The 71,145-nt window shown below is 45.8% G+C and overlaps 2 protein-coding genes across 2 annotated transcripts; both read left to right on the forward strand.

Annotated features, from left to right (window-relative positions):
- The first annotated feature begins 1,092 nt into the window (after nt 1–1,092).
- On the forward strand, nt 1,093–19,939 carry PES1 (pescadillo ribosomal biogenesis factor 1). Its single transcript, XM_049788813.1, has 15 exons — nt 1,093–1,142; nt 7,652–7,731; nt 8,193–8,346; nt 9,763–9,872; nt 14,722–14,893; nt 14,991–15,080; nt 16,673–16,789; nt 16,881–16,949; nt 17,068–17,157; nt 17,275–17,405; nt 17,575–17,700; nt 17,817–18,001; nt 18,300–18,457; nt 18,810–18,971; nt 19,740–19,939. The coding sequence occupies exons 1-15, from the start codon at nt 1,119–1,121 to the stop codon at nt 19,821–19,823; spliced, it is 1,752 nt and encodes a 583-aa protein (XP_049644770.1). The 5' UTR covers nt 1,093–1,118; the 3' UTR covers nt 19,824–19,939.
- A 2,271-nt stretch (nt 19,940–22,210) lies between these two features.
- Nucleotides 22,211–53,460, forward strand: GAL3ST1 (galactose-3-O-sulfotransferase 1). The gene is made up of 3 exons (XM_049788828.1): nt 22,211–22,290; nt 51,221–51,357; nt 52,078–53,460. Exons 2-3 carry the CDS (start codon nt 51,230–51,232, stop codon nt 53,216–53,218), a joined length of 1,269 nt encoding a protein of 422 aa, XP_049644785.1. The 5' UTR covers nt 22,211–22,290; nt 51,221–51,229; the 3' UTR covers nt 53,219–53,460.
- Nucleotides 53,461–71,145: the final 17,685 nt, after the last annotated feature.

Raw genomic sequence — 71,145 nt, forward strand, 5'->3', positions numbered from 1 at the left:
ATAATTAAAAGTAACTTCATAGGATCCTTTCACATTATCTCCAAAAGGCAACTTATTTTACTCTCTTCTTTCAAGAAAGCAACAAGTTCTCTTCTGCATATAGAAATGAAAGAAATCTATTGTTGTTCCTCCTTCACTTATGGGATGCACTCAGAAAATTGACATTGCCTAAGCACATAGGAGTGAAGAAGGGCCAATGTGGCCATGTTAGTCCAGTTAATAAATCTGGCTCTGACTATTGAAGAAGTTATTCCTCAGTGACGGGAAGGTGGGAGAGAAATCGGGACGATGATGGTAGAAAATGTGCACTGGTGAAGGGATGGGTGTTGGACACTGTATGATTGAAACTCAATCATGAATAGTTTTGCAACGGTTTCTGACGGTGATTCCATTAAAATTATCTTAATAAAAGGAAGTCTTTGCTCTGGCCCAGCGGTCATAGTTTTTGCATTATTACTCTACGAAAGTCAAGTATCTGGGACTTGAGAACTAGTATAGAGGCTAAGGTGTTTGCCATGCAGGTAGACAACTCCAGTTTGAATCCCACACATGTGGTCCCTTGAGCACCGCCAGTGTGGTCCAAAATCAAAACACAAAACAAAAAGCACCAAAAAGCATCCATTAGAAGGGCAACATCTCAGATCCTCCATCAATCCAGAGACAAGTCCACGGGCGACCGTTACCATGACAACGAAACCAACGCTTAGGCCGCACGAGGATTGATCTTCCTAATCCCAGAAGGCACCGCGCTGTCTTTGATTTCCGCCTTTCTCCGTCGCAGCACGCAGCGGAGCGCAAAGCGACAGAGCTTTCGACTTTAGGATGGCACGGTAGATGCCTGCGTGTTTTAGTCGCTTAAAATTTAAATCTATCTATAGAGAGCCACATTTTGGAAATAAGTAAAAAATATATGTGCGTATTAATTAGTTTCCTAAAATATTTTGTGGTATATATCAAGAAGAATGTTATATTTTTTCGGAATTTACTTCAGGCATATTATTAGGCATCCCACCATCGTCAGAGGAGGTGTGAGGTCCTCGGGGTCCTTGGCGGGCACCGGCGAGAGAAAGTGACGTCTTTGGCCCGCGCGGCGCATCTAGACTTTTCAACGTGGTGCCATGGGGGGCTTGGAGAAAAAGAAGGTAAGTGCGGGAGACCCCGGCGGGAGTGGGGTAAATTCCCGAAAGGTGAGCGACAGGAATACAGTATACACCCCCCCCAGTATTGGCCTCCCACATGTGTACAGAAACACCTAGGACACTGCGACAGGGTGACAGATGTCAGAATAGGTCTAAGGATGCTCTCGGGCCTCTCGGGTGAATGAAAGCTGAGAATGTGGATATGAAACAGTTGAGATCACCCAGAAAATCAGCACCTCAAAAGCAGGCCAGACTCTTGTCTTTATCTCTCTTCATCCCTCTTCCTCCTCCTCCCTCCATATCTGGCAGTACTCAGGGAGTGATTACTCCTAGCTCTGCACTGAGGAGGTTGCCAGGGATCGAACCTGGGTCGGCCGTGTGCAAGGCAAATGCCTTATCCATCCTAATATCTCTCTAGCCCCGGAACTATTTCCTGAGAGTGAAAGGCTTGACTTCATCATGCCAATTCGATTTAAAAAAAAAAAATGTTTTCTGTTGATCCAAGCTTTCCTGGGAATGAAGTGGACTGTCGGGGGACTGGACCTTCTTGGAGTCATCTCTGGTGGGAAAGATGGAACAGTAATGCAAACAGTTGCACAGAAATGTTTAGGATCTGTTCTGTGTTTGGTGAAGAAAGGGAAGAAGAATATAAAGGGATGCCCGTGTTTAGTGTTATCTTGGAAGGTCTCTCAATTACAACATTTAAACTGCTGCTTGCAAGATAGGAAGTCTTGGATGGATTCTGGAACAGGGAAGTGTGTAGGGGTTTGGCATGGCAGGGGAAACTAGCCAGGTCAAAGAGTGCAGCGAGCAAGGAATTGGAAGGACAAGAGGATGGCCAGAACATAGTAAACCAAGGGGAGAATGTCATCCCATGACACTGGGTTTGAAAAGGATCACATTGCACTAAGTCTGTTAGCCAGGATAAGGAGACAGTTTTTTTTTTTTTTTTTTTTTGTGGTTTTTGGGTCACACCCGGCAGTGCTCAGGGGTTATTCCTGGCTCCAGGCTCAGAAATTGCTCCTGGCAGGCACGGGAGGACCATATATGGGACGCCGGGATTCGAACCGATGACCTCCTGCATGAGAGGCAAACGCCTTACCTCCATGCTATCTCTCCGGCCCGGAGACAGTATTTTTTTAAAGAGGACCTCTGGAGTCTGTTTTTTTTTTCCCCAAGGAGTTACTACTGTGTGGAGGCACCATGGTGTCATGAAAAGAGGGGTGAGGAAGGTATAGCGACCATAGATGCTTTCTTTGGCTTAAAAATACTGCCAAGTGGGGACCGGAGAGATAGCCTGGAGGTAAGGCTTTTGCCTTGCATGCAGAAGGTCGGTGGTTCTAATCTCAGCGGTGGTTCTAATACAGGCATCCCAGATGTTCCCTAAGCCTGCCAGGAGCGATTTCTGAGCATAAAGCCAGGAGTAACTCCTGAGCACTGCCGGGTGTGACCCAAAACCAAACAAATAAACAAAAAATACTGCCAAGTATGAAAACATGATATCGAGTGTTAGCAATTGGAACTAAGAAGAGTTGAGGTGGTAGCCGAAGTGATAGCACAGTGGTAGACCATTTGCCTTGCACACGGCCAATCCAGAACAGACCTGGGTTCTATTTCCGGCATCCCATATGGTCCCCCAAGCCTGCCAGGAGTGATTTCTGAGCGCCGAGCCAGAAAAAAAAAAAGTTGAGATGCAATTATTTTTCCTTGCAGTGTAGATGTAGATGGGTAAGCACATCATAGCAATTTAAAAAATGTTTTTTTATAATTATCTTTATTTAAACACCGTGATTACAAACATGATTATAGTTGTATGATTACAGTCATGTAAAGAACACCCCCCTTCACCAGTGCAACATTCCTACCACCAATTTCCCAGATCTCCCTCCTCCTCACCCCCCCACACCTGTACTCGAGACAGGCTTTCTACTTCCCTCATTCATTCACATTGTTATGATAGTTTTCAGTGTAGTCATCTCTGCAACTGCACTCATCACTCTATGTGATGAGCTGCATGTCCTGAGATGCACCTACCAGCCCTCATCTCTCTTGTCTCTGAGATACTGTTAAAAATGTCTTTCATTTTTCTTAAAACCCATAGATAAGTGAAACCATTCTGCGTCTTTCTCTCTCCCTCTGACTTACTTCACTCAGCATAATAGATTCCATGTACATCATGTATAGGAAAATTTCATGACTTCATCTCTCCTGAATGCTGCATAATATTCCATTGTGTATATGTACCACAGTTTCTTTAGCCACTCATCTGTTGAAGGGCATCTTGGTTGTTTCCAGAGTCTGGCTATTGTAAATAGCGCTGCAATGAATATGGGAGTAAGGAAGGGATTTTTATATTGTATTTAAAATTTTTTTTTGTTTGTTTTTGGGCCACACCCAGTAACGCTCAGGGGTTACTCCTGGCTATGTGCTCAGAAGTTGCTCCTGGCTTGGGGGACCATATGGGACACCGGGGGATCGAACCGCGGTCCGCCCAAGGCTAGCGCAGGCAAGGCAGGCACCTTACCTTTAGCGCCACCGCCCGGCCCCGTTCTTTTTTTTTTCTTTTTTAATCCTTATTTAAACACCGTGATTACAAACATGATTATAGTTGTATGATTACAGTCATGTAAAGAACACCCCCCTTCACCAGTGCAACATTCCTACCACCAATTTCCCAGATCTCCCTCCTCTCCACCCCCCTACACCTGTACTTGAGACAGGCTTTCTACTTCCCTCATTCATTCACATTGTTAATGATAGTTTTCAGTGTAGTCATCTCTGCAACTGCACTCATCACTCTATGTGATGAGCTGCATGTCCTGAGATGCACCTACCAGCCCTCATTTCTCTTGTCTCTGAGATACTGTTAAAAATGTCTTTTATTTTTCTTAAAACCCATAGATAAGTGAAACCATTCTGCGTCTTTCTCTCTCCCTCTGACTTACTTCACTCAGCATAATAGATTCCATGTACATCATGTATAGGAAAATTTCATGACTTCATCTCTCCTGACGGCTGCATAATATTCCATTGTGTATATGTACCAGTTTCTTTAGCCACTCATCTGTTGAAGGGCATCTTGGTTGTTTCCAGAGTCTGGCTATTGTAAATAGCGCTGCAATGAATATGGGAGTAAGGAAGGGATTTTTTTTTTTTTTTTTTTTGGTTTTTGGGCCACACCCATTTGATGCTCAGGGGTTACTCCTGGCTATGTGCTCAGAAATCGCCCCTGGCTTGGGGGACCATATGGGACGCCGGGGGATCGAACCGCGGTCCGTCCTACGCTAGCGCTTGCAAGGCAGACACCTTACCTCCAGCGCCACCTACCCGGCCCCAGGAAGGGATTTTTATATTGTATTTAAAAATGTTTTTAAAGTTGGGTTTACGTGAGTTCACATGTCAACAATATTGACATTTTCAATTTTTTTTTTTTTTATGCTGGGGATCGAATTCAGGGCTGCCAAGTGCTTCTCAGGTGCTCTACTGTCGAGCTGTAACCTTGCCATATTTGGATATTGTGATTAATAGCTTCTTGGTTTGAAAGGGCTGCCCTATACTTTTATTTTTAGGTTAGTAAGCACTATCCCTGATTTCCTTACACGTGTAGGCTCTTTTCCTTAGTGAAACTAAATGAACTAATAAACATGGTGTCAGATATGTGTGACTTGGAAAATGGATCCTGTTAATGAAGACAGACCCTGAGGCAGTCTGAAATTTATCTTCATATTCCTAGGAATTAACTTGGTTCTGATCCCCAATAGACATTAGTAAGAAAAATGCCTGAAGGAAAGAATGAATGGAGGTTGTTTCGGGACTGGGATTATTTGTAAATATGGGGGAGTTTGTTGATTTTCAAAGAGCTAGAACACATACCTGAGAACAGACCAGTGAATGTTGGGCACATAGAGGGCTTATTACTGTGTTGAAAATCTGAAGAAAGCGAAAGGTTCCACCAGGTATTCTTGATGGGAGTGACAAAGGCTAGAATGTGTATGGAGCAAAAAGTATCTGTATGTCTGCATGCTTAAGTGTGTGTGACCTTAGATAGCACAAGGATCTGTAGCCCTCTAAAACTTAGCTTTTGGCTTGTTTTTGGGTTGGGGCCACCCTCAACATTGCTTACCAGTGACTCCTTGGGGCTCATGGGGGGGTGCTGGGGATCAAATTTGGGTCAGCTATGTGCAAGGCAAGTGCCCTACTGCTGTATTATCACTATAGCCCTCATTTGTTGGTGGTTGTTCTATTGGGGATTGATCCCTGATCAGTTAGTAAATCAGGTCAATCAGATTGACCTCAAGTGTGAGGCAGACACCCTACCCACTATACTATTTTCTCCAGTCCTAAAGCTTACCTTCTACAGCTGAGCTGCTTTTTTTTTTTTGGCTTTTGGTTTTTGGTTTTTGGGTCACACCTGACAGTGTTCTAGGGTTCCTCCTGGCTCTACGCTCAGAAATTGCTCCTGGCAGGCTCAGGGGACCATATGGGATGCCGGGATTCGAACCACCGTCATTCTGTATGCAAGTCAAATGTCCCATCTCCATGCCATCTCTCCAGCCCCATACAGCCTAGCTTTTTAAACTCTAGGTCACTTGGGGAAAAAAAAATAGTAACAGTAAAAGGTTTCTGTTTTTTTTTTTTTTTGTTTTGTTTTGTTTTTTGTCTTGTTTTGTTTTGCTTTTGGGCCACACCCTTGGTGCTCAGGAATTACTCCTGGCTCTGAGCTCAGAAATCACTCCTGGCAGGTTCGGGGGACCATATGGGATGTTGGAGATTGAACCTGGGTCCCTCCAGGGTTGGCTGCGTGCAAGGCAAATGCCCTACCGCTGTGCTATCACTCCAGCCCCAGTAAAAAGTTTCTGAACATGTGACCCAAAACATTCAGAGTCAGCATTGTAATAGGTCCCTGGTGTTTTTGGCGTGCTCACTCATGTTGTGTTTCTTGGGTTAAAAGGTCTTGACAGCAAAGAGTTACAGCACAGTCCTATTCTGAGCCTTTTTTGCCTACTTCTGCAACAAAGCTGCAGTCTGTCTAGGATAGGGTCATCTCTTGGACTATGAAGAGAGGTGAAGGTTGGGGAGAATGTTTCTAAAACCTGGTGATTAGGTGGTTTATGATGAAAAGAAAATATAAAGGTGAGGCTTGTGGATTGGAGGCTCAGGCTATGAACTCAGACAAAGGTTCGAGGACCAGCCCCAGTTGCTCAAAAGTTACTAGGGAGCCGGTGAGATAGTACATCAGGTAAGGTGCTGGCCTTGGACCAGGCTGGCCTTGGCTGAATGCTCAGCACCTTAACCCCACCAGGAGTGATTGCCGAGCACAAAGCCAGGAGTAAGCCCTGCATACTGCCTGGTGTGACCAAAAAAAATGAAACAAAATAAAGAGCTATTAGGCCTAGAAGTTAATTTCTCTGAGCCTGTGGCTTTCATGGAAAATACTGTGTTTTGCTATTATTATTATTATTTTTTGTTTGTTTGTTTGTTTTTTTTGGGCCACACCCATTTGACGCTCAGGGGTTACTCCTGGCTATGTGCTCAGAAATCGCCCCTGGCTTGGGGGGACCATATGGGACGCCGGGGGATCGAACCGCGGTCCTTCCTTGGCTAGCGCTTGCAAGGCAGACACCTTACCTCCAGTGCCACCTACCCGGCCCCTATTATTATTTTTTGTATGGAGGCCACACTACTCAGTTTTGGCAGCTGCTGCTGGCTCTGTGCTCAGAGGTTGCTTCTGTTGGTCCCCTGAGGATTGATTGAACCTGGGTCTCCTACATGCAAAGCGTACAAAGTACAGTTCTTTGAGCCAACTTTTTTTTTTTGCCACACATGGGTTTGTTTTGTAGTTGTGACAGCTGAAATTGTGTATGAAAGTCACTGATTCTAGTGGCCAGTACTTAGAGCCAGTGTGTAGAGTGCTAGTAGGTCCACAGCAGCTTCACAGTCCCCAGCACTATACACGCCATCTTTTGTTTGGTGGCTTTGGACACCATCCAGTGGTGCTTGGGGCTCACTCCTGCCTCTGTGGTCAGGAATCATTCTTGGTAGTGCACATAGCACTTCCAGCAGAGACCATCTGCAGTGCTGGGGATCAAGCCAGGGTTTGCCTTGTGCAGAAGGCAAGCACATTAACTCCTGTACTAGGTGCTCTTTGTGAGACAGTTGCCGGGGCAGTGCAGGAGAGCTCCCAGAGATAAGAGTGCTACCCCTCCCTGAATACTGTCCTTCCCTCAGCATTTTGTTTTGTATTTTTGGCAGCACCCGGCGGTGCTCAGGGGTTACTCCTGGCTCTCTACTCAAGAATCACTACTGGTGGTGTTGGGAGACCATATGGGATACTGGGTATCATTCCCGGGTTGGCCGTGTGCAAGGCAAAAGTCTTACCTGCTGTACTTTCACTGCAACTCTATCCTAGAGTTGGATCCTCTTAGATGCTGGTAGGAGGAATAATTTCCTCTGGCCTCAGACTTGCCCAGAGTTTGAGGTCATGGTAATGAAGTATTTTTTTCCCCCTCTAGTATGAACGTGGCTCTGCCACCAACTATATCACCCGAAACAAAGCCCGGAAGAAGCTGCAGCTGAGCCTGGCCGATTTCAGGTGAGGTTGGAACAGTGTGGGATGGGGTGGTGGAGGTTTGTGCGTTACCTGAGTGGCTCTGCTCAATGATGGATAGGGACTCAGTCAGGAAACTGCCTTCTCTATGACTCACTGGTACAGCACTGTGTTCTTTTGGGCCTTGCCATCCAGTGTCTCTCCTCCAAATGGAGAAGACTGATCGTGCAGTGAGGGGTTCTCAGCTCTTAGAATCCTACCCTGATGTTGGATACTCATTCCTACTTGAGTGTGGTGGAAAGGTCTAGGCCTTTTCTGACCACCCTGTAGCTAGAGAGGGGACCTACAGCTACCTCCCAAGTAGCATCCTGATTGCATCCCTTCTGGGGCTGTGACGGTCTCTGGTGCATGTTGGGGAGTTAGTGACTGTCAACCTCCAGTGCTGTGCGTGTGTTCTTGTTGCCCGTTAAGGTAACGTTGGCCCGCGGGTTGCTTTTGTTTTGTAGGCGGCTGTGTATCCTGAAGGGCATCTATCCCCACGAACCCAAGCACAAGAAAAAGGTGAACAAGGGCTCCACTGCTGCCCGCACCTTTTACCTCATCAAGGACATCCGCTTTCTTCTCCATGAACCTATTGTCCACAAGTTCCGTGAATACAAGGTGAGAACAGGTCCTGTGAGGATGGGCCTCCATAGCTCTGGGAGACCCAGGAACTTTGATCCTGGGTAGGTGATTGAATCCTGAACAAGCCTGTTCAGAGGTGAGGTCACTGTACCATGAGGAATGAACAGGATGAACTGAAATTCCACATGGCAGTGAGGAATGCCTTACCCATTCCACCTTCCTCTGCTGCTTCAGAAATGGTTTACGTTTATGGCCTGGGAGGAATAGAGGATACTTTTCTATCCCAAAGAATTATTATTCTCCTCTGTCTTCTACATCTTCTTTGTCCTTTCTACTCCTCCTCCTCGTACTTGTCCTCCTTTTCCATCTTCATCTCCTTCACCTCCTCCATTTTTTTCTCCCCATTTGAATCATGATATATTTCAAAATTAACAAGGTTAATTTCAGTCATACAATTCTATCACCAGTGTCTGCTTCCTTTCACCAATGTCCCATTTTCCCTTAAGTCTCCCCCTCCCTCCAGACTGCCTCCTATGGCAGGCACTTATATCTCCTTTCAGCTTTCTGTCTTCTCCAGAAATGACAACTTTCCTCTACTATGGTCATATTTTTGTTCCTTTTGTTCCTCCTACCCCAATGCCAAGCTTTCTGCAATAAACCAGGTGAACCACTTTTTTTTAGGGGGGTGGGTGGGCCACACCCAACAGCATTTAGGGATTCTGTGCTCAGGAATCGCTCCTGGCAGGCTTGGGGGACCATATGGGATGCTGGGGATCTAACCAGGGTCCATCCCATGCCAGGCAAACGCCCTACTACTGTGCTATCTATCACCCCAGCCCTTGAACCACTTCTTACCACTTGGGAATAAATGAAAATTTTCACTCAGGCTGGGAGGGGTAGGGCACCACAGTGACAGACTGCAGATCAGGACTCCCTCTATCCTCTAGCTTTAGTTTGCAAGTAAAACTCAAGTTTGTGGGCAGGGGCCCTGTGTTGGGAAGGGTTTCTTGGCACTGAAGTTTATGACCTCTGAAAATGACTGAATGCAGGCCTGGCTGAAAATATTAAGGAAGGAGAGAGATCAGTTGGCCTGGAAGGACTTCAGTTGCATTTTCCTTAGAGGCCCAGATTGGCACACGACTCTTGGCCTGTTGCCAGCACACACACAGGGGATTGGGAGTGAAGACCATCTTCTATCCCGTCTAGCTCTCACCTACCCCTTGCCTCTCTTTGTTGGGAAATAGGACTGAGCAGACCAGACTTTCTGAGCACTGAATGTGCAGTCAGCACAGTGAAACTTTATTCCTCTGTCCCTCACTGGAGTGCAGAGCCTGAGCTAAGAGGACTGTGGCCCACGCAGATGACCCTGGTCCACTGCAAGACCCCTTCAGGCCCCCTCTTCACCTCTCTACCCCTATTGTGTGGAAAACCTCAGCACCTCCTCTCTTGCAGGTCTTTGTGCGAAAGCTGCGGAAAGCCTATGGGAAGAGTGAGTGGAACACTGTGGAACGGCTGAAAGACAACAAGCCCAACTATAAGCTTGACCACATTGTCAAAGAGCGGTAGGTTGGGCATGTAGGCTGAGCACTGGGGTAATGTGGGGATGAAGGCAGGGCTCTACCCCCATTGAGCTGGCTTCCTTTGGGAGGACACAGAACTGTAAACCCCTCAATGAATGAGTTGTTAGAAAGATTACAAAAGAGTGACTGCCATATGCTGGAAAGGCACTGGGGTGCAGTGTTAGTTAAGGCCAGAGGAGCTTCTTTGAGGGAAGTTGTTTGAGTCAGACAGGAAGTACATTGCTTTTGTTGTTTCTTTTTTTGTGGGGATGGTGTGGATAGCGTCCTCTCAAGCAATGCCCAGGAGGTTCAGGGGTTCCTGCTGGCAATACTAAGGCAACCAGGTTCTCAGTTCAGTCTAAGACAGAGCTGCTGGTGCTCTGTGGTACCAGGGATTCTGCCTCCTGGCAGTGCAGTGCTAAGGGGACCCTGTGGTGCTTAGCAAGCAAACAAGTATCTGTCAGCTACATGCAAGGCAAGCACCTTCATCCCCATACTAGCTCTCTGGTCCCTAGGGAGGACATCATCTGAGCAAAGCAAACAGCAAGTATTAGGGTGAGGGAGCTGTGGTGTACATGTTCTGAGCTGGGTAGTTTGGTATTCTTGGTTTTTGCCATCTCAGCAGTGCCCCCACTCTTTGCCAATTTATTGCTTCTTTGCCCAAGGTGATTATTGCCGCCCACCCTGACTTTCCTGGGGAGATATTTGGCCAGATCTGGAGATACTTCTGGTTCTCAACCCTCAGATATGGAGGCCTAAGAGGTCTACTGGTGTCTACAAGACACAGCCCAGTTTTCACACACACCCTGATGCTCCAGAGTTCCAGGGCCCCTTAGTGGGATGGAGTGTTTTGATGTTAGGCCAACAACTGCTGTCGTCCTTACCCTGAGGTCTGAGAACTGGGTGGTTCTAATAGCTAATAACTATTAGATTCATTTTTGTCCCATCCCTGATGTGTAGCTGTCCTCTGAAGAACACACAAATGACACAAAAGAAAGGGTTGGGGCACTAGTTGAGTGTTTTCCCATTTCCTGTCACCTCCCAACTCCATAGTCACAGATTAAGAAGGGAACATGTCCTGCAAGTTCTACGGTGGACCTTATGTGATATGAGACAGAAACATTAAGATTCCTTTAGCCACATATAAGGCAAGTGCCCATTTCATTAATCTGGGGGTCTGCCTTTATTCCAATACCATGTTCTTTTAACGACTATTGTTTTGTAGTAAAATTTAAAATAGGGGAAAATGATGCCTCCCATCCTCTTTTTCATAAGCATTGCTTTAGCTATTTGTAGATGTTTATTGTTCCAAGTAAATTTCAGGAGTGTTGTATTCACTTCTGTGAATTTTTAATGGGTATCAACTTGATTATTCGGATGATTACCCCCAGACATACAATCCATTAATCTCTGATCTTAAAGGGGCAAGGAAACAAAGTGGAACAAGGAAAGACTCTTCAGCATGTGGTACTGGGACAACTAGTCAGCCACATGCTGAGTACAGACTTAGCAAATGTGTGAGAGGTGAGGAGTGAGGGACTGGGAGATACTAGGATTAGAGGTGCTTGTAGATATAGACCATTCTTCTCTGGGGTATGCATTAGAAGACAGGGTGCTGGGGCCGGGCGGTGGCGCTAAAGGTAAGGTGCCTGCCTTGCCTGCGCTAGCCTTGGACGGACCGAGGTTCGATCCCCCGGCGTCCCATATGGTCCCCCAAGAAGCCAGGAGCAACTTCTGAGCGCATAGCCAGGAGTAACCCCTGAGCATTACCGGGTGTGGCCCAAAAACCAAAAAAAAAAAAAAAAAAAAAAAAAAAAAAAAAAGAAGACAGGGTGCCAGGGCCCGGAGAGATAACATAGCGGCGTTTGCCTTGCAAGCAGCCGATTCAGGACCAAAGGTGATTGGTTCGAATCCCGGTGTCCCATATGGTCCCCCGTGCCTGCCAGGAGCTATTTCTGAGCAGACAGCCAGGAGTAACCCCTGAGAACTGCCGGGTTTGGCCCAAAAACAAAAAAAAAAAAAAAGAAGACAGGGTGCCAATCCCCTGCTGGGATGTTTCTATTTCCTGTGTTTTCCTATTTCTTTTAGTAATGATGTATCATTTTCTTTGATTAGGTCTTTTGTCTCCTTTGTTAAGATGATTTTCAGTTCTTTGTTTTTTGTTTGTTGGGGGCGGGGGGTTTGGGGCCACACCTGAAATTGCTCAGGATTTACTCCTGACTCTGTGCTCAGGAATCATTGTTGGCAGCCTGGGGACCGTGTGGGATGCCCAGAATAGAGCTTGGGTTGCTGCTTTTAAGGTCAGTATACTATTGCTCTGGCTTCTCCAGTACTTGATTTTTGGAGACAAAATTGTACATGGAGTTTTTTAAAATTTCTCTTTTCTACTTCATTCTTCGCTTGTAGAAATGCCATGGGTTTCTGTATGTTGAGTTTTTTTAGTCTACTACTTTACTATATTTCTGTTTTGCTTTTTTGAGGGATGACTACATGTGGTGCTCAGGACTTGCTCCTATTTCTATGCTCATGAATCACTCTCAGTGGTGCTAGCAGATGCAACTGGGGCTGGCTACATGAAAGCATCTTTATTTGGGTGGTTTGTTTTGTTTTGTTTTGGACGACACCCAGCAGTGGTCAGGGGTCACTCCTGGCTCAGTGCTTAGAAATCACTCCTGGCAGTGCTGAGGGGACCATACGGGATCAAAACCAGGTCAGCCATGTGCAAGGCAAATGTCCTACCCACTGTAGTATTGCTCTGGCCCCCATGCAAGCACCTAATGATTACTATATCTCCAGCATGCTGCCACTAAGCCATATTGTATAAGTTCATTGTTTCTTGGAGAAGGGGTGTGTGTGTGTGTGTGTGTGTGTGTGTGTGTGTGTGTGTGTGTGTGTGTGTGATGTTTAGGGTTTTTTTTTTTTTTTTTTTTTTTTTTTTTTTGTGGTTTTTGGGTCACACCCGGCAGTGCTCAGGGGTTATTCCTGGCTCCAGGCTCAGAAATTGCTCCTGGCAGGCACGGGAGGACCATATATGGGACGCCGGGATTCGAACCGATGACCTCCTGCATGAGAGGCAAACGCCTTACCTCCATGCTATCTCTCCGGCCCCTGTTTAGGGTTTTTTTAAGTATAGTATGTCATTTCATCTGTCAGTAGTGTTTCATTTCTTTTTTTTTTTTTTGGTTTTTTGGGCCACACCCGGTGACACTCAGGGGTTACTCCTGGCTATGCGCTCAGAAGTTGCTCCTGACTTCTTGGGGGACCATATGGGACGCTGGGGGATCGAACCTCGGTCCGTCCTAGGCTAGTGCAGGCAAGGCAGGCACCTTACCTCCAGCGCCACCGCCCAGCCCCGTGAGTTTCATTTCTTCCTATATCTGGCTCCTCTTAGTTTCTTTGCTGTCTGATTGCTGTAATGAGGACTTTAATTTATACTATATTGAATGCCTTATCTTAGAGGAAAGGTCTCCAGTCTTTTACCATTGAGAATGATGTTGCTTTAAGAATGATGGACTCATAAGTGGCTTTAACGATGCTGAGGAAAGTTTCTTCTGCTCCAGTTTGGAGCTGTAGAACCTTTCTATAAAGAAAAGTTCCCAAGAAGAAGCATGGGCTCAGGGAAGGAAACACAGCCTTCTTGTCTCTGAGCACTTCTAGAGAGCTGTAGGAACCCTGCTTTATTTCCCTTTCTGGTGAGAGGTAGAGCCACTCCTCTTAGTGCTTGGTGGCTCCAGCTCTTTGAGCCATTGCCCTGGGCCCAGGCACCCAGTTGTGTTGGTTGATGTTTCCAGTAAGAGGAAGGAGCGGACTGTCTGATCAGGAACACAACTGCAAGCTGCAGTCCTGCTCACAGTGGCCATTCTCCAGAAGGCCTGGGCAGGCATAGTGACCCGCTATGGGACTGGCTTCTGTGTCCTCATGGTGACCCTCACCTCCACCCCTCCAAGGGGATCCTGCCCTGGATGCATGCTCATTCACACCCAAGGAACACTTTTATTCCTGTGCTCTTCCTAACCCAGGCTCATGGTTCCAGCATTTGGTGCCTATAGACTACACAGACATAGGTAACAGGGACACCTTTGCTGGTGACCAGCGACTGGGCCAATGTCCTCATTCCCTTTCTCTCTTCCTCACAACCCTGGAAAATGGCTTCATTCTCCCTTCCTGCCCTCCCAGATGTGCAGTGAGCTTTCCTTGGAAATTCCTGTTTCTATCTCCAAAACAGAGCAAAGGGGGCAGGAATGATAGTACAGCAAGTAGAATGTTTACTTTAGATGTGGCCAACCCGGGTTTGATTCCTGACTCCCCATATGGCCCTCTGAGCCTTTAAGGAGTAATTCTTGGGTGCAGGACCCTACTTTCTTTGACCAGAGCATGTGGCTATAGATAGATGTCGGTCCCCTGTTGAGCAGTGGTGGTGTCTTGAGGAATCCTGCTGGATCTCTATTCTCAGAGCTAAACAGCAGGCAAATCCCAGTTTAGTGGTTCTGGGCCAAAGTGATAGCACAGTGGTGGGGCATTTGACTTGCATGCAGCCTACCAGGTACGGGCCAAGTTCAGTCCCCAGCATCCCATATAGTCCTCGAGCCTGCCAGGAGCGATTTCTGAGCACAGCTAGGAGTAACCCCTGAGGACTGCCAGGTGTAGTCCAAAAACCAAAAAAAAAAAAAAGAAAAAAAGAAAAGAAGCAAGTTTAATAGGTTCTTTTCAGGATTCCTAGGAAGCTCCTGGCTCATTCCTGGATATGGTCTGGCTTCGTGATAGGGAGAAGGCAGCAGCCAGGCTTGGCTTAGGGACCTGGGTAGATCAAGGAGGCAGGGAGCCTGAGTGCACATCCTTCCTGGTCGTGCAGGTACCCCACATTCATCGATGCCCTGCGGGACCTGGACGACGCCCTCTCAATGTGCTTCCTCTTCTCCACCTTCCCACGGACTGGCAAGTGCCACGTACAGACCATTCAGCTGTGCCGCCGGCTTGCCGTGGAGTTCCTGCACTATGTGATTGCCGCCCGGGCCCTGCGCAAGGTGAGCTGGGGCCCCTTGGGTGCCACCATGCCGGTCCATCCTCTTGGCTACCCTGTGGTCCTCACCAAGCTTCGCCTTGCCCTCCCTCTCCCCCCAGGTCTTCTTGTCCATCAAGGGCATTTACTACCAGGCTGAAGTGCTGGGGCAGCCCATCGTGTGGATCACACCCTACGCTTTCTCCCACGATGTGAGTGCATCCTGGGGCTCCCTCTCTGCCTCCTGAACAGAGGTCAGGGCTTTGGGGATGGGAGGGGTGGAAGTGCTGGTTTCCTCAGTGTGGGCCTGCAGGTTGGGGATAAAGGAAAGTGCTAGACTATCACAAAAGCACAAACCCGCAGGCTCCATGCCCTGGTGGGGTGGCCTTGGGCATGGCCTTCACATCACTGCTAAACCTCGCTGTTAACTATTTGAGGAGAATTGTTTCAGGTGTAAGTATTTGCCCCTTTGGGGCTGGTGGGTGGACAAGTGAGCACTTGGCCAGGCTTCTTTCCCTTTGCCCCACAGTAGAGAGGGACTGAGTTGGAAGAGAGCGAGAAGCACATCGTACAATTTCTTAACATGCCTCTGTTCTAGAGCTGTACTAGAGTGAGGACACTTGCAAGGATAGAAGATAAACCTTTTGGTCATAGGTTTCCCCCCTCCCCCCCCCCACCCCGGTCAACCTGACACCTCCTGCATCTCTGGGCCTACCTTTGAGGAGCCCAGCAGACAGCCTGCTCTGGCACAGAATGGGCACTGACGCTTTGAGTGGAGTGCAAATTGCCATCCTGGCTAGACTGGGATGAGGGGATGTGTCTAGACCCTAGACTCCTCCCTATGATCCCAGGCTTGCAGGGGCCTTGGTGTGGCAGAACCTGCTTTTAACACAGAGCTGCAGTGGGGGTTGGTGGCAGCGGCAACATGGATGGATGGGTAAGGGGTGGACTTGGCCTGCAGCAGGCCCTTTCCCACTCTGGGGCATGCTGTGTTCCAGGGCCCTTCCCTGCCCCATTTCTCCTGCCCGCCTGCCTTCTCAGCCTGCTTCCCTGCCTTCCTCCCTTTTCTCCCGCTTTTTCCTTCTCTCTGATGTCCTGCCCCCGTGCTGCACACTGGGCTTTGTGCTCACTCAGCAGCTGGTGAATAGGGCAGCCCACAGCTGGCCTTGGGGATGGAGGGGCCGGATCACTGCGTGCCTTTTCTCAGCAGGACGATGGTGGCTGTAGCTTCTGGGTCATAGTGGCCAGAGCAGGCAGCTCTCTTGCTCTCTGCTTCTCCAGATGCTGACCAGCTACCGGGGCTCTTTCACCATGGTCTCAGGCCGAGGCTGAATCTGGAGTATCTGTCTCAAGGCTCTTGCCAAAGGCTTATGGGTGCTGAATGCCAGCCAGCTATCCCCTGCCTTTACCCGGTAGACAGGCTGCTGGCTAATCCTGGGGAGCCAGTAAAGGAAGCCATGGAGCAGGGAGGGAGAAGGTTCAAGCACTGACCAGAGATGGCAGGAACACAGCATCCCGAGTCCCGAGCACAGAGTGGAAACATGCCAGCTAGGGGAAGGGTGCCTGGGAATAGCACAATAAAGACTTCCCTTGCCCTTGCCCAGCTCCCCTTTAGGCCATGGGGAATCTGGCTTTGGCCTCTAGGACTCCTGGCCCCACTGGGATTCTATTCCATGTGCCTGCTCCTGCCTAACCTGCCCTATGTGGGAGCCCCCTCACCCTCCCACCCTTTCTCCAAAGTGCCAAAGGCTTTGCTTCCATTCTGACCCGGCTGACACCCCCCCCCCCCAACCTGTGTCCCCAGCACCCCACCGATGTGGACTACAGGGTCATGGCCACCTTCACTGAGTTTTACACAACCCTGCTGGGCTTTGTCAACTTCCGCCTCTACCAGTCCCTCAATCTGCGCTACCCACCCAAGGTAGGTCCCTGTGCTCAGGAGAGGGGGTGGAAAGCCCACATCTTTGTAGCCCCCCAGGGCTTCTCCCTCTGACTAGCCTCCTGCTTCCTAGCTCGAGGGATTCACGGAAGTGAAAAGCAGTGAAGAGACCTATGCATTGGATTCCGAGAGTACCCTGGAGGTGAGAGCTTTCTGGAAGGCAAGGGGTGTAGCTGGGTAGGAAGATTTGGTACTCCCCAGGCATGACTCCAATCCTTCCCAATACACACATTCACCACCCCAAATCGCCCTTTTGACAGAAACTGGCGGCCCTCAGTGCCAGTCTTGCCCGAGTAGTGGTGCCTGTGGAGGAGGAAGAGGCCCAGGTGGATGAGTTTCCAGCCGATGGGGTAAGGACTGCGCCCCTTCTGAGGAGAGGGTGACGGAGGTCAAGGGGAGCCCGAGTGGGGCTGGGAGGGATGAGAGGCACCGGTGGTATGAATCCTACCCCCGCCCCCTCATGGCAGGAGGAAGCGACGCAGGAGGAGGAGCACAGAAAGGAGCTGGAGGCCCAGGAGAAGCACAAGAAGCTCTTTGAAGGCCTGAAGTTCTTTCTGAACCGGGAGGTGCCCCGGGAGGCATTGGCTTTTATCATCAGGTGGGGGCCAGTCACAGAAACTTTGGGCAATGTCAGCGTGGGGCTGGGATGGGAGATGTGGCAGATGTCACTTTATCTCCCCTGACCCAGAAGGAGGCTCCTGGAGTTGGGAGGTCACAGGTGGGTATCAAGCAGGCAGATTATGGGCTTCTGACCTCTGTGCCTGTAGGAGTTTTGGGGGTGACGTGTCCTGGGACAAGTCTCTCTGCATCGGAGCCACTTACGATGTCACAGATTCCTGCATCACCCACCAGATTGTTGACCGACCAGGGCAGCAGACCCCTGTCATTGGCAGGTTGGATTTCATGACCCAACAAGCCCTCCAATTGGGTGCTGGGGGCAGAAGTTGGGCTCAATGCCTTAGGATTTCAGGCTGCCTGGTGACACTCATCTTCCACCGCCTGGCCCCAGGTACTACGTTCAACCCCAGTGGGTGTTTGACTCGGTGAACGCCCGGCTCCTCCTCCCTGTGGCTGACTACTTTCCTGGGGTCCAGCTGCCCCCGCACCTCTCACCCTTTGTGTCGGAGAAGGAAGGCGATTACGTTCCCCCTGAAAAGCTGAAGTTGTTGGCCCTGCAGCGGGGCGAGCACCCTGGTGAGTGTGAGGGGTACTAGGCTGGACTTCTCAGGACTAAGTCTTGGGAGTGGGATCATTGGTGTCCTTGAGTGCAGAGGAGCAAGAAGTCTGGAAGTTTTCGAGGCTGACAGGATGCAGCAATGCTCTGGGGATTCTGGGTGGGTGGGAGCCCAGATCCTCCTACAAAGATAGCTGAGATCATGGAGGAAGAGGTGGCACTGCCTGGGCCTGTTCCTGTAGGCAGAGGGAGTATGGCCTGCAAGGGATAGGCCAGGCTCTCCGAGCACATGCTACAGCTGCCGCTGGCTCTCATTAGGCAATTTGGATGAATCTGAAGAGGAGAATGAAGAGGAAGACAGTGAAGGCGATGGTGATGAAGAAGAAGATAATGAAGAGGAAGAAGCTGAGGCTGGTTCAGAAAAGGAGGAAGAGGCCCGACTGTCTGCCTTGGAGGAGCAGAGGATGGAGGAGAAGGTATCAATCAGAGTACAAGGTCTAGGGGCTACTGATAAGATATGGTGTGGGAGGCATCTCTTTGGTGTTTTTATTCTTTTGGCTTTTGGGCCATACTTGGTGGCACTTAGGGGTTACTCCTGGCTCTGCACCTAGAAATCGATCCTGGCAGGCTCAGGGACCATATGGGATGCCAGGAATCGAACCCAGGTCCAGTATCCTGGGTCGGCTACATGCGAGGCAAACACCCTAACGCTGTGCTATGTCTCCGGCCTCTGTAGGCATCTCTTTGGAACACCTTGGTAACCAACCCACCCAGGGCCTGGGTGGGAGTGGGGCCCTGCATCCATAAGTATCTTTTCTGTGTCCCTAGAAGCCCCGGGTGATGCCAGGTGTTGTCAAGCTGGAGGACAAAGAGCGACTGGCACAGGAGGAGGAGAGTGAAGCTAAACGTTTGGCTATCATGATGATGAAGAAGCGGGAAAAGTACCTTTACAGCAAGATAATGTTTGGCAAGAGGCGCAAAATCCGGGAGGTAAGTTCTCATGGTGTCAGGCTCCAGATGGCTGACAGGTGGTCTGGGATGCCCTTCACACCCTCACCCCCATCCTCACAGGACTTCCCCTCTGGGACCCCTGCGCATACCCAAAGTAAAAAGAAAAATAATGGAAAACTACTTTGAGCATACCACTGTCCTCCCCCACCTTGTCTGCCAGGGAATCTTGGCACTTGAGTGCTGGTGACCTGTTTAGGACTGGGACCTGGCACTAAGGGTTAGTGGGGGCCCAGGTTTGAACCTTGATATCACAGTCCTAAGAGAAGGGGAAATAAGGTCTTGGAGCCTTAGAGTCCGTGATGTGCTGTGGGCCCAGAAATGAAGAGTTGTAGGGGCTAGGGAGAATGTCCAGGGGTGGAGCACTTAAGTGTCCCGAATTCAGTCCCCAACACCCCACCAAGTGGGATATAGCCTTGGACGTGCTGCCAACACTGCCATCCTGAGGCAGTGCTGTTATGCCAGACCGGAGCATTGAGCAGTCAGTTCTACACCTCTTAGACAAGTAACATCAGGATCATCATCCCCTTAATGATGCCTCTCAAGCACCTCAGGAACACCCCTTAAATAAGAGGGAGAGTAAAATCATGTTTTTGCTTGAGGTTGTTCAGCTCATCTCACCCTCATGGTAATGTGCCTCTTCTACAAGCTCTGCTTTTAAGGAATGACCCAAAATAGGGGTGAAGGGCTCCCTACGCTACCACCTGGCCCCATCATATCTCTGCTCACTCACCCCCATTCTCTTCACAGGCCAACAAACTGGCAGAAAAGCGGAAAGCACATGATGAGGCTGTGAGGTCTGCTAACAAGGCCAAGAAAGCAAGGCCAGTGTGAGCATCGCCACGGCTCAGGCAGACCAGATGCCCCAGGCTTGGTGACAGACCAGAAGCTTCTCCATCCTCTTGCTCCCCCGCTGGCTCTCACATTCTCACTGGGCCAGTAGACAGCTCTGGCCTGGTGGCTGGGCAGGACAGTGGTGACTTCTCGGTTCAGATCACTGCTCCAGGTGGCAAGGAGGAGCAGCATCCCAGGCAGTCCCTTGCTGTGTTTCCCATTCTCCTTGGCTTTCCAGACATACATGGTTATACTCTGATTCTCTGAGTACTGTGATGGGGAAAAGGAAGAAAAGTTTTGCAGCCAAAAAGCAATCTGCTTTTTTTTTTTTTGGGGGGGGGGGGGGGCTTTGGGCCACATTGGTGGCAGTCAGAGGTTATATCTGGCTCTGCTCAGAAATAGTCGAGGCAGGCTCTGGGGACCATATGTGATGCCAGGCATTGGCTAGAAACCCAGGTAATCGCATGCAAAGCAAATGCTCTACCTGCTTTGCTATCACTCTGGTCCTTTGTGAGTCTGCTTTTAAGTGCCTTCTGGTGCCCAGACTTAACTATTTGGGCATTTATCTAAAAGGCCTGGGCAAGGCCAGTGTGCTCGAGATGTCTGTGAGCTCTTTGGAGTGCAAAGAGAGGTACAGGCACACGAGGCTTGGCTCTGAAGTCCACCTGTCAGTGACTGACATTGTTTCCCTGTGAACCTTCCTTGTGCATATATAAATTCGAAGTGGAAATTCTGGTGTCTTCTGGGGCTCTGGGGAGGGTGCCATAGTAAACTGCCTGGTTTCAATGAAAAGTTAACAATTGTCATCAGCTTAGAAAATGCAAGGCATGGTACATGACTGAAACCCAAACACAATCATGTATGTAATCAAGGTGTTTAAATTAAAAAAAAAAAAAAAAAAGAAAATGCAAGGCAGAGACCCTGGGATCTAAGACAACATCGTATTACCTGGAGCATTCATGTCAGAATCCTTGTAAGTACCTTACTTGGTAAGGTATGGTTGTGGGCTGCCAGGGCCTTGATGACAGAACAGGGCCTGCATCCAGAACTTGGGGTGTTTTTGCTCAGCCCGTCTAGGGTTAAGCGGGGAGTTTGAAGCAGTACTTCAGTGTATGGTCACAAGCCAGGCCCAAGCAGGGAAGGGCTGACTGGAACTCAGTTCTGACTACCCAAGTCTAGTTATATGATAATTTCAGCCTTCATGTCTTCACCATATTTGGGCTCTACAGGTCCTGAGTCGGAGGTGCAATTCTGGGCTCTTTGGGAGATGAGTTGGTGCAGTTCTGGGTTCTGGGAAATGAAGGGTTTTAGTATGGGTTCTATGGAGCTGTGGGGTTGAACTGATGGGCCAGACCCACCTGTCAGGGTGAGTGAGAAGGTGGACCCTGATCAGAGGAGCAGAGAGCACAGGGGCCCAGTCTCAGCCCACTGTCAGGGAGGAAGCAGGGAGGTCCATGCTGGGAGCAGAGAAACAGATTGGGGGTGAGGGGTGCTTCCAGAGACCAGGTTAACTTGCGGCCCTAGCAGCTGACTAGGTGCCGGTGACCCTGGACTGGGCAGAGTGAGAATCCATATGGAAAAATCCCTGGCAGCATGCTGAGGTGGAATTTTCCCCATTCCAGAGTCGCCCAGTGGTGGTGGGGGCAAGGGGCTCCGATGTGACAAAGGCCACATTGGGTGATTCTGGCTTTGTGCTGCCCACAGCTGGGGCTGGGCATTACTGGTCTGGGAGGACATTGGCCCCCACCTTGATCCTGTCTTCAGGGGTGGTGGAGGGAAGGCTGGGACCGGAAAATGAGGCTCCTGAATGGGGCATGGTCCTACTTGGAAATGAGGAAACTCAACCCTTGGCTGAGTTTGCCTCAGGGACTCACTTCCACACGTCCAGAATGTGTCTGGGTGCTCCTAGTTCCTGATGCGCTCCTGGGTCCTCAAGTCTCCAGAACCTCCCACGAAAGTTGAGTCATTTATCTAGCTGCCTCCTTTCCCCAGAAGGGGCTGTCCCACCACCATGCCACCCCGTTTCCTAGGCACCCGTGAATCTTCCGAGACTGGATGCCAGTCTCAGGGCCTGACTGCTGCAGGACAATGGCCCTGTTAGCGCTTCAGAAACAAACGGGTCTTGTTGGGCCTTGGGCGAGGGCGCCCCTGCGCCTTGAATGCAGCTTCTGTGAAGCCCGGGAGGGCGCGAAAGGGCTGGGAGGGGGCCCGGGGCCTGGGCGCCCATTGGTCATAGCCAGGGCCGGGCCAGGAGGGCGGCCGCACCTGTCCTGGAGCAAGCTCGGATGCGATGCGGCGGCGGGGGTGCGGCGGCATGGTCCAGGCCAGGCCGAGCAGGGGGCCGGGGGTGCAGGCGGGGCCAGGCCGAGCAGGGGGCCCAGGCGGGTCCGCCTAGTAAGCGCCCGGGCGGCGCGGCCCCAGGGCCGAGCCAGCCACGCCAAACCAAGCCAGAGAACAACGGGACAAGGTCAGTTTATAGCGGCCCAACCCCTCGCCCCTCCATCCTCCAATTTGTCTTCTGCCTCCGTCTACTATCCGGTTCAGCCCCTCCTACCCTAACGTCCCTAGCCTGGGACGGAGTACACCCATCCACCCACCTGAGTTCTATGAAGTTTTACACAGGCTCCAGGGTCGGGGCGCCCCTGACAGAGTGGGGAACCCGGCAAGTCCTTTATCGGGTTTTTCCAGTCCTCTGAAAATGGGATGGGTGGGTCTATAGCTTGTGTCCCTTAATAATTAACCTGTGCCCCCGTGCCCCAGCTCTACAGTCAGGATTTCACCTCCCTCTTTCCCTCCCTGGAGAACATGCATGCATCAGAGCTGGAATGAAAGGAAATTCCCTTCTGCTAGGGGAAGATCCCAACCTATACTTTCCCCCCCCCCCATCTTGTAAACAGTTTTATCCAACCTCTACTTCTAAGGGATTGTGGCCATGGGGGTGTTTGTGAGTGCTGACGAGCCCCAAAGCAGGAAGGGGTTCACAAAAATGCAACAGTGCCTGTTCTATCCACTCAAACCTAAGGAGAACCCTGAGAAATAGCACAGAGCAAGGCTGGGCCCATCCAAATGGTCCTTAGGTTCTGCAGGCGGCAGGTGCTGATGGCTCACATATGAATGTTGTAACCCACACCATTGGGAGGGAAAGATGGCAGGAGAAAGCCTGGCATACCTGATACCTGACGCCTGGGTTGCCCTGGAGATCAGAGCGGCCATGGAAATCCTCAGCAGAGTGGACCAGTTAGGAGACACAAACCTCTTCCTCCCAGGATCAGTGGGGCAGGCTAGAATATCAACTCCGCTGTTGCTCTATTCCTGGCCTTGCAAAGGAAGTATGGCTATGCCTTCATTATCCAGGGAGAGAAACTAAGGCTTGCTAAATTAAACTTGCCCAAAAGTCACTTAGTCCCAATGCAGCCACTTAGGCACCGCATCAAAGTCTCACCCAGGTTATATCCTACTCAAGACCTCTCTGCCTCTGTGGCTCCTAGCCTCTTAGATCAGCCATATGTGCCCCCAAATAACCCCACTGAGGACCCCTTTTCCCCTCACCTCTTTAGCTCCCAGCTCTGCCTGACACTCAGGGGGTGGGCAGGCCATTTCCCTGGGAGCAGATACAACAGAGCCCTGTTCCCAGCTGCTACCCTGACTATTGCTTTGCCTGCTGCTCACTCCGGCAGCACTGCATGTGGGAATTTCCTGCGGTCCAGAAGTCTGCTGCTGGCGTCCTGTGCTTTTCCTAGCCTCATGGACATGGGTGAAATGTCTGCAAACACGGTCTCCTGCCCAACAAGGAGCCCCTCCCTATGGGTGGAAGTGACTGAGTGTGCCAGATGGTGAAAGATAATGATTAAACCAGAGAACTGACAGGGCTGGTGGAATTCCAAATCTGGCAATGCGAGGGTTTCTATCTTCATTTTGATGGGGCTTGGAATCTGGGCAACCTCCTTCTGAAGTCTTATGTTAGTCCAGGCACTTTAGGACAGGATAGAGCTAAGGGGTCAAAGGGGGTCTGCAGGCTGTGGGGGAGGGGTTGGAAGAGAGATGCTTGGAAATGTCCACTGTTTCCCTAGCATTCAATTCCAAGGTGGAGATTCTGTGGGACATGAACACCATCACTCCAATTTGGTTTCTGTGATGCCTTGATTTACCCTGGGATCCTAAGCAAATCCTTTTCTATCTAAGCCTCAGTTCGCTTATATGGGAAATTAAATTAGGGACCTGGGTGTCTGGGCATGGGGTTCTTGGATGAGGAGTCCTGCTTCTCCTGCCAGATGGTTCTAGAAGGCTCAGGTAACTCGAAGTGTACACAAGGCTCTGTGGACAGATCTCACTTAACTTCATTGTGAGACTTTGAGGGGGCAGTGCCCCCCCCTTTTTTTCTTTTTTGGTTTTTAGTTTTTGGGTCATACTTGGCAGTGCTCAGGGGTTACTCCTGGTTCTATGCTCAGAAACCGCTCCTGGCAGGCTCGGGGGACCATATGGGATGCTGGGATTCGAACCACCGACCTTCTGCATGAAAGGCAAATGCCTTACCTCCATTCTATCTCTCCGGCCCTGTGTCCCCTTTTTTTAAACAAGGAAATTGGGGCTCGGAGGGGTGGGTCCCCTGTCAAGGAGGTAGTAGATTGAGCCTGTCAGTCCTCCCTTAGTTGAGGACGTGAGGGGATAGCAAGTGCTCAGTTCTTCCAGACCTTTCCCTTGTGACTTACTTAGATACCAACAAGTTCATGACATTCCTTTCAAAGAGTTTCAGTCTGACTCTAGGCAGATTCTATTATTCTGTTCCCCTCACAGTTCCTCCAGACCAGGAGAGCTACTGACTTCTTGGCAAAACCTCCAATCTACACTTGTAGGAGGCTTTGCATGGGGTGGTGGTGGCAGGAAGCATCTTGGAGATGCTCTTATTCTGATTTGTCCTGGACCGCCCCCCCCACAGGTCTCTGAGCCTCATTTTCCCCACCTGTCCTGTGGCAAACTGGACGGCTCTGTGACATTGGGTTCCTGGGCATCAGTGCTCTTTGAGATGGTAGAGGGAGTTGACAATATGATTGTCAACTGCTGTCTGAATCAGTGGAGAAAGGGACTGTAATGGCAGCAACCCACACAGGCAGGCTAGCCCTGGCAGGGTGGACAGTTTGGAGATGATTCTGGGGGCTCCAAGTTAGGGGTTTTATTAAAAAGCCCTGCAGGTGGTCCTCCTATCTCTGTTTCTGCACCTTTAGAGGGAGAGCTGGGCCCCCACCCCATTGTCATTCCCATCTGCCTCTGTTGCTCACAGTTTCATCCCAGGACCTACTACTTCCTTTCTGTGAAGGACATGAGCTCCAATGGTCATGGAGATGGCCTCAGATACACCCTGGTGCTTTCTACCTCCTGCCGTACTTTTTCTTCAAAATGGAATTTTTTTCATATTAAAGTTATTTTGTTCTGATTTTGAGTGTGCAGGGCTTACTCCTGGTTTGTACTCAGAGAGCATTACAGGCAGGGCTTGGGGGACCATACATAGGATGCTGGGGATTGAACCTGGGTCTGCTATATTCAAGATAAGAGACCTACACACTGTGCATATGAAAAAATTTCCAAAGTAATACTAACTGTTAAAAATAAAGTATGGGGCCGGAGAGGTGGCGATAGAGGTAAGGTGTCTGCCTTGCAAGTGCTAGCGTAGGATGGACCGTGGTTCGATCCTCCGGAGTCCCATATGGTCCCCCCAAGCCAGGAGCTATTTCTGAGCGCATAGCCAGGAGTAACCCCTGAGCATCAAATGGGTGTGGCCCAAAAACCCAAAATAAATAAATAAATAAAGTATGGATGTGGATGTGTTTATGGGTATTTGTGGAGGTGACAAATAGATAGATAGGCTCTTCAATGTAGATCATGGCATCATTTTATTTTCATATTCTTTAGAGTAGGTGAGTTAGTTTAAATTGATTTTTATAACAACAGTTTAAGAAGCATGGTATAGTAGTGTTAATATTTATGATTTAATTTAATCTGGGGGGCCACAACCAGCAATGTTTAAGGCTTATACATGGCTTTATGTTTAGGGATCACTCTTAGAGGGGTTCAAATGGCAGGCATCAAATCTGGGGTTAGCAGCATACAAGACTCTACTATCACTTCAGTCTCTAACACTTATGTTTTATTTATTTATGTTTATTATTTACTTATTTGCCACAACCATATATTTATTAGATTTATTATCATTCATATTATTTATTAAATAAATTTATTTTTATTCATTATTTATTTGCCACACCTGGTAATGCTTATGGGTGACTACTAGAACTGAATTTAGGAATCATTCTTGTCTGTGCTGAGGGGATCGTATGGGATATTAGAACCTGGGTTGGCTTTGTGTAAGGTGAGAACCCTACCTGTTCCAGCTCCAGTGTTATTATTTTATTAATGTGTCATTACTTTATTGTTTTTTATTTATTTTATTTTATTGTTGTTGGACTACAGCCATCCATGTCCTGGGGTTACTCCTGACTCTGCACTTAGGAATTACTTATGGTAGGCTCAGGGAAACCATATAGGGGATGCTGGGGGGATTAAACCTGGGTTGGCTGCATGAAAGGCAAGCTCCCTTCCCCTGTCTTCTCCAGCCTCATGCCACATCTTCTTGATCTTTTCATCTGTTGTTGGACATTTGAATTGTTTCCACATCCTGACTATTGTATTTAGAGGTACATTGAACATAGCTGTGCATGCATCTTTTCATGGTCTGGCATCATCTCAATGAATACCTATATGTCACAAGCTATTTTATTTTATTTTTTGAGCTGTAGCTTGTTATTCTCTCTCTCTCACTCTTTTTTTTTTTGGGAGGGTTACACCCGACAGCGCTCAGGGGATATCTGTGCTCAGAAATCGCTCCTAGCAGGCTCGGGGGACCATATGGGATACCAGGATTCGAACCACCATCCTTCTGCATCTCAGGCAAATGCCCTACCACTGTGCTATCTCTCCAGCCCCTATTTTCTCTTTATTTGGAGAGAGTAATTTGGAGGTTAAGCACCAAGTGGTGATAGAGAAACCTAAGGACCCCATCAGTGGTTGATTACTGGCCAACCAGGCTGGTGGTTCAATCCAGCAATGCTGGGGAGATTTTTGTCTATTTATTTATTTATTTATTTATTTATTTATTTATTTATTTATTTATTTATTTAATTTTTGGGACCACACCCAGTGGTGCCCAAGGGTTATTTTTTTGCTCTGCACTCAGGAATCATTTCTGGAAGGTTCAAGGGACCATATGGGATGCAGGGGATCGAATCCAGGTCAGCAGCGTGCAAGGCAAACCCCCTACCTGCTGCGCTATGGCTCTGGCCCCCCATTTTCTGTCTTTCTGAAAAGTACTCAGTGGTAATTTTTTTTTTTTTTTTAGGGATCACACCTGGTGGGCTCCAGGGACTATAGGTTCGGCTAGTGATTGAACCCAGGTGCAAGGCAAACACCCCACCTGCTATTGCTATCATTGCAGGCCTTGTCCCCTTTTTAATGTTCTATTTTGGGGTAATTTCTTTCTTTTTTGCATAGGCCCAGCAAAATATGAGAGAAATATAAAGGAAAAGCCTTTGGCCTAAATACAGGGAAACCTTACCCCTGAAGTATTATTTTTTTTTCTTTTTTCCCTTTGATTTTGGGTCACACCCAGCAGCACTCAGGGCTTACTCCTGGCTCTAGGCTCAGAAATTACTCCTGGTAGGCTCAGAGACCATATGGGATGCCAGGATTCAAATCGCTGTCCTTCTGCATACAAGGCAAATGCCTACCTTCATGCTATCTCTCCGGTCCCTCTCTCTCTCTCTCTTTTTGTTTTTGTTTTTTGTTTTTGGGTCATACCTGGCATCGCTCAGGGGCTATTCTTGCCTCTATGCTCAGAAATCACTCCTGGCAGGCTCGGGGGATCATATGGAATGCTGGGATTAGAACCACTGTTCTTCTGCATGCAAGGCAAACCTCCATGCTATCTATCCTGCCCCAATTTTTTTTTAAAATTTTAACTGAAATTCAATTACAGACATGTTTATAATCATGGTGCTTAAACAAAGACACCATTATAAGAAAAAAATTAAAAATAAATCTTCAGGGGCTGGAGAGATAGCACAGAAGCAGGACGTTTGCCTTGCATGGAGAAGAATGGTGGGTCGAACCCCAGCATCCCATATGGTCCCCCGAGCCTGACAGGAGTGATTTCTGAGCGTAGAGCCAGGAGTAACCCCTGGATGCTGTTGGTGTGACCCAAAAACAAAAACAAAAAAAAAATAAAGCTTTAGTCCATTTTCCTTTTTTCCTTCTCTTCTTTTTCTTCTTCCTTCTCTTCTGCTTCTTCCTCTTCTTCTTCCTCCTCCTCTTCTACTTCCTCTTCTTTTCTTTCTCCTGCTCTTCTTTATTTTCTTCTTTCTCTTCTCCTTTTTACTCTTTACTTTTTATTCTCTTCTTTTCCTTTTTCTTCTTATTTTTCTCCTTCCTCTTCCTCTTCCTCCTCCTTTTCTTTTTCTTTCTCTTCTTCCTTTTTTCTTTTTATTCTTCCCTTTCTTCCTCTTTTTCTTCTTCCTCTTCTTTATACTCCTCTTCCTCTTCTTCTCACACTTCCCCCAACTCTTCTTAACATTCTCTTCCTGAGTCTCTGGGACTCCTCAATTCTTGCTCCCCGTCTCAGAGCTTTTGTTACCTCTGTCATATTCTGGGTGTGAGGGGGACCCTTTCAGAATGTTTATAGCCACTGCCAGATCTGCACTCTGAACATGTATGGGAGTCTTTTCTCCCCACTCAAGTTTTCCTTTTCCTTGAAAAGACCTTTGGGGCCCCTGAATTCCACCTTCTTCCTGTGCATTTGTAATGTTCCTCCTTGGGGGATGGCTTCCAAGGAGTAGAGGTTTCTTAAAGTGCTCTGCAGTGGCTCTCTTGAGGGACCCGGCTAGCCTCTTTTTCTCCTTGAGACTTCTTCCCCTCCTTGCTCCCACCCATCTTTGCTCTTCTCCTTTCTCACCTTCCCTGTCTGGTCACACTGTGCCCATGGGCGAAGGGACCTGACCACAAGTAGTTCCCTGTTATATATGGAAGCCTTTAGAATACTATTTCTCTATGGGCTGGAGAGATAGCACAGTGGTAGGGCTTTGCCTTGCATGCAGCCAACCAGGGAGGGACCCGGTTTGATTCCCAACATCCCATATGGTCCCCTAGCCTGCCAGGGGCAATTTCTGAGTGCAGAGCCAGAAGTAACTCCTGAGCATCATTAGGTGTGGCCCAACAATCAATCAATCAATAAATAAAGTTTTTTTAAAACGAAAAAGAATATTTCTCTATAATATCCTTATTTCTGCCTATTGTCTCACCTACGACCTTCCAGGTGCGGACGCTGTTGAGAACCTAATAAATACTGTTCCAGCGAGGTGATCAGAGTCTTTTGGGGCAGCTAACTAGCTAGCTCTAGGTTTTTGGAGCTGGTGGTAGGCTGACAAAGGATTCTGCATCTGACCTTCTTGCCTTTTTACCCTCTTGTCTGTGTGGATTATTTGCTGCAGATAAATATTACCAAGATCTTTTTCCCCTCCAAGGGGATAGGGAAATGGGAATCAATTTTTCATTCTGGGAGCGCTTCGAGGATCCATTGATATCCAGTCAAGGAGTAAACTTGACACAGCAGGTCCCCAGAGCTCTGAACCAGGGCCAGGAGCATCAGTGCTTGAAGGAAAGTACGGCTGGGGGCTGCATATCCAGGCACTCTTTCAGCCAGAAAGCACCTGCACTCTGATTCCAGGCAAACCTTGTCCTCACTTAACAGTGTCCTGGAACTCTGCAGTTGGGAAAGTCCTTGTGAGGATTTGAGTTCTGGTAATCTAGGCTGGCTGTGTGACATTGAGCTGGTGAGTCCCCCTCTCTGAGCCTTGATTTCTACACTGGAAGAGTGAGCCGATCTTGGAAGGTAGGGGACAGACTTCAATGGGATCTGTTTGGGGGCAATTGGGCTTCTGGAGTCTCTCCTACTGCCCTTCTTCATCTTTTGAGATACACTGATGGCCTTCCACCCCACCTGCTTCCCCCAGAAGCCTATCCGGGCTCTCTGCCGGGCTCTGCGGCTGCTGGTGTCCTTAGTCCAAGGACACCCAGAATCTTGCTGAGCCCTTGGATAAAGGAGCTTGGTCAGTGAGGTGCAGAGAAGGCCAGAGAACACCCTGGGGACAGTGGGTCAGGGTGGCACCTGCAGAGAGCAGGGACCTGCCACCTGCTGTCCTGGAAGGAAATTCATGCATATTCACACCCACTGAGGCGTGAGGGAGCCAGCCAGCCTGCCAGGGTGTCATTGGAGCGCTCTGTTTCCTGGTGACCACAGAGGCAGCCTGAACCCAGACAGAGCTCAGGCTAGGAGACAGAGGGGGCGGCCTAGGTGAGTCTCTTCCTTCATAGGGGTGATCGGGGAAGGAGGAATGGTCTGCCCTGAATGTCTGGGACTGTCCCCTGGGTTCTAGGCAGAGGCTCTAGCTGCTGCGGTGAGGTGCGACCTTGAGAATTGCAGGCTTCTTTCTGAGGAATCTCCTGTCTGGGCTTGGTAACATCATCCTCGATCCCTCTAAGTCAAGGTCTCGGCTGCTTTTTGAATCCCCTGTGAGTCAGTGAGACTAGCCCCAAAGGGGACATGACCAGTATTCTGGAGGCAATAGTGAGAGGATCAATAGGGTGGCCTGAGTTCAGTGTCCTGTGTCAGCTTTGTGTGCTAGACACATTCTTGGGGGCCACAGGTCTGCATAGCAGCCTGTGACGCAGGAAGAATTGCATATATCCTTTTTGTTTTGTTTGGCTTTTGCTTCTTATATCACATCCATCGATGCTCACGAATCACTCCTGGAGATGCTTGGGGGAACCATAAGGGATGCAAGGGATTAGACCCATGCCAACTGTGTGCAAGGCAAATACCCAATCTGCTGTGCTATTTCTCTTATTGCAATCATTATTTTTTTGGGGGGAGGAGGCAAACCCAGTGGGGCTCAGGGGTTACTCCTGGCTCTTCACTCAGAAATCACCCCTGACAGGCTCGGGGACCATATGGGATGCCAGTAATTGAACCTATGTTGACTGCGTGGAAGCAAACACCCTACTGGTGTGCTGTCACTCCAGCCCCTACAATCATTCTTTTGGAGGGAATATTGAGGCTCTAATTCATAGCAAGGAAACAAAAGGGATGGAATTAGGACCCAAGGACCCCCAGTCTGGATGCCCTCAGGTAGCTTCTCACATAATGGATTCACTTGGGGGGTGAGCCATGGCTTCTGCCTGGTGGGTCATTGGGAGTCGTTCGTTTATCAATCATCAGGTGCCAGGCTTGGGGAGTTGCAGGATGAGACACGGACAAGTTGGCCTCCCATCAGGCAAAAAGGGACTATACCTCAGATGCCTGGGCTCTGATAACAAACAGCTAACATAGAAGTGGAGTGGTATTGACCACTACCTGGGAATATGTGTCTTACCTCATGATTGTTCTCTCTAAGCCTGCTGCCTGCCTGTGGGCCTCTGTTTCCTTGGGGCTTCATCACCTGTCTGCCCTGATCTTTCTGTGGTGTGTCCTCTATATCTAGAGGAGACTAAAGTTGGAGGCAAAGCAAGATGCCCAACTTGTTCCTAGATGTGGCCCTGTGTTAGTGTTTGAATTGACCACCCAAGTCGGTGCTGAGAGTCAGAGATCACCTTTGATAATGCAAGACTCAAAAGGAAGTTTATTCAACTAGTCAAGATCCAAGTCTCATCCAACCAAGGGAGTCTTGACAAGGACCTTGAGTTAAATCTTCAAGCATTATATATAGAGCTTTATAAGCATTCCATTTTAATACAATAATGCAAGCATTTCATCCACTTGAACAGAACTCATATCATACTCAGGGTTGATGTCTCAATTTATTGCTGATTCATCTTTTTGTATCATGGGTTCCTTGTCTGGTGAAACATGTTCTTATTTGGTGGAATAGTCGGATCCACCTAGTTCCTCTATTTCAGCTGGACAGATCCTGACTTTACAGGGTACATTTTGCAGTCTTATCTTTAAGCTAACATCCTCTGTCTGTCAAGAAGTTATAGAGAGGAAAATATTTTTTGTTTTGTTTTGTTTTGTTTTTGGGTCACACCCGGAAGTGCTCGGGGGTTACTCCTGGCTCTATGCTCAGAAATCGCTCCTGGCAGGCTCGGGGGATCATATGGGATGCCGGGATTCGAACCACCGACCTTCTGCATGCAAGGTAAATGTCCTATCTTCATGCTATTTCTCCGGCCCAGAGGAAAATATTTTACAGTGGCTTTACTGGGGGCTTAGGACCATGTTGGTCCTAGGCCCAGAAAACTTTGGTTTTCACATTCCCAGGGAGCTTTGGCTTTCACACCTGAATATGCTTGCATCTTGGCAAATCCTGCAACAACCGCAAAGAAAAACTCGAAACACAGAAATTAGGCAAGACAGGAACAACTGGTCTCTGAAGCCCAGATCCTACGACTCCTAAGATCCACACACGCCTACATAGATGCTGCTGTTTCCCTCGGCCTTTGTGATGGGCTTGAGACAGGGCTCAGGGACCTGGCATGGGCAAGTTTTGGCAGCTAGGCTCCCTGCCTCGGTGACCCTGGAAAAGTCCTGTTTTCTCCCTAAGCCTCAGTTTCTGTTTCCCCATCTGCAAACTAGAGGGTGTTGGGTTTGAGCTAGCAACCAAGCAATAGGACAAAGAGTCCACTTGGCAATACAAGTCACAAAGTGGGGTTTTCTTTGCTTAGCTAGCTAAGGGTCCAAGACTTCCACCTGGAAACAGGCTTCCAGTCAGGTGTAGCAGGACAGCCCCTGAAGAGGTTGACTGATGGAGGGATGGAGAATGAGGCCCTTTTCTTCCAGCTCGTAGCACGTGTCTGCCACCCTGTCTAGCCCACGGTTCTGAGGTGAAACGGCGGGTAAACAGCTCGCAGACAATCAGGCTCGTGGAAATATTTGCTTTATTTGGATGGACAAAACTGAAGTCCAAAGACTCCGATTCAGTTCCAGCCAGCAAAAGCCCCTCGCCTTCCACAGACCCTTGCTCTTATAGTCCAGAGTCAGGTCCCACCCAATGGTGGGATCAGATACCAACCAATGGTGGAAGCAGAATCAGGTCCTACCCTAGGGTGGGGGCAGAATGCCAGGTCACACCCTAGGGTAGGGCACAATCACCTAATCAGATTAGGGTGAGCAACATAGTAATCCCCCAAAATATTTACATACACAACAATTCCCCCTTTTGTTTTTAGTAAACAAACAATATTGTCTACAATTATTAAAAGAAAAATTAGTCAATAATAAAAGAGCGGCTGTTTGCATAAGCGCATCACAGGAAAATGTAAAGAAAAACTTCTAACCTAAGCACAGGGTGTCTAAAACCAGAAACATGTATCAAGGAATCAACTACAAGCTCCTGAGAAGATAAATCTAAGACGTACATAGATCTTTCGAAGAGACACCAGAAAGGTTGTGTAGCAGGCAAGAAGAAGCACCTTTTCTTTATTTGTTGTTGTTGTAGGTGGTGGTGGTGGTCGTTTTTGGGTCACACCTGGCAGTGCTCAGGAGTTACTCCTGACTCCACGTTCAGAAATCGCTCCTGGCAGATACCGGCATTTGAACCAATGACCTTCTGCATGAAAGGCCAACGCCTCGCCTCCATGCTATCTCTCCAGCTCCATTTTTATTCAAGTTCAGGTAGACCAGAAAGCCCATCTTTGAGGGCATTGAACTAGGCCTTTATTTCGGAAGAAGTGGCACATACACCCTCTGCACAGTGGGGAGCCACTGCAATGATGATCAATAGGTATCTGAACTTAGTCCAAGTTCTTAATCCGGTCTGAAGTCCATAAGATGTCTGAAATTGATGTCGACTATTTATAGATGGGAGCTTAAGTCACAAACCAAAACAAAATGTTTAAGGCAGAGACCCTCCCTGTGTAAATAAACAACTTGAGGGCCCATCCAAAATGGATGGAACCTTCTATAAACCTAGTATTTTGCCTATGATGCGCCCACGCAAAAAACCCTGAGAACAGACAAAAATATCATTTGGGAAATTATAGACAATAATATATAACTCACAAACCTAAAGTCAAGAAAGCAAAACCTTAATGTAATACAACATCGATTCCTAATATTAAAAACTAAAATAAAAAAACATTAATTACGATAGTCAAAAGAAGCGAAGTACCAAACATAACTTCAAAGGATTACAGTTATAGGAAAAACAACAGATGTAATTTCTACAGAGTTCAATACCAATGTGTAAATATGAGGGGTCTGGAACTCCAAAAAGACCGGCAGAAGACACTTGATGGGTCTGGAAAAGCCGGTTGAAGCCTTGTACAGGAGATAACATCAAGCTGAATGAAGAAGGAAGGCCAGTACAGTCATCCATGTGTTGGGGCATCCCCAAGCGTTACATCATTACATCATAAGTTGGTTGGGCTTCTGTATTTCCTTTGGGATCGGTGCAATCTTGGGGTAGCCATTGTAGAAACGGTCAACAATAGCATTTTGTATGTGGATGGAAAACCAGAAATTCAGATAGCACAGTTTAACTGGGATCCAGAGACTGTGGGTCTTGTCCATGGATCTTTTCTCTGGTGTTACATTGTGACACAAATCCCAGGTGGCTTCATTTCCAACAAGTTTGCAGCATATATGGTGTAAAACTCCAACAGTCATGGATTTCTTCTTCCCGCCGAGATCAGGAAGCTTGTAGTTGTGGGTGAAGGAGATGGGTTGCACATGTGAAATCCTGAAAATTAAAATGTTAAGGACTAGGAAGAGAGAAGGAAGGATAAGGAAGACTAATTTGGGGAAGATAAAGTTAGGAAAAAGGAAACTATATACAAAATATGCAGAACAGACAGACACTAAACAAGACATACATACACAGACTTCACAAAAAATATGGCCATAACACTCACTCATACTAAAAAATATTTGTTGGAAAGGATCCAAAATAGAGCAAAAGAGAATTCAGCTGAATCAATTAAAAGCTCCTTAAAATGTAATAGCCGGCAATTGTTTAGATAAATCATTTCAAATTCACAAAAAAAAAATTTTTTTTTTATGGTTTTGCCTAGCAGATCTGAAAGAGAATTTCATGCATAATACAAACATGGACAACTCTACTATACGTGTATATCAGTATATATACAAAGTTATTGTATAACAGTAACTTTATGATAATCAATCATAGGCAAGAAGCACTGTGAAGAAAGTCCACCTAAAATTATCATTATGTAAGCGTCTTAAAACCTAAATTGAGGGAAATAAAGCAATGATGTTAAAATAAAAAGAGTGAAAGTCGTTAAATGAGTATACCTAGAAAGAAAAACAACATTAATATGATGAGAAATTTCTCTTTCAGGTGAACCTTGACTAAATTAATTTGTAAAATTTCATGATTAACTGAGACCTAGAGCAATAATGAAATTAAGACATAAATCCATCCTACAAGGAAACACATTGGGGATTCATGATTTTCAATCTATATTCATTGATCATGCCTGTGGAAAGAATCCTAGAGCATTAATAGCAACTGATAAGGAAGTAAAATGATTATCTGGTGTTCATTGTAGATCTCTAAGAAGTATAAAACAGGATGTATGCTGCTGTGGATTTCACCAATGTATTAGGGACTTTTTTGATCTTCTTGTCATCAAAATTGATCCAGTGTTGTTTTGCAGCAATTTTACAGTATGAAGTACAGTGTCCATAGTGAACTTTACCATAATGGTTTGACACCGATGATAAGTTGTATTTCTTAATCTTGCTTTTATTCTCTGAAGTGAATTCCTCTAAATTGAGGTCTTCTAAAGGAAAATCTACATAAGTATGCAATTTTTTTATTTGTTTGCCATCAAAAGCAAAACGTTTCAAGTGTATTATAAGTACTGGTGGCAGTTTCCATAAGTACGTTTTCTTTGAAAAATCCCTTCTATTTTTGCAACTGTTGCACAGAACTTTGTTGTCATTTCTTAATTCTTCTTCTTTAAAAAATTCAGAGAGGCATTCCTGTAATGTACATTTATCTGTAGATGTAACAGCCAAAGACAAATGAACAAATGTCTCATAAACCTCAGACTTTTGGTGGCAAGTGAGACACTGGAGTATAGATTTGAATTGTCCTTGAAAGAGATCATAAATAATAGATTTATGAGCCTTTTGGTGTTCTGGACTAAATTGTTCATAATTTTCATTTCCCATGAGATGTGTAGTTTTGTCTGTCATTAGATTTACAGTAAGCAAGTCCTGATGTAATCCCTCTATTAGGAACATCAGTAGTTCGTGAGGATCCTGCTGATTGTGTCCAGCAAACTGGTCATTAAGTAAACCAATTGTTACTTTGAAGCTTTCAGGGTTAATATATCTATGAAATCCATTTCCCATGGTTTTGATGAGCCGACCAAATTCTTCGGCTAATTTACCTTCATGCCCCATCGGATTTTTCTTGTTAATATCCTTTTTATAATGATCTTTATAAAAATACTGAGTTAAGTCTGAAATATTATACAAGCAATTATAATTGCAATATTGAGTTCATGTAGCAAGAGTTTCCTATATTTTGGAGCCCAGTTAAGACAGGTTCCTGTCTTTCCTTTTGCATCTCGGAGTGTAAGGGTTTATCACTACCATCAGTCTCACTCATTGTATGGTGTGTGACAGCTAAATCGTTCCCTGCCCCAGAGACCTTAGTAATATTACTGCTGTTAGTGTCTGAAGTATTCTGTTTTTTCTCTGAAGGGGAGTTTGTAGTCTGAACCTGATCATTTGTGCTAGCCCGATTTCTAACAAGACGTAATGGAACCCAAAATTTTTTGGGAGGGTCATCATTTATAGAAACATAGGCATAACCCCTTCCTCTTAGGAGAAGATAGCCAGCTATCCATTTTTCATCCTCCTTGATCCAAATAGGTTTATGGGTTGTTTCTTGTCTCTGAATATCTTCTTTAAAATGTCTTTCCGCTGCAGTGTAGCTTTCCCCTTGGGGTAAGTTAAAGTAATTTAGTGTGATAAGAGTCAAAGACAGCAAATCCGTTGGTGGTAAACCTCTTTTTCTATTTTTTTGCAATTGAGTTTTTAAGGTTCTGTGAGTCCTTTCTACAATGGCCTGTCCCCTACAATTGTAAGGAATTCCTCTGAGATGTCTTATCTGCCATTCCTTACAAAAAAATTCAAAAGTTTTGCTAACATAGGCTGGCCCATTATCAGTTTTTATAGAATATGGAATACCCATCACAGAGAAACATTGTAAAAGAAAACTACAAGCAGCCTTAGATTTTTGAGAAGACATGGGAATTGCCCACATAAACCGAGAATAAGTGTCCACCACAACATGAAGATAAGGTTTCCTTGGAAATAAATCTGTTTGAGTTATATCCATTTGCCAAAGTTCGTTAGACTGTAAGCCTCTTGGGTTTGCTCCTGCTATGTGAGTCTTTTTTGTTAACGGTGCACATACGTTGCAGTTTTCTACGATTTCTCTAGCTTGCCTCCATGGAATTTGGTAATTCACATGTAAACGGCGAGCATTTGTGTGTAGGGCTGAATGTTCCTCTATAGGTGATTTAAATATAGGCATTGCTAGCAAGTCAGCAGTTTTATTTCCTTGAGCCATAGGTCCTGGAAGACCTGAGTGGGCTCTAATATGTGTGATGAAGATGGGCTCAGTTCGTTTTTGAAGAAGCTGCTGTAATTGTTTAAGTAAGTCCTGTATGATCGGGTTATTAGCATTAAGGGATGCAGTGGCTATCACATGACATAAATTTACCACATACAAAGAATCAGAAACTATATTCATGGCTTCAGATACATTTTCTAATAGGTAAATTAACGTTGCTAATTCAACTTTCTGTGCAGATTTATATTTGGTATCTATGGTCATATTAATGTTGTCTCCAGTTATTCCTCCTTTTCCATTTTGGGATCCATCAATGTAAAAAACCTTGGCATTGGGAATAGGGGAATCCCGAACAATTGAAGAAATAACAAACTGAGTTTTCTTTAAAAAGTCCCAAATTTTTCCTGCTGGATAATGGGAGGATATTTCTCCTGTGAAATCTGAGAGGGCCCTTTGTAGAGATTCATTAATTGGCAATATTGACTCAATTTCCTTTTTTGGTACTGGCAAAACTATTATATCTGGATCAAAACCTAGTAAAGATATAGATCTGAGTCTTGCCTTGATAATAATCTCTGAAATCAGTTGTAAGTAGGGGACAACTGAGCGAGGTTGTTTGTTATGTAAATACACCCATTCCAAAGGTCCTGACTGTTGCATCAAGGCCCCTGTGGGGGTTTCTATAGTAGGGAAGATTAACAGTAATACCTTTTCTCCTGGGATGAATCTTGAGAGAAACGATTTTTGTAATCTGCTCAAGAAGATGTCCAATTCATTTTTGGCAGCTGTTGTTAAATTTCTCGGGCTATCTAAAGCAGGATCACCCTCCAACGTTTTAAACAGATTAGATAACTCTGCATTTGGGATTCCTAGTGCAGGGCGGAGCCAATTTACGTCACCTAAAAGTCTCTGAAAATCATTAAGCGTTCTGAGGTTTTCTTTTTTGATAGAAAATTTTTGTGGACGTATAGACGTCCGGTCCAAAATAAAACCCAAATATTGATACGGTGGCATTATCTGTATTTTTTCTAAAGCTATTTTCAGTCCTGATGTTTGTAAACAGTCAGTAACATAAGAGTATAATTCCTGTAAATCTGTTTCGTTGTTCATTGTGAGCAAGATATCATCTGTATAATGAAATATCATGGCTTGAGGAAATTTTTCACGAGCAGGGCTCAAAACCTTATCTACAAAAAACTGACACATGGTTGGGGAATTCAGCATGCCTTGGGGGAGAACAGTCCATTGGAAACGTCTGCAGGGATGGGTATTATTGAGAGAAGGAACTGAGAATGCAAAACGTTTTTTATCATCTGGGTGGATAGGAATATGGTAGAAGCAGTCTTTCAGATCAATTATAATTAGTGGCCATTCCTTTGGAATAACTACAGGTGATGGTAAACCAGTCTGCAATTTGCCCATAGGTATCATGGATAAATTTATAGCTCTAAGATCCATCAAAAGTCTCCATTTACCGGATTTCTTTTTTATAGTGAATATAGGTGAATTCCATTGAGAAAAAGATGGTTCAATATGTCCTAAACTTAGCTGTTCCTCCACTAATTCTGTCAGCACCTTTAATTTATCAGTTTTAAGGGGCCACTGACCTGTCCAAATTGGTTCATCAGATTTCCATTTTATTTTTATTGGTGCTGGTGTTTTTACGGTAGTGGCCCCCACTAAAAATTTTGGGTTTTTAAATCAAAAGAAGGTTCGGACTCTTCTGGAGCTAATGGGATGTGGAATTCTGCTTTCCACTGTTTGTGTAGGTCACGGCCCCACAGGGATGGTGAAAATGGGCCCACGTGAGGTCTGATTATTGCTTTTTGATTTTCTGGGCCGTAAAATAGTATAGTCCTCGTACTCAACAGACAGGAACTCAGGCCTCCTATTCCTTCTAGGGAATACGGGATTTCCTGAAGAGGCCAATTTTCTGGCCATTCTTTATCAGAAATTACGGTAACCTGAGCACCCGTATCTATCATTCCATCAAAGGGTTTGCCTTCCAAGTGAAGTTTGATCATTGGGTGTTCATCTTTACATTTAGTAACCAGAGCCACGATTGGGTTTTGAGCAGCACCCGGATCTGTGCTTCCAAAACCTCCAATTCTAGTCTTATCTGAAGTCCCAAATTTGACATAAGGCACTATTACTATCTGGGCAATCGCTTCTCCTTTTTTAAAGGTCCATGTAACTGGTACAGTAATAACTACAATGATTTCTCCCATGGAATCTGAGTCAATGACACCAGTGATTACTGATATACCCTTTATGTTGAGGGAACTTCTGCCAAGAATCAAACCCATGGTATCTGGGGGTGGCGGGCCTACAATGCCAGTTTCTAACATGTAAGGGCATGCTCCTGGGTAAATTGTAATGTCCTCTGGGCATAATATGTCTAATCCGGCACTCCCTGAAGTAGAGTGGATTAATTCCCTTATCGTGATGAATTTTCTTGGGCTGGGCTTGGAAGGATTATTGTCTGTGAACTTTGCCCCTGATTTGGAAGGGCCTGGGGGGAGGCCCTGTGGGCGTTTCCCTGCATCTTGTATGTGTGTTCTTGGGGAGCTGAATTTATAAGGAGACGACAATTTCTTTTGATATGTCCCTGTTTTCCACAATGGTAGCAGGCGATTTGCCTCCTGGGGACTGTGTTGAAACCTCTACTTAGGTTATTATTAATGAGGTTTCTGGATCTGCAATCTTTCGCCCAGTGGCGACCCCTTTTGCATTTTGGGCAAAGACCTGGTTTCCGGAAAGTGTTCTGTCCCCGAGGGGAGTAAGACATTGTTCCCTTGGTAACTGGGAAGGTTTGTACTGAGTCTGAGTGGGGTGGGGGTTGGGGTTCCACATAGACATTCCGGCAGGCATAAAGGTAATCATTCAGATCTGACTTTTCATTTAATGTATTCAATACTAATCTACAGGCTGAATTTGCATTATGATAGGCCACAGATTTTACTAGGAAGTTTCTAATCTCCTCATCTTCCACCTGTAACTTCAGAGCATCTTTAATCTTACCTACAAACTCTGCAAATGACTCATAAGGGCCTTGGGTAATTTTTAAAAAGTTTCCTCTACCAATGCTGTTAGAATCAATTTTTTCCCATGCTGACAATGCAATCTCCCTGATTAAATTTAAGATTTCCTTAGGTAAAGCTGCTTGTGTCTGAATATTTGCAAATTGATTTTCTGCCATCAATAATTCATACGATAGAGTAACACCTGCCACTTGCTTTTTCATACCATCCGGACTATATAATTTAGCTTTTACGCCTTCTGAATAGTACATTTCCCATTCAGTTCGCTGTTTAGATGACAGGCATATTTCAGCGATTCTTTTAAAATCATACAAAGTCCAAGATGAGTTATGACTCCAAAGTCTTAATAACTCCACACTGTATGGCGATTTTGGCCCATTTTCTTTACATGATCTTTTAAACCGATCTAATTCTTCCATCTGATAGGGTACATAGTTAGAAACATTTACCCCGTCTATAGGGGATAAAGCCTGATTAGCAAAATTACTCTGAATAGAGCTCTGAGACTGAGCATGTGGTTCATTTTTTGAATCTGCTCTGCTCTGCGATTCAATTTTGTGACTAGAAGGAGGCATACTTCGTGGAGTTAGCACTGGAGGTAGATCATTATCTGAGTCACTACTGTCAAGCAATTCACTAGAATCAGGCTTAACATTCTGAGTTGTTTTTCTTCCAGCAAAAATTTCTATATTGTTGATGGTGGGGCTGGATTCGTCAGCCTGCACCTTGGTCTGAGTTTTCGTCAGATAAATTTCATTATTATCTATACTGGTTTTAGCCTCACCATTTCTACACTTTCTATTTCCTAAATAGAAATAACAGCAAATAACTATGCTCATAATAATAACGTTAGTCAACACAGAAATTCCACAAACTATGATGGCTAGAGACACTACACTTTTCATTTGAAATATAGACCACAACCATCCAACTGCAGTGATTGTCCTTAGATCAAAACCAATTAGTTTTAAACAAAATGGAATGATCCACTTGTATACTAGAGCACCAATGCGTAAGACTAAGGGTGGTAAAATCCACATGACTAACCACAGAAACCATTTGATGGTCAGCATAGGAAATTTCCAATGAAATATTTCACTTACAGTTCTGAGGGTCCAGGGTTCAGGTCCCTGTCCGGGCGTCATTATGTAGCTACATGAACTCAATATTGCAATGCTTGTATAATATTTCAGACTTAACTCAGTATTTTTATAAAGATCATTATAAAAGTCAGGGACCCTGAGTCACTTTTTCCACTCGGTTTATATAGATGTACAGCATCCATCTAGAGGGACCCACCCAGTTACTTTCCTATTGGCACCTTCTATATTTCTTTTTTCTTTTCTTTTCTTTTTTTTTTTTTTGAAGGGTCATACCCGGCAGCGCTCAGGGGTTACTCCTGGCTCCACGCTCAGAAATCACTCCTGGCAGGCTCGGGGGACCATATGGGCTGCCGGGATTCGAACCAATGACCTGCATGCAAGGCAAACGCCTTACCTCCACTCGGGCCCCATCACATGCTATATTTCAAGACTACATCTTACATTCCATTGGGTCCCACTTAATGTTACAATTCAGACAACCTGCTTCCATTGTAATAGATATTTATGTAAGGATCCCCTTTTCCTATCTCCCATCCTTACACACACAGGGAACATCCCGACCATCTGGTCCCAACCTAGAGTCTCCCTTTCTCTCCGACTCTTTTTTTTTTTGGGGGGGGGGTCCACACCCGGCAGTGCTCAGGGGTTACTCCTGCTGTCTGCTCAGAAATAGCTCCTGGCAGGCACGGGGGACCATATGGGACACCGGGATTTGAACCAACCACCTTTGGTCCTGGATCGGCTGCTTGCAAGGCAAACGCCGCTGTGCTATCTCTCCGGGCCCTCTCTCCAAGTCTTATCGGAGGCTATATTCCCACAAGGGAACAAACTAACAAAGGGAATATACAGAAACTAAAGAGCAGTTTGAAGCAATTTTTAGCCAAAGCAGAAACTTTCTTGAGGAAAGCAGAAACCTCAGGGATCCTACAGAGGTAGAGGGGTGGGCAGTGACTGGAGAGCCAGAGCAAATCAGGGAGAAACTCAAAAAGTCCCCAGCCAGGTCCTGCTTGGATTGTCCAAAGAGATAGAAACAGGGAGGGTGGGAGACCCCCGAGTCAGCCCACTCACTTCCGGTTTCAGGAGGCTCCAGTGGGAGGGCGGGAGGTGGGTGTGGCGTCGAGGGGGCGTGGTCACCCGACAGGGCGGGAACGAACCTGATTGGTGGTTCCAGGCTGCTGGCCCTCCAGCGCGCTGTCTGCTGTCAGTCAGTCTCTCAGGCGCCTCAGAGCTCTCCAAGGTTCTCTGGTGAGTGGGGTGCTGTAAGGGCAGGCCCTGGAGGTTTCTAGAGAACACACCCCAAACTCTGCTGATTCTGTCAGGAAAACTGAAGCCCAGAGCCCCAGGCTGACTGGATGGACGGCCTTGCCTGGGATCTGCTGTGACACCCTCCCCCAGAGGTCTGAGGGGGCTCTTGAGGCACAAGACAGCTTTGGGGAGACCAGGCAGGGCAGTGGCCTCGCCTTGCTCTGGGGACCCCACACTGAGGGTGACAGAGAGAGAGAGAGAGAGAGAGAGAGAGAGAGAGAGAGAGAGAGAGAGAGAGAGAGAGAGAGAGAGAGAGAGAGAGAGAGAGAGACACACACACCTTCCTCAGCGCCTCAGGGGAGAAGCCTGGTCGGCTGCCTTTTCTGTCAGGGGGCGTGTTAGCCCCCTAGTCATGTTATAGACTAGAATCTGGGGTGCTTCGAGGGGCCTGGGCTCACCCCGATTTACAGATGGAAATGCAGCCTCTGAGAGTTTTAGAGCTTGACTTCAAACCCTGCCTTCTCCTCCTGGGAACCCCTCTGGGCTTGACTCACTTTAGGACTCATTATATATTTTTATTTATTTTTCATTATGTAAATATATTAAGTACACTTTGTGTCTCTTTCTGATTTTAAAGAAAAAATGATTATTTTATTTTATTTGAGAGGTTTGGGCTGCACCCCAGTACTCTGAGAGTACTCATAGCAGTGCTCAGTGACTGTGTGTGGTGCCAGGGATTCGAACCGAGTTGGGCTGCCTGCAAGGCAAGTCCCTTGCATCCTGGGCTGCTCCCAATAATTCTTTTTTTAAAAACATAAACATTTAGGGGTTGGAGAGATAGCACAGTGGGTAGGGCACATGTCTTGCAGGCAGTCAACCCAGATTCAAAACCTGGCATCCTGTATGGTCCCCTGAATTCCACCAGGAGTCATTTCTGAGTACAGAGCCAGGAGTAAGCCTGAGCATCAGCAGGCATGGCTCCAACCCCTCCCTCCACCAAATAAAAAATAATAAAAATTAAAATGTATAATAAAAGGGGCCAGATAAATAGCACCCCCCCCAAAAAAAAACCCAACCAAAGTATAATATGGGAAAATAGGGACTAGATCTATAACTTGAAGGAGTAGAGCACATATCTGGCCTTGTGAGTCATTAAGCTTGATTTCTGGCACTGTAGTTCTCCCCACCTACCAATTCCCCCGGCTCTACAGGGTATAGGCTTGGTAGCTCCTAAGCGCTCCTAAGCAGGACTTGCACACAGCACAGCAGGTTGAGCAGTGACTGTCAGGCGTATACCTTCAGGCTGACTGTTACTAGGAAACCACAGAACCCTATACACACTAGATGTGGCCCCCATATTACATATGGGGAAACAGGCCCTTTCCTACTCCTCTTCAATTTTTGCAAAAATTTAGATTATTAACTTCCTGTTTTATTTTTCTGGACTGATTGTTTATTTACCATAGATTGGAGGGACAAGGTGTTCTGGAGCTTTCCTTGTTCATTGGCTGTTGAGCAAGTCCACTTAGCTCCAACTTGTGTTTGTATTTACTTTCCAGTCACATCTCATACACTTCACGGTTTACTCCTGGCTCTGTGCTAATGGTTCATTTTTAACACTACTGTTTGGGCAAATATGGGTTGCTGAGGATCAAAGCAAGGTTGGCTTTGTGCAAAGCAAGTACTCTCCCCATTGTACTGTCTCTCCAGTTCCCACGTATTTGTTTTTCTTTGGGTAAAGATAATTGTATTCTGATGACTTTGAAGATATCTTGATTTATGTAAGGATTTCTAGTGAAAATTATTTCTCGATTTATTCTATTTAAAAAATTTAATGAAGATTCTGTGGTTTACAATATAATCAATAATGGTTTCTCATGCATATAACACCAACATTGCCATCACCAATGTTCCTGTAACCATCTTCTAAGGACCCCAATACTCTTCCCTGTGTAGAACCCATCCCAAACTCAATTGTATGGATCAGTTTTCCCATTATCTCTCCAGCCCCCATGTACTCTTCCATGCCTTATTGTTTTTCCATGCTCTGTTGTTTTCTGAAATTCAGATTTATGTAGGCAAAGCTGCCAACTTTGTCTCAGCTGAGGTGGCTGTGGAACCTCAATCCTTTCCTCTATCTCTAAGTCTCTGTTTCTTCATCTACCTCCCTTACAGCCTCTGAGGCACAGATACTATAGTAAGAAGAGACATGAGAAGCCTCAACCTGTCCTTGGTCAACTTAGCAGAGGACACAGGGGACCAGCAGCACTGGCTGGTTGGACCTTGTTAGACAAGTTTAAGTTTCTGTTACCAGACTGGAACCTGGAGCATGTCTGTTTAGTTTTTTTTTTAATTGCATATTATTTTGTGTGTGCAATTTCCCCCCCCCCTAACATTGCTTGTCGAAGAGGACTTCGTAGTCCATTTCATTTTTTTCCCTCCTTTATTGAAGATTAACTGGTCATATGCCTGAGGGTCTGTCTTAGGATATTCAATTCTGTTCCACTGATCTGTGGATCTGTATTGTTCCAATACCATGATGTATTAATTAAGACAGCTTTTTTTTTCTTTGGTTTTTGGGTCACACCCGGCAGTGCTCAGGGGTTACTCCTGGCTCCACGCACGGGGGACCATATGGGATGCCAGGATTTGAACCAATGACCTTCTGCATGAAAGGCAAACGCCTTACTTCCATGCTATCTCTCTACCCCAGGACAGCTTTTTAGTACAATTTGAAGTTGGGAAAAGGGAAGACTTCTATCTTTTTTCCAATAATTGCTTTAGCTATTCAAGGAGGTGTTTATTGTTCCATTTCAGGAATGTTTGATCTATTTCTTTGGAAAAAAAAAACATCATGACTATCCTTATAGGACTGCATTGAATCTGCACAATGCTTTTTAGAATTGTCATTTTAATGTTAATCCTCTCAATCTATGAGAAGAAATGTGTTTCCATTTCCTTGTGTCCTCTAATTTCTTTTTCTTTGGGGGGGGGTTTACACCTGACAGCGTTCAGGGGTTACTCCTGGCTCTACGTTCAGAAAATGCTCCTGGCAGGGTCGGAGAGATAGCATGGAGGTAAGGCGTTTGCCTTGCATGCAAAAGGGCGGTGGTTCGAATCCCAGCATCGCATATGGTCCCCCGAGCCTGCCAGGAGCGATTTCTGAGTGTAGAGCCAGGAGTAACCCCTGAGCGTTGCTGGGTGTGACCCAAAGACAAAAAAAAAAAAAAAAAAGAAAAAAGAAAAAAAGAAAGAAAAGAAAAAGAAAAAGAAAACGCTCCTGGCAGGCTCAGGGGATCATATGGGATGCCGGGATTTGAACCACGATCCTTCTACATACAAGGCAAATGCCTTACCTCTATGCTATCTCTCTGGCCCCCATCCTCTGATTTCTTAAACTAATATTTTGTAGTTTCATTGTATAGGTCTTTAGTCTCTTTAGTTAATTTCAATGTACTTGATTTTTTGAGGCACAGTTGTGAATGTGATTTTTTAAAAAATATCTTTCATTATTTATATATAGGAAAGTCATAGACTTTTGTGTATTTATTTTGTAGCCTACCACTTTAATATAAAAATCTATTATTTCTAGAAGCTTTTTGTTGTATTTAGAGTTTTCTAAATATAGTATCATGATATTCACAAATAATGATATCTTGACCTCTTTGATTCTATCTGGACACCCTTAATATCTTTTTTTGCCTAACTGCTATGGCTAGAACTACTAGTACTATATTGAATAGAACTATTGAATAGAAAGTGGGCAGCCTGATCTTAGAAAGGTTTTCAGTTTTTCTCCATTGAGTATAATGTTTGCCATGGACTTGGAGCAAATGGCTTTGACTAAATTGAGGAGTGTTCCTTTAATTCTAATTTGGTTGAGAGTTTTTTTTTTTTTTTTTTTTATCATGAATGGTCCTAGATTGGGGCATGATCTTGGGAAGAGTCTTTATTTCCCTCTTACTTCAAAAATGATTTCATGCTATGGCCTGAAGGATAAAAAAATATGTTGTTTATTTTAGGGACACACATGGCAGTGCTAAGGGCTTATTTCTGATTTTGCTCTCAGGGTCACTCCTGGTGAGGCTCGAGGGTCTATATATATGACAGCAGGAATTAAAGCCAGCTCAGTCATATGCAAGGCAGGTGCCTTACCTCTGACCCTCTCCTCCATTATTATTATTATTATTATTATTATTATTATTATTATTATTGGTTTTTGGGTCACACCTGCCAGTGCTCAGGGGTTACTCCTGGCTCTATACTCAGAAATCGCTTCTGGCAGGCTCAGGGGACCATATGGGATGCTGAGATTTGAACCACCGACCTTCTGCATGCGAGGCAAACAACTTACCTCCATGCTATCTCTTCGGCCCCTCTCCTCCATTATTTTAGGATTAGAGAGATAGAACAAAGAACTGAGCTCATGTATTATATTCAGGAGATCCAGGTTTGATGTCCAGTATTGTAATGCCATGAGCACTGCCAGAAGGGATCCTAGAACACAAGTCAGGACTAGCTCCTAAAGGGCCAGACCAATAGCACAGCCAACCTGTGTTCAATCTCCAGCATCCCATATGATACCGAGCCTGCCAGAAGTAATTTCTGAGCGCAGAGCCAGGAGTAACCCTGAGTACCACCAGTATGGCCCCAGAATAATAATAATAATAATAATAATAATAATAATAATAATAAAAAAAAAGAGTAGCTCCTAGAACTGCTCAAAACTCAAAAGGAAATTTTTTTTTACTAATAAGAACCCCTGTACCTACCACTAAGCATAAAGCTAAACAAAACCAGAACCCTCTCACTGCATTTACTCTACCACTACCTGATGTATTTCTGATCCTACCCTAATCAATTATTGTGCCCCACCCTAGGGTGTGACGTGGTGATAGTATATTGGACTATTGCTTACTTAGTATTCTGTTCCCACCCTAGGGTGGTACCTGATTCTTGTGTATAAAAGCAAGGGTCTTAGGAAGGCTGGGGGTCATTCTGGGATTTTTCTTCAGCATTATCCTCTGAATAAAGCTGATATCTCCTGAACCCTGACTGCCTGTGAGTTTTCTACACACCGCTATCCTGAACCCTCAGACCCACCGGCTGAACACGGTGGCAGATGAGTGGTCCAGTTGGAGGAGAAAGACATCATCCTCCATCCTATTACCTTCCAGCCCCATCCACGGCTGGAGGGGGTTGCAGACAGGTGGCCTGGGCTGGAGGAGAAAGGCCTCTTCATCCATCCCATCATCTTCCAGTCCCATCCAAGGGCTGACCTGCAACATTCTGGTGCCCTAACGTGAACCTGAACCCTGGATCAAGACATCATGGCGAAATTCCTGTTCTTGTGTTTGATTTTGGCTCTTTTTAGCTGGAATGAGCACAAAACTTTGGGCCACGTGAAGCCACTTTTAAAGATGGCTGAGACCCCTTCTGGGGGAAGAGTGGCCAGTGAAAGAGGGATGTAAAAGTTTTGATCACCCCCATCCGAGGCCCAGGACTGAAACTTTGCTGCAGAGTCTTTTTTCCAAAAACCTCGGCCTACTCAGAGATTCCCTAATTGGAAAAGGACCAGGAAGAAAAAAGCTTATCTAAACGGACTGATTTCCTGAGTATGACCTTCAACTAGAACATGGGTTTTGACTTTTGAAATTTCAGACTCTCCACTCAGACCACTTTGAACTCTGAACACCAGATGCTCCCAGTAGAGAAGCTGCTCCCAGCAGCAGCAGCGAGACCTGCTTCCAAAAAACTGCCAGGAGGGGAGAAGCGGCATCGGATCACTCAGCAAAAAAGCACTGGACTGCTCCCTCCCTGATAGCATATAAGTGGGGTGTGCAGCTGAGGTTGCAGCAGTGGCGGAAACGCTTCGATCAGGCCAGAGGCGCAGGGCTCCTACTGGACCCGCCCTCCAGATCTGGCACCAGCGGATCCAGCCCCAGACCCAGCTGCGGGGCCTGAGACTCCATGGAAGTGAAGTCACGTGGTGATCGGCCTGGGAAAAGCCCAGCATCTGAACAATTAGGTGATGGGATAAAATGAAAAGTCCACAGACTTTTCACGTTTGGACAATTAGGTGGTGGTATACAATTAAAAAAGAGAGATAACAGTGAAGTCTAATTGAAAAATCTGATTTAGAACCGCCTGCATCTAACTTTGATTATAAGTCATTTTCTTGCTGATTTAAATGTGCTTTATAGTTTTCCATAGTTATTGTTCCCAACTGCCTAATGTTTTACTGTGTATTTTAATGTAGTAGCCTCTTTTCAAAATGTGTGTTCTGTATAAAATATTCTTGTACTTGTGTTTAGGGAAAGATTAATAGGAACAAAGTTCCAGGAAAAAAATACTTGGTCAAATAGCATTAAGATGCATAGGAACAAGAAAGTTCCAGGACAGTGCTTGGTTAAATAAGCATAAAGAAAATGTTAAGTTACAGGTATATTTTGCAGAAGTGTTTATGGAAAAGGCTGATACACTTTAAACTTTGTTGCTATGGGAATATTAAGGTTTTCACCTTTGGCTAAAGGCAAGAGTCAGAAATACAAAAGCTTACTACCCTTCATTTATATTCAGGGAGGGGGAGATGTTGTATTACTGATCCTACCCTAATCAATTATTGTGCCCCAACCTAGGGTGTGACCTGGTGATAGTATATTGGATTATTATTTACTTAGTATTCTGCTCCCACCCTAAGGTGGTACCTGATATGCAACACTACCCACTCATCCTTCCTTCCTTGTTCCCTCTCTCCCTTCCCCTTCCTCCCTCCTTTCTCACTCTCCCTCCCTCCTTCCCTTCCTCTCTTCCTTCTTTCCATCCTCCCACCTTCCCTCCCTGCCTTCTTCTCTTTCTTTCTCCCTCCTTCCTTCCCTTCTTCCCTTCCTTCTTTTCATCCTCCCTCCTTCACTTCCTTCCCTCCTTCCCTTCTTTCCTTTCTTCTTTCCTTTATTCCCTCCCTTTTTTCCTTTCCTCCTACCCTACCCTCCTTCCTTTCTTCCTTCCCTCCTATCCTTCCCCCTCCTTCCTTTTCTTTCTCCTTTCTTTCTATCCTCCCTCCTTTCCTTCCTTCCTTCCTTCCTTCCTTCCTTCCTTCCTTCCTTCCTTCCTTCCTTCCTTCCTTCCTTCCTTCCTTCCTTCCCTCCCTCCCTCCCTCCCTCCCTCCCTCCCTCCCTCCTTTCCTCCCTCCCTCCCTTCCTATCTCCTCTCTTCCTCCATCCCTCTCTTCCAGGTGGCCATGTGCCAGGCAAATGGCCTCTCCTCCCATCACACTTTGGCCCTTGTTTCTCGTTTTTGTTGTTGTTGTCTTTTTGGGTTACACCCGGCAGTGCTCAGGGGTTACTCCTGACTCTATGCTTAGCAATCGCTCCTAGCAGGCTCTGGGGACCACATGGAATGCCGGGATTCAAACCACTATCCTTCTGCATCTAAGGCAAACGCCTTACCACTGTGCTCTCTCTCTGGTCTCCAGTTCTTCTTTTTTTTTTTTTGGTTTTTGGGGTCACCCTCAGTGATGCTCAGGGGTTACTCCTGGCTATGCACTCAGAAATCGCTTCTGGTTTGGGGGACCATATGGGACGCTGGGGGATCGAACCTTGGTCTGTCCTGGGTCAGCTATGTGCAAGGCAAATGCCCTACTGCTGCACCATCGCTCCGGCCCCTTTTGTTGCTTTCTTTATCCATCTCCCCTGCCCTTTGTTGTTGCTGGAATGAGCAATACACATATTCTTGGCTGTGAAGCTTCTAGGAATCACACTCATTTTGTTGTGGTGCTCGTGCACACTGCCAGTGCCAGTGCTTACCAAAAGAGGCATCATGGCCACAGTATTAAAATATCTTTTTTGCAGTGAACATGAGAGGTCGCACACTTTAGTTTTGACGCTCCACGAACCTGACTGTGCTACTGGAGATTATTGAGCATGTGGGAGACACTGGGGATTAAACTCAGGGCCTTAAGCTCACAAGATAGACACTTTAACCACTGAGGCACCTCTGCACTCCTCTGTCACACTCTTTATTTATTTATTTATTTATTTATTTATTTGGTTTTTGGATTTTGGGTCACATCGGGCAGTGCTCAGGGGTTACTCCTGGCTCTATCCTCAGAAATCACTCCTGGCAGGCACAGGGGACCATATGGGATGTCGGGATTCGAACCACCATCCTTCTTCATGCAAGGCATCTCTCCGGCCCCTGTGTCACACTCTTTATTTGTCTCTCCTGACTAGAACCCTGCTGGAAGATCAGAGAGTGGTGAAAGATGAAAGGTTATCACTAAGTCCTGACTGTTCTAGGACAGTGGCAGGGACTCCTTGGGGCCAGCTCTCTGCCACTTGACCCTCTCTGTGCCCACTCAGGTGTCTGCGATGCCGCTGCAGAAGAAGCTCTGGAAGTCCATGGCCAAGGGCTTGGTGCTGGGTGCGCTCTTCACCACCTTCCTGCTTCTGCTCTACTCCTACGTGGTGCCCCCGCTGCATGCCAGTCCTGCCTCCACGTGAGTGGCATGGCTGGGTAGGGCCTGTCCTCAGCCTGATGGTCATAGATGCTTCCCTGTTTACTCCTGGTGCCTGTATCATGCAGTGCTAGGCAGCAATTCCACTAAGAGCAGAGGCCCTGTGTCATCCTGGACCTCGATGTCCTCATCTGTGAAATAGGCATCATCACAGCAGCTGCCTGAGCCTGAGGATCCTTAACACCTCAGAGGTCTAGGCTCAAAGGATCTGCTGAAGCTCCAGGAGAAGCTGTGGGTGGTGATGGGGGTGGGGTGAGACTGACCCAAGAGTCTTTGGCTACTGACTATCTACTTCCAAGCCCGCTCCAAACTATGAGGCAAGCCCCTACTCCTTTCCCTTCCTCAGGGGCTGTCCAGCTTGGCTGTCTGAGCTGATGGAATTCAGTCGAATTCCAGGCAAGTGCTGATAACTGGCCCATGGTCGGTTATGAAAATCCATGTGTCCAGTGAATTTGGGAATTGGCACAAAGCACTGTGTTTCAAACAGTGCACTGATACCAACAAGGAGGGTAGCTGTCCTTCCTCCCATTTCTCAGGTGCAGAAAGCAAATCGCTAGCTAACCTAGTCCAACTATTGCAGGCTGGCCCCTGGCCCACTTGGTCCTCCTTTCATGCTCTCCCCAGACCCCCAAACCCAGAGGTTCTCAGTGCAGGGTCCCTCCCACAGTTTCTGATGTTCCCTTCACCCCTGTCCTCCTGCAGGACCCTGGAGGGCACAGCGCCCTGCTCCCCTCCCTGGGTTGAGCCGGAACCCACGCTTCTGGCCAATGGCTCCTCTCCTGGGTGCCAGCCACGGCGCGACATCGTCTTCATGAAGACTCACAAGACAGGCAGCAGCACGCTCCTCAACATCCTGTTCCGTTTCGGCCAGAAGCACAGGCTCAAGTTCGCCTTCCCCAATGGCCGCAACGACTTCGACTACCCGGCCTTCTTCACCCGCAGCCTGGTCCAGGACTACCGGCCCGGGGCCTGCTTCAACATCATCTGCAACCACATGCGCTTCCACTACAACGAAGTGCGGAGCCTGGTGCCGCCCAACGCCACCTTCATCACCGTGCTCCGCGACCCCGCCCGCCACTTCGAGTCCACTTTCCACTACTTCGGCGCCGTGGTGCCCTTCACATGGAAGCTGTCGGGCCCTGACAAGCTGGCCGAGTTCCTGCAGGATCCTCCTCGCTACTATGACCCCGACGGCTACAACGCCTACTACCTCCACAACCTGCTCTTCTTCGACCTGGGCTACGACAGCGAGCTGGCCCCGGACAGCCCGCAGGTGCAGGAGCACATCCTGGAGGTGGAGCGCCGCTTCCACCTGGTGCTGCTGCAGGAGTACTTCGACGAGTCGCTGGTGCTGCTCAAGGAGCTGCTGTGCTGGGAGCTGGAGGACGTGCTGTACTTCAAGCTCAACGCCCGCCGCGCCTCGTCCGTGCCTCGCCTCTCGGACGAGCTGTACCAGCGAGCCACCTCCTGGAACGCGCTGGACTCGCGCCTCTACCGCCACTTCAACGCCAGCTTCTGGCGCAAGGTGGAGGCCTTCGGCCACCGGCGCATGGCCCGCGAGGTGGCCGCCCTGCGGAGCGCCAACGAGCACATGCGCAGCATCTGCATCGACGGCGGCCGCGCGGTGGACGCCGAGGCCATTCAGGACTCGGCCATGCAGCCCTGGCAGCCCCTGGGCGCCAAGTCCATCCTGGGCTACAACCTCAAGAAGAGCATCGCAAGGCGGCACAGGCAGCTCTGCCGCCGCATGCTCACGCCCGAGATCCAGTACCTGACGGACTTGGGCGTCAACCTCTGGGTCACCAAGCTCTGGAAGCTCATCAGGGACTTTCTGCAGTGGTGACCGACCTCCTGTCCACTTAGCTTCCCCGCCCCCCCTGCCCCCCGACAATACCGCCTGCTCTCTTGAGAAGGCACCTGGCAGGAACCTCCTGGTCTCCCCCCCAAACCTCTCCTGGTGCTACCCCATCCCCCGGGGTGAGGGGGGCTGCCTTAGTAATGTAGCTGGCCAGGAATGGACTCATTTCCCCATCAACCCCCTGCCCCCCCCACAGGGCCCAAGATCAGTATTCGGCTAATTGTATTTGTTTTCAAAGTAGATCCCTGCCTTCCCTCTCCTCCACAATGTTTGATTTCCCTTCTTGCCTCAAAGAGATTATGGAAGTAAAGGAATTGATGTGCTTTTGTTAATGAGCTTCAGTGGTGACTGATGGGGGCATAGATGACAGGTTATGGGGAGCACAGAGAAGCAAGGAAGCATCTGTAGTGTGTCTGTGGGGCTGGGATTGCTGGGTGTATCAGAAAATACTTCTCTCATATGCGGAAGTCCTGTAATTTCTTACTTTTTCTTTCTTTCTTTCTTTCTTTCTTTCTTTCTTTCTTTCTTTCTTTCTTTTCTTTCTTTTCTTTCTTCTTTCTTCTTTCTTTCTTTCTTTCTTTTCTTTCTTTCTTTCTTTCTTTCTTTCTTTCTTTCTTTCTTTCTTTCTCTTTCTTCTTTTTTTTTCTTTTCTTTTCTTTCTTTTTCTTTTCTTTTCTTTCTTTCTTCCTTCTTTATTTTCTTTCTTTCTTTCTTTCTTCTTTCTTTCTCTTCTTTCTTTCTCTTCTTTCTTTCTCTTCTTTCTTTCTTTCTTTCTTTCTTTCTTTCTTTCTTTCTTTCTTTCTTTCTTTCTTCTTTCTTTCTTTCTTTCTTTCTTTCTTTCTTTCTTTCTTTCTTTCTTTCTTTCTTTCTTTCTTTCTTTCTTTCTTTCTTTCCTTCTTTCTTTCCTTCCTTCTTTCTTTTTCTTTTATTTTTGTGCCATATCTGGTAGTGCTCAGAGTTTACTCAGGGATTACTCCTAGCAGCTCTAGGAACCATAAGGAATATGGGGATAGAAGCTGGGTTGACCATGTACAAGGCAATGGAGAGCTAAGAATCATCTCAGGATAGATGTTGCCAAAGTTCATGAACAAGTCTTTGATAGTCAGGCTTCAAGCTCCACAGCTTGAGACATGGGTCTAGAAACAAACACCAATGAAAGAAATAATCCACACTTACTAAAGAGGGTGAAATGGGTTCAGGAATTCCAGCAAGCCTTCCTCTCCAAAGAAGCAGGCAGCTCAGTGGGTAAATCCAGAATGCAAGAGAGAGTTTTCCTGAGTATTTATTTTCCCAGGATATTTATTGGGGAGAATCAGACCATATCCTGCAGTGGAGATTAAGTGGTCTAAGCACTAGTTCAAGGTACTACATTCAAAGATGTTTCCAAACAATGAGTATCAAGGGGTACACTGAATGGGATGGCATCCAGTTAATCCCACATATCCCCCTAATTGACTTTATAGAGAAATGCAGAAATATGAGGTAAAATAAAGTAATACACATCCCAAGAGAAAGTGAACTTTCTAAACAAAGGACGAATGGATGCTTTAAAAGATAAAGGGGGTGGCATAATTTTGCATAGGCACAGCAAAGGTTGGAAAAATTTAAAGAAAAAAAACTTTTGGCCTAAAAAACAGAGTATTCCTACCCACAAAACATCCTGTCATAAGACCAAATACAGGCTCCAGGCATGCTAATTTGTCTAATCCCAGAGTCTTTCTTCAAGGTTCTCCACAATCATGGTTTTCACAGTCAATTATTAACAATTGGCGATATTGGTATTAGCATATATGCTAAGTCAAAGTCAGAATGTCCTGAGGCTTCTCCTAGTTACATATCACTGGTATGTGGCAAGGAGGGAAATCTGCCTTCAAGCCATTGCTAATATTCAAACTGTAGTCATGTTAGTGTGTGAGCTACCCCAGGACAAATATGAGTCAACATGGATTCAGGACTCATCCTGCTAGAAGGTCAATTTCTGGTGTAAGTGCAGAAAACCATACCAGTCCCAAAGTTCAGAGAAGATCAGCCAGAGTTCAAGCGACTAACGCTTAAGTCAAGTCTCTATGGCAAATGTACAGGGTGGAAGGCTTCCATAACAAGAAATTATTGAGGGGCCAGAGAGGTGGCACAATGGTAGGGCATTTGCCTTGCACGCGACTGATCTAGGATGAACTGTGGTTTGATCCCCTAGCATCCCATATGGTCCCCCAAGCCAGGGGTGATTTCTGAGTGCATGGCTGGGAGTAACCCCTGAGCATCACCGGGTATGGCCCAAAAACCAAAACCAAAACCAAAAGAGAGAGAGAGGGATAAATTATTGAGTCCTCTTAGTATCGGATATTTTCCTTTTTTTATTTTTTTATTTTTTTATTTTTGGGTCACAACCGGCAGCGCTCAGGGGTTACTCCTGGCTCTATGCTCAGAAATCGCTCCTGGCAGGCTCAGGGGACCATATGGGATGCCGGGATTTGAACCACGACCTTCTGCGTGCAAGGCAAATGCTCTACCTCCATGCTATCTCTCCGGCCCCATATTTTCCTATTTTAATGCACCCATGCAAAAAGAATGGTGCCACATAATACTATTGGGACCTAGGGAGAAAATAATAACAAATTAAACAATTCCAATAACCTAGTTCTATAAATAACAAAACTCCAAGGGTACTATCTATACTATATTCTAAAAAATCCCTACTAGCAAATCTAAAAAAAAGGGGGGAAGTTGTAACTACATAATAAGATATACAATAAAGAATATACATGTTAAGGGTTGGAGCAATAGCACAGCAGTAGAGTGTTTACCTTGCATGCTACTGACCCAGAACAGACCCAGGTTTAATCCCTGGCATCCTGAGCCTGCCAGGAGCGATTTCTGAGCATAGAGCCAGGAGTAACCCCTGAGTGCCACCAGGTATGGCCCCCAAACAAAACAAAACAATATACATGTTAAAGAAATAGTCTTTGGTGAGTATAAATTTCAGATCATAACTTTAGTTGGGGACATAGTCTTGTGGAGTCTGAAGAAATGGCTCACAGTAGTCACAGATCAGGAAATGTCCTGGAGCCAAGGATCTCTCAAAAGCTGAAACCAGTTGCGAGCAACAGTCCTATGGTAAAGGGAAATGGCAAAAAGGTGACTGCCAAGAACAATCAGCAATAGTGTTGTACCTGCCTTTTTCTCTGAAGATAACTCACAGCCCAAATGACTTGAGTGATTCTGACAGCATCAGCAGCCAGAGCAATGATATAGAATAAGAAACCTCCATGGGGGACGAGTCACTGGAGAGGAACATGAGCAGTTCACATGCTAGTGGTGCCGCCCAAAGCCCGATTTTCATGCAGTGGGTGGTTCAAAGTGGTGGCATTATCTTCCTCACCTGATGGAGCCAGGAGCCAGGCCAGAGGTGGTATTACCACCAGAGAACAATAGAACGATAGAAAATAGAGAACAATAGAAAATAGAGAGCTGGGCCCGGAGAGATAGCACAGTGGTGTTTGCCTTGCAAGCAGCTGATCCAGGACCAAAGGTGGTTGGTTCGAATCCTGGTGTCCCATATGGTCCCCCGTGCCTGCCAGGAGCTATTTCTGAGCAGACAGCCAGGAGTAACCCCTGAGCATCACCGGGTGTGGCCCACAAACCAAAAAAAAAAAAAAATAGAGAGCTAAGTACAACAGAGAGAAGGGGTAAGATACTACATAAACCGTCATTACATGCTACACCCCACTCAGGAGAAGCACACATCAAAGTGTAGTGCTCTCCTGAAAAAAGAAATTATCTGCCAAAAAGGCCCGCTTAGAGCAGTCAAAATCACTTGACCCTTTGCGTGGATTATTTGGACATAATTTCATAAGGGCTGTAACTATTTCTCTCTTTATTTTAAACCTTTATTAGAAATCAGGCCTTAGTTATTTCTTCCTACAACAAAGGACAGTGCTAATCCCGCCAAAAAATCTCCCATTCAACAGCTCCCTGTAATTTTTCCTACCTTGGCGCCTAAATTCAGGTTTTTCCATTACTTAGCTCAAAATAAAGTAATTTTCACTTTTCACCCCGAAACTCTGATACATTCCTCACATTTCACCCGATAATTATTTTTTCCTTCTGTTTTACCCAAAGCAAAGCGAACCCAAAACAAGCTGTCTTTTTCACCTTCAGTATTCAGCTCTTTAATATGCTAATCTAGCCAGGGTCTTTCCATTCTTCTCCCAGTTTCTTTGATGCCTAGAATTTGCATCTGCCTTCCAAGTCTCTAACCTTTAAAAGCTGCCAGCTCAAAAAATAAATTTGTCTTTCGTTTCTGCTAACGAGAGTCCCCATGCAATCTGCGTGGTTTCATTCATTTCTACAATATATTTCCGTTATTCGCCATTCCGCATGTCCACCTTCTCCCCGTGGAATTTTTCCCGAACTCCACGAAGGATCTGTTTGCAGGCGCTGGCGTCTTGCAAACAGAATATGGCTCACAACAATTACACACAGTATGGACGGATATAAAACAGACAGAGGTGGCCACTATATTCACATTTATACACACACATAGATGGCAAAAGGATTGATCTAAAGGTTGCATTTAGAAAATTGACCCAGGTTGCTGTGGATGTGTCGCATCCACAGCAAAACCTTCGTAAAGTCCGAGAACCTTTATGGGGAGAAAGTGGAAGCACGAGCGGACGAATATGAAATATGAAAATGAAATAAATGAGACCACACAAAATGCATTGTATGGGAACCCACGTCCATGGGACTAGAGACAAATTTTACTGTTCAGCCGATGACATTTTAAGTACAAACTCTGGTATGCAAGATGTTTTCAGGGAAAACAAAGAGCAGAGGATCTTCCCAATGAGACCAGGCCCTAGAATCTACATATCAAATAACTACTCGATGTAGACGAGAAAGAGCCCTGCTAGAGATAATGTGAAGCTTGAGCTGAAGATGTTTTTGGTTTAGCAAAAAGCAGGTTTTCCAAGAAACCAGGGGGAGAGAGACAGGTTTTGTGAGAGATGTTTATGTAGTTGCCGGAAAATAAATTTTGGGGGGACGGAAATAATTGTTTACTATCATAGAGATAGACAGAGAAAAACAAGCTGCTGGCGCCAGGTTATACTTGAAATAAGAGTCACAAATAAACTAGGCAGCGGGGAGCTTTTGGCGGGCTTTGGTACTGAAATTCCTTTGTGAGTGTAGAAAGGCTAAGGCTGGGGCCGGGCGGTGGCGCAAGAGGTAAGGTGCCTGCCTTACCTGCGCTAGCCTTGGACAGGACCGCGGTTCGATCCCCCGGCGTCCTGTATGGTCCCCCAAGCCAGGAGCGACTTCTGAGCACATAGCCAGGAGTAACCCCTGAGCGTCACAGGGTGTGGCCCAAAAATCAAAAAAAAAGAAAAAAAAAAAAAGGCTAAGGCCGAATTTCTATAGTAGAAAAGGAGACAAAAATCAAATAAAAGGAAAAGAGAAAATGTAATGTCACAGCCATGTCAGAATTATAGCCAGTAATCCATGCAAAGGGTCAATGATTGACTTCTCTAAACGGGCCTTCTGGCAGATAATTCTTGGGAGGAAAATTAGGCTCTGTACCAGGAAAACCAAAAGCCACATCTGATGCATGCTTCCTAAATAAATGGAGACAATATCTTTGCGAGTAGTGACAATACCAGGTGAAATGGGTCAAAGTGCTTCTAAATATAAAGCCGGCATGTCAGGTGTAAAAATTTTCCAGTTCCTTGCAGTACTCAAACATTGATGGAGGGGAACTTTGCTGAAGTAAAAAAGCTTCAAGGTCTAGAATTAGCATAGCATATTCCCAAAGCAATCATAAATGTCAAGTCTAGAATATACTGTAACATGGTAATGAGTACTGTAAAAGGAGTTTGCACCTCAATGTATAGTATCATACATTTCGAACATCCAGGTTCCTTTCCTAAAAGCAAACTGAGAACAAAGGCATATGATATAATAAAAAACTAGCAAGAATTAGGAGTAAAAAACTTGGGGGGGGGGGCGGCGAGATAGCATGGAGGCAAGGTGTTTGCCTTTCATGCAGAAGGATAGGGGTTCAAATCCCGGCATCCCATATGGTCCCCTGTGCCTGCCAGGGGTGATTCCTGAGCATAGAGCCAAGAGTAACCCCTGGGTGCTGCCAGGTGTCACCCAAAAACCAAAAAAGAAAAAAAAAATTTTTTTTTTTGGTTTTTGGGCCACACCCAGTGATGCTCAGGGGTTACTACTGGCTCTGTGATCAGAAATCGGGGGACCATATGGTACGCCAGGGGATGGAACTGCAGTTCATCCTACGCTAGTACAAGCAAGGCAGATGCCTCACCGCTTGTGCCACCACTCCCCAAGTATTAGGAGTAAATTGTAAATAACACACTCACTGAGCACTGTAGCAAGAGTCCAGGCATTTTTTTTTGTTTGTTTTGCTTTTGTTTTTGTTTTTTGGGTCACACCCAGCATCACTCAGGGGTTTCTCCTGGTCCTACACTCAGAAATCACTCCTGGCAGGCTTGGGGGACCATATGGGATGCTGGGATTCGAACCACTGTCCTTCTGCATGCAAGGCAAACACTCTATCTTCATGCTATCTCTCCTGCCCGCATTTAGATGTCTTCTTTTTTTTTTTTTTTTGGTTTTTGGGTCACACCCGGCAGTGCTCAGGGGTTATTCCTGGCTTCAGGCTCAGAAATTGCTCCTGGCAGGCACGGGGGACCATATGGGACGCCGGGATTCGAACAGATGACCTCCTGCATGAAAGGCAAACGCTTTACCTCCATGCTATCTCTCCGGCCCCGCATTTAGATGTCTTATCCAGGGATTTTTGTAGAGAAATACTTTAGATCATAAAAGCATGTATAATTAAATAAAAAATAATTAAAAATATTTGTTGGGGCTGGAGCAATAGTATAGTGGTAGGATGTTTGCCTTGCATGTGGCCTACTCAGAACAGACCCAGGTTTGAATCCTGGTCTCCTGTATGGTCCCTCAATCTTGCCTGTAGCGATTTCTGAATGCAGAGTCAGAAGTATTCCCTGAGCACTACTAGATGTGGTCCCAAAACAAAAAAAATTGGTTAAGACATCATAATGAGCAATGTATTAGGAATTCAATGTAAAAAATCACTTGTATCACAAAACTAGGCCATCCAAACTATTTCTCCATGGATCACTGTGAACAAAAACCAATAAAAGGCTATTATAAACATAATAAAATATAAATTAAGACACTAAAACATTCTAATAATGAGCACTGTCTATCTTCCAACAAACCCTACATTTCATTTGTGAGAATCATGCCTCTGACAAGGTGTAGTGGGACCCAGAGTTTCTTGGTAGGGTTACCATCTGTAGAAACATAAGCATATCCTTTTCCTCAAATAAGTAGATTACCAGCAATTCATTAATTATCCATTTTTACTCAACTAGATTAATTGTATTTTTTTGGTACCTGAAAACTTCTTTCAAGTATGTTCATGCAGCTGTATAGGGCTCTCCTTGGAGGTAAATTTAAGAATTTTACTGAAAATAATGTTAAGGATAAAATGTTAGTACGTGGGGTGGGAGATGTTTGCCTTGCATGCAGAAGGATGGTGGTTCAAATCCCAGCATCCCATATGGTCCCCTGAGCCTGCCAGGAGCGATTTCTGAGCATAGAGCCAGGAGTAACCCCTGAGTGCTGCCGGGTGTGAATTTACAGCCCTTAAATCAGAGAAAAGTTTCCAACATTCTGATAGCTTTTTATTACACACATCAGTGAGTTCTATTCAGAAGAAGTTTCAATATGTTTCAGTCTCAGCTGTTCATCGACTAAGTTTTTAAGCACCTCTAATTTTGTGCTGGTTATGGGCCACCAGGGAATCCAGATAGAAACATTAAATTTCCATTAGATGGGAATGGGTTCTGGGTGCTTTAGCACAGTGGACCCAATTAAAAATGCAAAACCTCCTTCCTGGGAGCCGGGAGTCTAGCAGGAGGAGGTTTGGCAGGCCCCCGCCATGCCGGAGGCCTGCTTGGCCAGGCCTAGGGGGGGTGCGGGACTTGGGTAACCCCAGCACCCCTCTGCCGCCTTGCTCCAGATCTCCAGGGCTTCCCCGGGCCACACGCCTGGGCAAGCCGGTGAGTTGGGTCCCTTGGTGGAGCTTGAAGGTACCCTAGGCCTTCCCCCACCATCCATGCGGCTCCTTAGGGAGGGTCCGGGTGGGGCTCTGAGCTTCTGGTCTCCCAGCTTCTTGAAGGATCTCTCCTTCCTGGGAGCCGGGAGTCTAGCAGGAGGAGGTTTGGCTGGCACTGGTAATCTCTGTCCAGTCTACATTTTCAAAATCACAAGAAACATTAATAGTACTCTCACAAGAAACATTAATAGTACTCTCACAAGAAACATTAATAGTACTCTCACAAGAAACTGTAATAGTACTCTCACAAGAAACTTTAATAGTACTCACTATCATTGAATTATGTTTTTATGTATGCAGAATGTCTATTTTTTACTCTGCCCTTTTGCATACCCCTTCATAAGTTCATATTTCTCTTTAACTTCTTTAACTCCTATCATCATTACTCCTTTTATACCCTTTCTAACTTAAGTATTGTTGAGTCCTAAGTCACAAACCAAAGTGGTGCCCTAGAGTTAACACCCACCCAACTATTTTAAAAGGCATAAAAAGGACACATATCTTTTCAACATTTTATGGGTGTTTTCTTTGACGGCTATAACTTTTGCTAAATACTTTCTTATACAGTGATAATCCCCCCCCCATGTTTTTTATCTTCTCTTTGTGAACTGCTCAATATGGAATTTGGTGTGAAAGAATCCCTCAGTTTAATACTTATGTTTGAACCAAGTCATGGGTCTTGTTGGAAATGTTCTAATGCCCCCATATATCTGATAGCACCACGTGGCTTTATATCTTGTTTGTGTAGGCACACTAACATGGAAAAATACTATACATACCAATAAGTTCTTATCTAATAAAAATCTTGTAGTGCAATGAGACCTTACACCCTGAACATTGACATAAAGACCTGGCACAGGCCTCAGAAGAATGGGCATTCTCCATTCACCCCTTGATCTACAGAAGACATTTACAAAACATCCAAGGTTGTATATAACATCACCGGGTGGCATTCCTGTACCAGGAAAGACCCTACAGCTGCTCTGACATCTACTCAAAAGAAACACCCCTTAACACTGAGAAGACAACAAGAACAAAGACCTGCTTACTGGACAGGGCTTGCTGTATTGCCCCTTAATTGTGAGGTTTGTCTATAACATCACCTGGAAGCAATCCTCTACCACGGAAGACCCTACCACTGCTCAGACATCGTCCTGCTCAAAAGAGACTTCCCTTAACACTGAGAAGACTTAACAACAACAACCTGCTTACAGGAAAGGGCTTCCTGCATTGCCCTTTCATGGTGAGGTGAAACGAGAAGGCACTCCACATCATGACTTCAATGTAGGACATGCAGATTCCAGAATCTTTAATACAGAAACATGAGACCAACAACAGAGACTGTGTGAAAAGTGTGTTGGCACTACAGACAAAGTCTTGGATCGAACGATAACTTTCCTGAGGCCTAGAGATGGTCTTATGCCAGGAAACTTCAGGGGTAGGATCTCTTTGTATTTAGGCCAAGGTTATTCCTTTCCATGCCTCTCATATTTTGGTGGGCCTATGCAAACAACAATTGCCACTCTAACACCGTTTTTACTGTGCTCCTTTGACTCTAATCCTTAAAACGCACCCACTTAAAATTTGAGGTTAACTTAAGCTAATATGCATGTACATGGAAATGTAAAAAATACTATGCCTCTAATGTTTAAGGAGTTACGTAAGTTTGATGGCTTTAGATTGCCTTGTGTGCTGTTAAGAAATATTATAATGTGCTACAATCTGGAGACTTGAGGGACAAAGTAATTGCACATGGATTCTGTTTTATTTATCTTAACTTTCTTTGGTGAAAGTTCAAAGTTAAGATATCAGCAAGGGGACTTCTTCTGATAATTATGTTATGGGTGATTGTCCTTCCACTGTAACTTTACCTTATCCTCTTTCTTTGCATCTTTTGTTCTCATAATTCAAAATAAAAAAATTATAAAAAAAATGCAAAACCTTTGAATTAATATACTGGGTGGGGTTTGGATTAAGAATGTGATATTCTGCTCTCCATTTCTTATGCAAATCACGCCCTCATAGGTTCAAAGAAACTGGAGCTTATGTATGTAAGAAAACAACCTGTTAATTTTCCAGTCCTATGCACTTCAAATACCTAGTGCTCTGGTGAACAGAATCCAGAGGCCAGAGCCCTCCTATACTTTCTAAGCTGTTATGATTGTCTTGTAAGGCCCAATTTCAGGGCCAATTTCTTAAAGAAATTGCAGATACTTCAGTGCTAGAGTCAAACATTCCTTCAAGCTTCCTGCCCTGAATTTCAAGAGTTAATATTGGATTTTCCACTTTAAGATTAGCAGTAAAAGCTATAAATTAATTCGTAGATGCCTCAGGGTTTGTAATTCTGAAACCTCTCATGTGTTATGATTTTCCAGGCATAACATAAGTAATAAATTTGAGCGATGTTTTCACCTCTCTTAAAAGTCCATACTGTGGGTACTGAGACAACTATTATTTCCCCGTATGTGGTCAGAATCTATAATCCTCAGGTGAATTATGATTCCTTTGAGTGTTAAACTACTTCTTCTTAAAAACCATCCCTAAAGTCCCTGGAGGCATTGGCCATGTTATGCCAGACCCAATCTTGTAAGGTCATTGAGCTGGGATGATAGTTAAATCTTCGGGGTAGGGGGTATCAAGACCTTAGCTTCCTGAAGTGTCAGGCTTTAACAATCTTAAAATATGGAGTTCTCTTTGTCTGGGCTGGGAAGCTGAATTATTGATTAAAAGGTTCCCTGATATTTAGAGGTCACGGTATGGCCCCTTCCAAGTTTCCCGAGACAGATTAATTAAGTCTTGGTCTCAGAGTGGGTGGATTCTTTTGTACCTTGAGCTGGTACAAAAGAGGTTGAGACCTGCATGGTTTTTGTAAATGTCCCATAATGCTACACTTAAAACATCTGACCTGAACTCCCAAGTTTGGTTTTGAACCCCTCCCCTGATTGGTGGGGAGACAGTAAAGAACTCAACGACAGTCTCTCGTTCAATGAAATCCCTTTCCACATCTTGGGCAAAGATCAGGTGATTTTCTTAGGAAAAAACCACTGATCTGATTCCTCAGAGTCTGCATCTGAATAGCATATGTTGTTAAAGGTTTGGGCAGGAGGGAATAATTGTAAATTCCAGCATGAAGTAGGCAGGGATAACTGTCAATTCTAACATTTCTATGAGCATGTAGAAATCCCATGACATCTTCTTTCTCCTTAATGGGACGTAACATAGCCTAACAATATTCATTACATTATCAAAAGATAAGGTTTTCACCAGGAGTTTCTGAAGCCTTGTATCTTTAATTTTTCTTTTTTTAATCGCCTCTGTTAATTTTCCCAGAAAATCTACATATGACTCCATAGATCCCTGAATAATCTTAGTAAGATTACCCTTGTATTCTATTTCAGTGTCTTTTCCCCTCCAATCCGTCAAAGCAAGTTCCATGACCAGTATTAAAACAATAAAGGGTAGTTTTGTCTGCTTATTTACTTCTGTGAATTCCCCTTCTCCTATTAGCATCTCATAAGACAACATGACTCCTGCAACCTATTAATTTTTTCCTTAGCACTTTCAGACATCTACATTTCCACTGTAAATACGGAAATGCACTCAGACAGGTCTTTGCTAAGTCTTGGTGATTCCAATTCATACCATCACTCCAGGTACCAAGGAATTCAACACAAAATGGAGAAAAAAAGAAACCCATACTCTGAGCACGCTTTCTTAAACCGACAGAGATAATTTATATTTAAACCCTCATAGGTTGAGGCTCAGGGGACCATATGGGATGCCGGGATTTGAACCACCGTCCTTCTGCATGCAAGGCAAACGCCCTACCTCCATGCTATCTCTCCGGCCCACAGATATGCCTTCTGATTCAGCTTCGGATTGGGCCATTTTAGTATCCTTTGATTTGCTTTGTAAGCCTATATCATCGGGTGAAACAATCGAGGGTCTTCTGGCCTAGCGCCAGTAGAGGGCAGTGGAGTACCAATCTCAGGGTTTGGGGCTTGTAGTAACTAGGGAATTTTTAAAAAATATTTTTCTGGGCCCGGAGAGATAGCACAGCAGCGTTTGCCTTGCAAGCAGCCGATCCAGGACCAAAGGTGGTTGGTTCGAATCCCGGTGTCTCATATGGTCCCCCGTGCCTGCCAGGAGCTATTTCTGAGCAGACAGCCAGGAGTAACCCCTGAGCACTGCCGGGTGTGACCCAAAAACCAAAAAAAAAACAAAAAAATTTTTTTTCTGGGGGCTGGTGAGGTGGCGCTAGAGGTAAGGTGTCTGCCTTGCAAGCGCTAGCCAAGGATCAGGACCGCAGTTCAATCCCCCAGTCCCCCCAAAGCCAGGAGCGATTTCTGAGTGCTTAGCCAGGAGTAATCCCTGAGCATCAAACGGGTGTGGCCTGAAAAACCAAAAAAAAATTTTTTTTTTCTGTTTTCAACGCTTTTTAGAAACAGTGACAGCACTTCAGAAATTTTTAATGCTGGGCCGGAGAGATAGCATGGAGGTAAGGCATTTGCCTTTTATGCAGAGGGTCATTGGTTCAAATCCCGGCATCCCATATGGTCCCCTGAGCCTGCCAGGAGTGATTTCTGAGCATAGAGACAGGAGTAACCCCTGAGTGCTGCCGGTGTGACCCAAAAACCAAAAAGAAAAAAAGAAAGAGAAAAAGAAATTTTTAGTGCTAAGTCAGAGTAGTCAGCCCACATTTTTTAATCTCATGATTCTTCCGATCAAAGCCCCCAATGCATAAATCACATCAGTATGTTCTATCTTGTCTGTTGGAAAGGAAAAGGTAGCAATTCGCATAAAGAAAAGCCAGGGTCATTCAATCAAAAACTAAACCCTAGTCATAACTTTAATACAAAAGACTCAAACTTAAAAACACAGGCAAGGGCCAGAGCAATAGCACAGCGGTAAGGTGTTTGCCTTGCATGTGTGACCAACACAGGATGGATGGTGGTTTGAATCCACTGTGCCTGCCAGGGGCGATTTCTGAGCACAGAGCCAGGAATAAGCCCTGAGCGCCGCCAGGTGTGACCAAACCAAACCAAACCAAACAAAACAACAACAACAACAACAACAAGAACACAGGGCAGTGAAATTCACTTAAGAAGCCACCAAATTAACATCTCACCAGTCATAGGGCTGGAGAGATAGCATGGAGGTATAGCATTTGCCTTGCATGCAGAAGGATAGTGGTTCAAATCCCGGCATCTTATATGGTCCCCTGAGCCTGCCAGGAGCAATTTTTGAGCATAGAGCCAGGAGTAACACCTGAGTGCTGCCAGGTGTGACCCAAAAACAAACAAACAAACAAAAAACATTTCACCAATTGTGAGCTTAGATCCTGCTTCTAGTGCCATCTGTTAATCAGGCCTCAAGATACAAAGCCAGGACACTGGAGAGAACGTGGGTCTGGAAGCCAATGCCAATGAAGAAAATAATCCACATACATTAAAGGGGGTGAAACAGGGTCAGGAATCCCAATAAGCCTTCCACTCGTAAGAAGCAAGCAGCTCAGTGGGGAAGTCCAGAAATGCAAGAGACCTGAGACCTGAGATATTTATTTATTAGGAAGAATCAGCCTACACTATGGGGTAGAGATGAAGTGGTCTAGACTCCAATCCAAAGTACTACATTCAAAGAGGTTTACAACCAGGGACAGAGAGATAGCACAGTGATAGGGCATTTGTCTTGCACGAAGCCCATCCAGGACGAATGGTGGTTTGAACTCAGCATCCCATACAGTCCCCTGTGCCTGCCGGGAGTGATTTCTGAGTACAGAGCTAGGAGTAGCCCCTGAGCACTGCTGGGTGTAACCCCAAAACCAAAAAAAAAATGTTTACAACCAATGAGTATCATGGGATATACTGAGTGGAATGGCATCCTGTTAATCTCATAAGTCTTACCCCACTTATAAGCATTAAAGAAAGATATGACTGGGGCTGGAAAGATAGTATATTGAGTAGGGCATTTGTTTGCCTTGGCATGCAGCTGACCTGGATTTAATCCCTGGCATCTCATATGGTTCCCTGAGTCTGCCAGGAGTGATTCCTGAGAGCAGAGCAGGAGTAACCCTGGAGGACCACTGGGTATGGCCAAAACAAAACAAAAAAGAAAGATATGACTGAGTTCAATGTAAGAATATTCTGTATTTATGAAAAACAAATGGCATTTTAGGCCTCCAAATGTGAATAATATCCCTATATATTATGACATTATCTTTTTGTGATTCCATAGCTGTATCACCTTACTATTTTTATGCCCTTAGAAGTGCCAGGAAAAAATATGGTATATAGTTGATTCCAAGAATATAAATCAAAGGGCCAGAAAGATAGCACAGCAGTAGGGTGTTTGCCTTGAAAGCAGCTGATCCAGGACAGATGGTGGTTCGAATCTCGGCATCCCATATGGCTCCCAGAGCCTGCCAGGAGCAATTTCTGAACACAGACCTAGGAGTAACCCCTGAACGCTGCCGGGTGTGACCCAACCCCCCCCCAAAAAAATATAAATCACATCATTAGTAGTTTCTAGCTGCCTTGCTTATTTAAAAAAATATTGTTATCTTCAAGGAGGAAACAGCACTCTCCAAATAAGTGGAAGCAGAGATAAACAGATGGTAATATATTAAGCTGAGAAGCTTCTGTACCTCAAAGAAAATAGTGCCTAGGCTACAAAAGCCACCCACAGAATGGGAAAAACTATTCACTCAATACCCATCAGATAAGGGGCTAATATAGAAAATATACAAGGTTCTGACAGAACTTAACACACACACAAACCTAACCCCATCAAAAAATGAGGGAAAAAAATGAACAGACACTTCCCCAAAGAAGAAATAAAAATGGCCAAAAGACACATGAAAAAATGCTCTACATCACTAATCATTAGGCAGATGCAAATCAAAACAATGAATGAGGTACCATCTCACACCAGAGATTGGCACACATCACAAAGAACAAGAACAATCAGTGTTGGTGGGATGTGGAGAAAAAGGAACTCTTATTCACTGCTGGTGGGAATGTCATCTAATCCAGCCTTTGTGGAAAGCAATATGGAAATTCCTCAAAAACTGAAGATTGAGTTCCCATGTGATCCAGCTATACCACTTCTAGGGATATACACAAAGAACACAAAAATACAATTTAAAAATTCCTTCCTCACACCTATATTCATTCACACCTATATTCCAGACTCTGGAAACAACCAAGATGCCCTTCAACAGACGAATGGCTAAAGAAACTGTGGTACATATACACAATGGAATATTATGCAGCCGTCAGGAGAGATGAAGTCATAAAATTTTCCTATACATGAATGTACATGGAATCTAGTATGCTCAGTGAAATAAGTCGGAGGGAGACAGACACAGAATAGTCTCATTCATCTATGGGTTTTAAGAAAACTTAAGGATATTATTCTAATAATGTCCAGAGACAATAGAGATGAGGGCTGGAAGGACTAGTTGACAATATGATGCTCACCACAAAGAGTGGTGAGTGCAGTTAGGGAAATAACTACACTAACAATTATCATGACACTCTTAATGAGTGAGAGCAGTAGAATGCCTGTCTCGAATACAGGCAGGCTTGGGGAGGAGAAGGGTGGCATTGGTGGTAGGAATGTTGCACTGGTGAAGGGGGGTGTTCTGTTTATGACTGAAACTCAACTACAATTATGCTTGAAATTATGATGCCTAAAGAATTTTTTTTTGGTTTTTGGGTCACACCCAGCAATGATCACTTCTGTGCTATCACTCCAGCCCCTTAAATAAAGATTTTATATAAAAATTACTGTTAATAATTAACTTACAACTTTATTTTTTATTTATTTAGTTTGATTTCTGGGCCACACCGAACAGGAATTACTCCTGGCTCTGTGCTTAGAAATCACTCTGGAGCAGTGGAGCAAGGGGTAAGGCGTATGCCTTGCCTGTACTAGCCTAGGGCAGACTGTGGTTCGATCCCCTGGTGTCCCATATGGCCCCCAACCCAGAAGCGATTTCTGAGCGCAGAGCCAGGAGCATCACTGGGTGTGGCCCAAAAAAACAAAAAAGAAAGAAAGAAAGAAAGAAAGAAAGAAAGAAAGAAAGAAAGAAAGAAAGAAAGAAAGAAAGAAAGAAAGAAAGAAAGAAAGAAAGAAGAAAGAAAGAAAGAAAGAAAAGAAAGAAAGAAAGAAAGAAAGAAAGAAAGAAAGAAGAAAGAGAGAGAAAGAAAAGAGAAGAGAAAAGAAGAGAAAGAAAGAAAGAAAGGAAAGAAAGAAAGAAAGAAGAAAGAAAGAAAGAAAGAAAGAAAAGAAAGAAAGAAAGAAAGAAAAAGAAAGAAGAAAGAAAGAGAGAAAGAAAGAGAAGAGAAAGAAAGAAAGAAAGAGAAGAAAGAAAGAAGAAGAAAGAAAAGAAAGAAAGAAAGAAAGAAAGAAGAAGAAAGAAAGAAAGAAAGAAAGAAAGAAAGAAAGAAAGAAAGAAAGAAAGAAAGAAAGAAAGAAAGAAAGAAAGAAAGAAAGAAAGAAAGAAAGAAAGAGAGAGAGAAATCACTCCTGGCAGGCTCAGGGAACCATATGGGATGCCAGGAATCTATCCCAGGTCTATTCTGGGTCAAAGTGCCCTACCACTGTGCTATGGTTCCTCCAGCCCTAGAACTTTAATAACAAGCAGTTGCCAGGCCCTTGAACAACCACTTTGCCCAACTCATGCCACGTGGAAATACCATGAGTCTTTTTGTTGACAAGGAGTCCATGGAGATCACTGAGGCTGGGCAGAAAAGCCAAGGTCACACAGCAGTCAGCAGCGAGGACTAGTACCTCGAATTTGCAGCTCTTTAGCTTCCTTTCAGCTGACTACCTCAGGTTTAGGATTGAGGTCTCTTTATTGAGGATGGTGAGAGTGGGCCTCCCCAGTTCTACTCAAGAACTCTGGAGTGCACAGCTAGGGAAAGATGCTTGTCCCAATGGCTCCAGGCCTGGTGGCCAGGTGTTTGGTTCTCCTCAGTGCTGTGGGGAACCACAGATCTAGCTCGATTGCTAACTATCAGTGCTCCAAGGAAGTGAGGCCCTGTGGTGCTGAGGACTGACATCAGGGCTGGCTTCACATATTCAAAGCGTGCTATGCGCTCCAGGCCTTCAGATTGTCTCCCTGGCCCAGGACTGTGGTCTCTTCAAGCAGAAAACTCAAGATCTGGAGCCGGAGCAGTGGTGCAGCGGTAGGGCATTTGCCTTGCATGTGCTGACCTAGGACAGACCGCAGTTCCCCCGGCGTCCCATCTGGTCCCCCGAGCCAGGGGCGATTTCTTTTTTTTTTTTTTTTTTTTTTGGTTTTTGGTTTTTGGGCCACACCCTGTGACGCTCAGGGGTTACTCCTGGCTATGCGCTCAGAAGTCGCTCCTGGCTTCTTGGGGGACCATATGGGACGCCGGGGGATCGAACCGCGGTCCGTCCTAGGCTAGCGCAGGCAAGGCAGGCACCTTACCTCCAGCGCCACCGCCCGGCCCCTCCAGGGGCGATTTCTAAGCGCATAGCCAGGAGTAACCCCTGAGCGTCACCGGGTGTGGCCCCCCAAAAAAAACAAAACAAAAAACCCTCAAGATCTGTAAGATCTGTAAGTCTTGTAGTGCGTAGGAGTCAAGTTGTTCTTGCTAGATATGGACGTCAGAGGGCGGTGTGATACCGAATTTGATCTTGGCCAGACTGGATAGTACCGTGAGAGGGGCCAGCTAGGGGTTCCCAGGGCAATCAGGCAGCTGAGGCATAAAAGCTG

The sequence above is a fragment of the Suncus etruscus genome, chromosome 15, assembly GCF_024139225.1.
Source record: "Suncus etruscus isolate mSunEtr1 chromosome 15, mSunEtr1.pri.cur, whole genome shotgun sequence".
Taxonomy (NCBI): Eukaryota; Metazoa; Chordata; class Mammalia; order Eulipotyphla; family Soricidae; genus Suncus; species Suncus etruscus.

Coding starts and splice junctions, on each gene's coding strand:
- PES1 (XM_049788813.1), top strand. CDS start 1,119: ATGGGGGGCTTGGAGAAAAAGAAG. Junction 1,143..7,651: donor GGGGCTTGGAGAAAAAGAAG/GTAAGTGCGGGA, acceptor TTCCCCCTCTAG/TATGAACGTGGCTCTGCCAC. Junction 16,950..17,067: donor ATTCCGAGAGTACCCTGGAG/GTGAGAGCTTTC, acceptor CCCTTTTGACAG/AAACTGGCGGCCCTCAGTGC.
- GAL3ST1 (XM_049788828.1), top strand. CDS start 51,230: ATGCCGCTGCAGAAGAAGCTCTGGAAGTCCATGGCCAAGGGCTTGGTG. Junction 51,358..52,077: donor CATGCCAGTCCTGCCTCCAC/GTGAGTGGCATG, acceptor GTCCTCCTGCAG/GACCCTGGAGGGCACAGCGC.